The following is a 70,521-nucleotide window of genomic DNA, read 5'->3' on the forward strand; positions in this document are numbered from 1 at the left end:
ATTCGTGGTTGAGACAATTGGGTGTCCAACATCACGATTTTAACCACTTTCTTGGCAATCGTCGTAGTTGAAGTCTTAACTTAATTTGACATTCCACTCAAACCCATGAGAGAGAGATACATGTACAAGTGATCATCATCGTCAAGATTTCTCCTTTTTGGTATCCCTAGTGGGCTTTTACCGGTTTTGCCTTTGTTGACTTTCTTGTTCTTAGTTATCAACTCTAAATTTTACTCAAGTTTGGAAGGACCCTTTTCTGATATGAATATTTTGATGTATATAAATTGCTTTTGTGCTAATTATAGGTAATATAGTCCCAAAACAAAGATATTTGAAGGAAACCGGGATATAGAGTTGTTGGTTACTAATATTTATTATGATTGCTTAAATCAAGCATATGTGTTTGGTCTCAATGGCTTCTGTAGTATAATATTAAAAATAGTAGTTTAAAAATGTAACTAAACTATCAAATCAATAATTTGATGATTAACTATTTTATTTCCTCTTTCGTGTGTAAAAGATATTTTTAAATAATATAAAATCAGATTGTGTGTGTGATCAAATACGACCATTTGAATATGACTGTTAATATTTAAATCTAAAATATATGTTGTTACTTGGATATTTCGAAACCGTTTGAAAGAAAATATTGACTTTTGGTTATGGAAGAAGGAGAAAAAACAAAATGACTTACCAAAAATTGCTATAAATTATAAATTATTGATGCATCTCGTAAACGACGTCAAGGAAACTTTTTATTTACTTGATGAAGTTTCTCAAAACTGAGGTAAATTTTGTAACTACGTCATCCAAATGATGCTTGCCAATTTGTTATTTGTCTTTTTATGTACGTAGTATCCATCCCCGCTAATATATATATATATATTTTATTTTTAGTACGTGGGACTTGAATACTAAATTTTGATAATCTGCGTTTAATCTTCGCTTGAACCGGAGCTATTTTGAAGGTATTCATCATATGTGGCTCATTGGAGTTGTCAATCCGCCATCTAACTCGTCCTCATACAATTGTTATTCGTATTTTAAACTTTCTCGACCACATCTAAGCAATCCTTCAAGCAAATGAACATCTCTACTACCAGAGGAGTTAGTCGAGTTCTCCTAATCGATAAGACCCTGCCACTAAAGGGCCAACGGGGTGGTTGCGGCAACCTTGTGATGATAAATTGTACCTTAGTTTAGATACTCACTTATATTTCTTCATTTATGTTGTTTGCTTGTGTTCATTCATTTTTGTGAACCGTTTGTTTAGAATATTAACAAACGAACATGAGTACATACATTGTCTTAATGAACGAAAACGAACAAAAAGTCGTTTCATTTAAGTATTAGTGTTCGTTCAATTAAAGTTAAATGAACAAACATGAACAAGGCCCGTTTGTATTCGTTCAGTTCATTTACATGCGTATGAATTATAAGAAAACTTACCAAGAGCATCTACTGTTGGATCAGTTCTGTTTAATCAAAATGGAAAACATGAAAACATATCTGTTACAGCAGACAGTGCAGTGGAGAATCCAATCAGAGAAGATGACATCGAGTTTGACATGTTTGTCAGTGTGCTCTGGTTCCTCCTTAGGGTGCTGACTGATGATGGTCATTATGAAACCGAATAAGGGAGTTCGGCTATGGAGAGGAGGTCGATGATGTTATGCTAATTAGGTTATGTCTAAGTGTGTAACCTTTTAACCTCCACATAAGTCTCCTTATATAAGCACCCAAGAGGAAACCTAATTAGTTAATAAGGGTAATATGGTCCATCAACAATTACCAACTAATTATTTAATAGGTTATTATATATTTTGATCTATATAATGTAAATGATTATAATGACTACTAGATTAAATATTAAACATAATATATTTAATCTTACATTCTCCCACTTAGCCGAGTAATCATTTACTATGAGTGTTAGATAAGCCTGATCAGGAGTTAATACTCATTTTAGCCTTAAACAAGTACTATAGCAGAGAAATACAGCCGTTGAATCATTATGCGACTCAGGACCCCCATTAATCATACTATAGCCTTAATTTTAAACCTAATCGTCAAGATCAAAATACGCATAAGCCCTTTGTTTGATTTGTAACTTTATTTGTCTATATGCCATTATACCGGTTGAACATATTCTAAGATACACACAAAATCAAACTGAGGAAATTTCATTAATCATAAAACATAAGCTAGTACAATATGCTCAAATAAGGTCTTTACTAAATCCCATATTCCGAATATGTTCTTCGTAAACCTTAGGAGGGAGACCTTTAGTCATTGGATCTGCAAGTATATCTTTAGTACTAATATACTCGATACAAAGATTATTTTTGTCACACCCCTAATGAAATGTGTCACCAGTGGGCCCGGTGGGGGAGTATCGTGACGTAATTGATATCATCATAGTCAAACAACACAAATTATAAGGCACAGCGGAAGCAATAAAATAGATTTATTTCAACCAAACACAATGTAATATCCAAGTATCACATATAGCTGAAATAGATCCACAGGCGGATCGAAATAAAAAGGAGAAAACTGTTCAACAGATAATGGCATCCAAGTTTGCGAGACTCTAACGATGCTAAGGAGTGGCCAGCCTATTTCGTGTAGAACCTGCACTTAATCTTTTTGGGGAAAATACGTCAGTTTACACTGGTAAATACAATTTAACTGACTCATTTTGAAAATATTTTAAAAATTGATTTAAATGCACATGGCACAAAACTTTTTATAACTTGGGATAATTAATCCAATTTAATCTTGTAAAAGAATTACATGTTTGTTATGCGTTTAGTCGCCCGGTTCGTACCGGGTTTAAGGTTAATAGACACACCACATAGTATAAATCCGCGGCGGGAAACCAACGGTTATACCTTAATAATATGGACACATTGTCGGGTGTACGCCTACACCCGCGTGCCAAGGTCGTGGCCATTTCGTGAATGATGCCAAGGATATCCGGGACATGGTCATTAAACTCCCAAAGGCGTAAAACAAACAAAACCAATTTTTAAACGGGTCACATTGATAATACCCAACTACTAATGAGTTAGGGTCAATTGCCCGACCAAACAGTATTTTATATACCGTACCCCAAGCCCGTATAAGGGAAAATAAGTTAAAAGTATTTACCTGAGCAAGTATAAACCACAATAAGCAAATGCAAGTGTCTTTTACTGGTCTCCTATTCTGGAACAAAGGTTTATAATAACCTATTAGAATCCTAACGGGTCTTTAATATAGCCTAAGCTTAGACCGGTTAGTTTCAAGGAGTATATATGGTTTAATCGCATGGAAGGCGAAAACCGGGAAGGAATGTGATTTAGACCCAACAAGTTTGGATACTTGTATAATATGGGTAAATTAAACACATTCTGGATTTTGAGACAAAGATGATACGGTTTGACCCGTTTCGGCTGATATGTGTAAACTAGTTACATAAACATATCCGAACGCGGAAGTGCGTAACGGGTAACCATATAAATCATATACAAATTTCCTGAGATTATATGCACCAAATATGTTGTGATATCAGTAAGATATGTCCCATTATGCCCGAAATAATTTTAAAATCAAACTACGCCTCATAAGGGCATTTTGGTCATTTAAAAGGGTATAAAAGAGTTAAACTAGCAATCTGAGTTATATATCTGAATAAATCAGTAAATACGCTTAGTTTACTATGTTATAACAGTAGGATATCATATGTATGTGAATTTCATTAATTATAACCATCCTATGCACCGAAAGGGCATTTTGGTAATTTCACATAAGCCTAAAAGGTCAAACTGGAAATCTGAGTTTGAAACCTTAGTTTACTGTTATAATATAAAATTTTACTAAATATTTCAGTAGGTATCAGCTCTTATATATATAAACTAGTTTTGATACATACTATGTCGTAAAAATGCCTTAAAAGACGATTTGGAGCCATTTCCGGGTTTTGAAAGAAAAGCTTATGTTTTTATAATTCCAGAAAACTCAAAATAATATAATTAACATAATAAATCAGTAGAAAAAGGTTTGAGGTCAAAATGATTTATAAACTCATTTTATAGCCTAAAAGGACATAACTGGCAATAACCGAGTTAAGCTTAAAACTCTAAGTTATTCTCAGCCTAAAAATAAATAAAAATCTCTAAAAATCCCAAAATATTATTATATATCAGTGGGTATAAAGTTTGGTATAAAAATTTGGGTTTAGATAGGCTATATGCTAACTATGCTATTTAATTAATAAGAAAGCTTCTAATCACACTTATGAGCATAACTCCTAATCTAGACCTCAAACTGATGTCAAAATTTAGGTACAAGTTTATAATTCAGTAACTAAGATGTCTACCCATTTATATTTTCAAAAATCATATTTTATGGACATTTGGCATAATGGTCAACATATGGGCATTTAACGGAAATTTGCAAAATAATTAGACAACTAGTGAACTAAGCCGTATAATCACAGAGGGTTATACTAACATGTTACTAGGTCCAAAAGAAGCTCTAAGGCAATCTTAAACTTGACTAAAACGGGTCAGAACTGAAAGTCAAAGCGAAAGTCAAACTATGCGACTTTCGGTTCCGAACCGGGTCTAAACAGAAAATTGTCAAGTTGAACATGTTGGGAGATGTTCTTATATTAGTTACCAAGTTACATTAAAGATCAAACAGGTTGCATGTATCCTACATTGCTAATTATGAGTTAATTTGGATTTAAGCATTCTGTTGACTTTTTAAATATACTTTGACTCGACAATTAACATGGTTAGAGTGGGAATCTGGAAACACCCTTTTAAGGGTTTGTTACCCACATAATTACCTACTTATAGTTATTTTTTAATTCGAGATTTGACTGAGTAATTATGGACTAATCTCGAAGTCAAACCTTAATTACGATGGTTTGGCTTTTAGCTAATTAACTAAGCTAAGATGGATTAAGGGAGGTTAAGGACACTTACAAGAGTCCTAATTACTTCTAGAGATCACTAGGAAGATGGCTTGTTGTCCAGAGAGCTCCAGAGATGAAGTTGCAAATGAATGTCCAAAAATGGTTACAACTCATGCTCTTATATAGTGCACCAATGAGCTCAAGATCATGACATGCAACTCTACAATTGTTGTGTGATCACCCCAGGTGTCCCTAGAGGGCTAAATACCGCCTAGCAAGTCCCTGGTTTCGAAAACCATGCTTATAAGTTGGTGTAACAAGCTGAACAGGCAGCTGTCCATTTTCTGCTGCCAGCGACAGGCTTACGGACTGTAAGCCTAAGCTCTTGCGGTCCATATGCAGCTCTTGCGGACCGTATGCTTGAACTGATGAGGTCCGTAACCGACCTTTGCTGAAATCGCCCAGGTATGCATCTTACGAACCGTAAGCTTGAAGCCATACGGTCCGTAACTGATGGCCAGAAGCCAAAATTTGCAAACTTCCAAGAATTGACCATGCAATCCTATAAGTCCGAATGTCATGCCATCTTTTTCAGTTGTGGGTCCTCTTTGCTCAGCCATTGCATGCTTGTATGATCCTTACATGTTTTCACTTCAATTTGGATTCTTGTGGGAGGTTAAAGTGACGGAAATACCAAGAACCAGTCTTGGATTCTCAATATAGTTGAACAAGACTTATAAAACTTATTTCAACTTCTTTTAAATCCAGAATTTAAATTAGAGTTTTGTAGTAACATTCCTAATAATCCAATTCCCATATAAAAGATGGAATTTTATTTATTTAGAAAACAACCGGTTAATATATAAGATGCTTATCATAACGATTTAAGGATCTTGGGATTTATGATTCTGGTTGGTCAGAGGTGTTTTAATAACATGTCGCCCTTGGGTCGTTCAGGGGTATTTTTAATAACATGACGCCCTCTTTAAAATCCTACCATACATCTTTTTATTTGATCCGGGTTCCTGACACGTTTGTCTCATGACACGTGTCTTTATTTTATTCGGTACGATTTTACGAGGTGTTACAATTTTCCTCAACTCGTTCACGTACGAACAAATATTTTGAATCGAGATATAAACCAGCTCCAGTCGAGCTGTTACTGTTCGAGAAACTAACGGCAGCTGAATTATCACAGTAAAGCTTCAATGGTCTAGAAATGGAATTAACAATTTTGAGTCCAGTGATCACATTTCTAAGCAACATTCCATGACAGGTTGCGTTATAAACAGCAATGTACTCTGCCATCATTGTGGAAGTTGTGGTCAACTGTTGTTTATGACTCTTCCATGAGATAGGGTCGCCTGCTAACATAAAGATATAGCCCGTATGGATTTCTTGTCATCTTTGCATTTGGCAAAGTCAGAATCAGAATAGCCCACAACTTCTAAATGATCACTTCTTCTATAAGTCAGTTTATAGTCTTTCGTCCCTTGCAGATATTGAAGTACCTTCTTAGCTGCTTTCCAGTGATCTAGGCCAGGATTAGTCTGATAACGGCCTAGCATTCCAGCAATATAAGCGATATCTGGGCGAGTACAGACTTGAGCATACATCAAGCTCCCGACTACTGACGCGTAAGGTATCTGGCTCATTTGCTCCTTCTCAACGTCTATTGTCGGACACTGAAATGAACCGAAAACATCTCCTTTAACTACTGGAGCGACGGAGGGTTTGCACTGTTGCATGTTGTAACATGTAAGGACACGCTCTATGTAAGCCTTCTGAGACAATCCTAAGATCCCTTTGTGTCTATCTCGGTGAATTTCGATGCCAATAACGTAAGAAGCATCTCCGAGATCCTTCATGTCGAAGTTATACGAGAGTAACCACTTCGACTCATGCAACATGTCTAAACTATTACTTGCCAATAGAATATCATCTACATAAAGGACAAGTATAGTAAATTTGCTCCCACTCATCTTGAGGTAGGTGCATTGATCCACTTGATTCTTCATAAAACCTTGTTTCTTCATGACTTCATCAAACTTGAGGTACCACTAACGTGATGCTTGTTTTAACCCGTAAATGGATTTCTTCAACTTACAGACTAGATGCTCCAGACCTTCAGGTTTAAAGCCTTCAGGTTGTTTCATGTAAACATCTTCGTCCAAGTCTCCGTTAAGGAAAGCGGTTTTAACGTCCATATGGTGCAGCTCTAAATCAAAATGAGCTACTAGGGCCATGACGATCCTTAATGAATCTTTACGAGAGACAGGTGAAAACGTCGCTTGATAATCAATTCCCTCTTTCTGAGTGTAGCCCTTTGCAACCAATCTTGCTTTGTAGGGTTCAACGTTCCCATTCGGATCCAGTTTTGTTTTGAACACCCATTTACATCCTACGGGTTTGACACCGTTGGGTAATTCTACCAAATCCCAAACATCATTTTTCTTCATGGATTCAAGCTCATCAATCATTGCTTTATTCCATTCAGAAGACTGATCGCTGCTTATGGCTTCATTGTAAGAGATAGGATCATTGAGCTTTCCGGGATCCATTTCAGTCAGGTAGGTAACATAATCATCCTAGTTAGTAGGCCTTCTTTGCCTAGATGACCTCCTGGGTGGATTATCGGGTTCAACGTTGTCTTGGTGTTGAGCGTTTGATGTGCCTTCGTCATGAGGTATAATAGGTTCTGATTTGTAGAGGTGAATTTGGAGTTGGTGAAGTAGTTTCAGGTGCAGTAGTTGCATTGGGTACAAGAGGAGTAATCGGAGTAATGGTAAGCGACGAGTTGCAATTCTTCGTAAGGGTTGGTACTGCTCCCACTGACCTTGAAATCCTCCAGGAACGCAGCACGCTTGGTTTCAACAATACGAGCGACATGGGAAGGACAATAGAAACGATAACCCTTTGAATTATCAGGATACTCAATAAAGAAACAGGTAACTGTTTTAGGGTCAAGTTTCCTTAGGAAAGGATTGTAAAGTTTTGCTTCAGCAATGCAGCCCCATACTTTCATATATTTAAGACTCGGTTTCCTTCCTGTCCAAAGTTCATAAGGAGTTTTAGGGACAGACTTAGAAGGAACTCTATTGAGTATATGAACAACTGCTTTTAACGCTTCAGTCCAGAGGAATAATGGTAAATTAGTGTTGGCTAACATACTGCGCACCATGTTCATAAGGGTATGTTGGGATTGAACCCTACCAGAGGAACAGATAATGAAAGCCAAAACCGGATCACAACACTGGACTCACAATAAGCAGCTGTTTACTATAAGCTTTCCCCTTGACTGTGGCTCCAACAGCTGATATACTCCAAAGTACTGATTTTATCAACATCTGTTGACCTACAACTGCTGTTCTATTCAAGAACTGATGAAGACTAAAAGCCCTGCTGTTCAATCTGCTGCCCTGAGTCAAGCACTGCTGATCATGACAAGTACTGCTGGTTTCACAGCAGTGGAATGATGCAGCAGCAGTTTTGTTCATCTCATGTAACGTAATGCAATATCAGTAGTTAGCAAAGCAGTAGTTGTATAGATCAGTAGATAGAGTTTGTTAGGTTGTTAGATGTCACTTTCATGGTGACGTCAGCTGAGATGCTTCAGTGGTTTGGATTGTCTATAAATGTAACAGTACTCTGTACTGTTACATTTGATCGTTTTGAGTGAGTTCTTCTCCTCAATTCAATCCTTTCATCTTGTACAACCAACCTTGGGGTATCAGGCTGAGGGGGAGTTTAGTTATGTAAGCATGCTTGTAATCTTTTGATTTTCTTTGTAATCATTCAACTTATTGAGAAAGCAATTGTTTATCAAACTATTCTCTTCTTTGATTTGTGTTTAACAAAGTTTGTATTCATTTCCGCTACACTTTTCACTGTTTCATATTCTCTGAATGTTCAAGTTATACAAACAAACACAACCATGACAGCCTCCGATCCTAACAATTGGTATCAGATCTTGGACAGTCAAATTCGATCTAACAATCAATTTGACATAATAGTTCAGCTCAAAATTCATTGATACTAAGGTTGTTTGTATTTAGTTGGAAAACAGAGCAATGAGAAATCATGTTCAAAATGATGAATCAGATACTCTGTAAAACAACCAAGATGTCATAAAATTCACAAATCTCAAACAACTAGTGATATCATGCACAAATTACTCATAGTCCCCATATCTGGAAACTTATCTGGTAACTATGATACATTTGTCTTCATTCAAAATTGATTCAACTGTTGTTATGAATTTGTGATGATTTCATCATTTTTTTTACTAAAGTATGTACCTCAGATTGGCGAAACCTATGGTCATATAAACATTAGTGTTTTGCTAACAAAGAAAGAGGGAAATAAAGCTTTAGTCATGAAATCTTATGTGTTAAAAAGCAGGTTGAAAATCCTCAGAAGGACCAAATCAACTCTGTCAAAACGCATGAAGAAAATCTGGGGTCAAAACAGTCTAAATCATATGTAATGTGAGATTTGGTAATAAAACATGTACAAATGTGGCCAGATCTCTCAAAACATTGCTGAAAATGATTTTGGATTGAGGATTCTTTCATAAAAACCTCCCAGTAAGCAATTTATTACTTATGAATGGGAAGGGTAGAAAGGGAAGAAGAAAATGAACAAAACTCAAAAGTGTGCTTATCTCAAAGCGTTTGAAACCAAAAGAAAAAGAGTATAAGCATAAAACACTTATGAGGACAAAGTTAGGTAAACAGTGGTCATCATGCAACTGTGTGCTTTCACCAAATACAAGAATCGTTCAGGTAACAATGGCATCTCCAGTGATTGACCTTAAAAGAAGAATTTACAATCAATTGTCAAGAAAATGACCCTAAACAATGGTCAAAATAACTTGAGAATGATATGATCATGTTTGTACTTGAGAAGCTGTCAGATCCTTTTGATGTTATTTTCAAAACATCCTTTAACTATTTCTTAAGGTGTTTTTCTCAAATAAAACCGGATATATTACTTCATTTTATTTGAATAATATATTTTGGACTTTTACTCATTTTTAATAGTAAAATGTTCATCTCTGGTCAGGATGTAATTTCCTTATTTTTGTGTGAAATTACTTTTCCTAAAACTAATCAAAAGGAAATGGTACACATGTCAAGGCCATGTCAAGCTCAAGTTAGTTTATCACTAATCAAAAAATTGATTGTAAAATGATTTTGAAATACTAAGATACTCATGTTCTAATTCAAATAATTAGACAAAAAATGAGTAGACTTAGTAGAAAAGTCTTCATCTCTGGGATGCTAAACCAATGTCAGGGATACTGAACATGTGGCAAAACCTTGAACAAAGATTTATGTTAAAACTGCTGGCAATTTAAACTTGAGAATTTACATCCAAAATGTAAATTGTTGAGTATAGCATTTCTGAAGCTAAACAGATGTTGGACATGATATTGTGTTTACACAAGACAAAATCAATACCCACTTCTGATCAAGCAGATGCTAAAATTATTTGTCAAAAGTCAAAACACTGTTGCACAAACAGTTGTTATACTAATGACCCTCATTATTGCTTTATACCACTGTTGTACCTTAAATACTGCTGTGTATCAACATCTGCTCTCTAAAGTCTGTCCACTGCTGAAAGTCAACCCTGCTCCTTGAAAATCTTGAAAAACACTGATGTTCAAAATCATTGTTCTATCCACTGATATACTATCCACTGATAGTAAAAGTCATCCACTGCCTCATTTTGTTACCGTTGTAACTACTGATGGTTGATCCATCAGTGGCTGTCAAAACAACTGTCCTCCATTATTTACTCCTTCATCAGGTGTTGACACGTGGTCAACTTTTTAGTCGTCAGATCGTTATAACCGCTGCCTCATCAGCATTCACTTTTTCCCTAAAATAAAACCCTGATTAAACCCAAACAGGGGCTCACATTGTCGAATTGAATTCCAAAATTCTCTTCTCAAAGCAGTTTCCCACTCTTCTTCGCAAAACTTTCTTCGATCTTCTTCATCAAAAATGACGAAACCAAAATCGAAGTCAAAATCAAAACCATCTTCTTTCTCCACCCCAACAGACGCCACTCAAATGGCTGTTGAACCGAGCGATATACCATTCAAAGCTCCTCACAACTACGTGGGTATACTCACAAAACCCACAACCAACAACACCTTCAATTCCATCATAGACATCATATCTGCATCAAAGTATAAAACTTTGTTAACAGCAGATGCTCCCATCTACCAGGAAACCCAGAGAGAGTTCTGGAAAAATGCCACTCTTGAGAAACAAGATGATGTCATCAAAGCCATAAACTCCTCAATAAAGGGTAAAGCCATCCAAATCACTCCGTGATCTATTTTAGAAGTCTTCAAACTCGACGATCAGAAAGGTAAAATTTCTTTCTCAAAAACCGAGTTGAAAAATGATTTTCTGAACAGGGGATATGCAGAACAACCTAAAAGGGATACCTTACAAAAAGGTTATTTTCCTTCTGCACCCAGATTTTTATTTCACACACTTTTGATGTGTGCTTCAAATAAAACAACATCTTTCAATGAAATACCATTAAAAATTCAATGTCTGGGATAATGCTATTTTAAATAATAAAGATTACAATTACTCCCAGGAAATTTTTAATGATATGGTAAAGAATGTTAACAACAAAGCATTTCTGCCCTTTCCACGATTTCTGAGTTATTATCTTGAACAAAAATTTGAAAAGAAAGATGCAGATTTGCTCAAACAAGGTTCTCCTTTTCAAATAAACGGCTTAACACCTGAGACTTTTTCAAGGATGTTAGCCCCTGTAAAAGCAAAAGCAGGGGTACCTGAGCAGAATTTAGCAGATGAAACTGCTCCTCAGGTATCTGCTGCTGAGCCCACTGCTCCAGGTGATCAAAGCAGCACACCCACTGTTTTGAAACCCACACCTGCCACCACAAAAGGAACCAAAAAGAAAACATCCAGAAAGCCCTCCAAACCCAAACCAAAGGCAACTCTGGAAGATGAGATCCCAGAGTCAAAGCCAGTGACAGCACAAAAGTCACCAATAACCACTGCTGCTACTTCCTCACAGCAGATGGAAGAAAGATCTCAACCCTTGCCTCAAACTCCTCCTGCATCCTCACAAAAGGATCAGGTTGTAAACACAGGGACCCCACAATATGAAGCTCTGGACCCACTCGGATCCATCTTCCACAGTCCTAATCCTTGGGACATGTCTCTTTCAACCCCTTCACCCTCACCCTCCATATTACCACAATCCATGATACCTTTGTTGCATACAGTTGGTATTACTCAGATACAAACCAGTTCCTCACAAACACCTATCACTGTGAGTATACTCCCACAAGTGACTGGGTCTGATGTTGATATCTCTGTTATCCCAGCAACAACTGAGGAGGTTACACTGCAGGAATTACAAGTGTCAGTAGTTCAAGTGGAGCAGCCACTACAAATGTTGAACCCACTGGTTTGCATTTGGACAGTGGTTACATACATAAGACTCCCTTGAAGGCAATTTCTTCGATAGCGCCACTGAGAACCACCAGTGAGATTGTTTTAACTACTGGCAACATCAAAAGGTTATCAAGTGCTGAAGAAAGAAGTCCCCAGTACCAAGAACAAAGGGCATCAATGGCTGACTTTTGGGACTCTGTTCCTAAGTCATACATTGGTAAAACCACTGCTGGTGGGGATTCAGATGATCCTGTTAATTCAGGTGATGATTCAAAATATCAGGAATTGACGGGCAGGGTCGAAAACCTTGAAACCTCTGTTGCTGAAATAAAAGATATGGTGCAGCAGCTGTTAAAAGCTCAGAAAGCCCAATCCACTGCTCCTCCTGCTTAAGCACCTGCTCAACAGGCACCTGTTGCAAATGAGTTATGGAACATATTCCAACCACTGCTGGAACGACAAAAACAGATGGCAGATCAGCAGCATGCCATACATGTTCAAAAGCTGACAAATATGGTGGAATCAAGATTCAAGGATACTCAGGCAGATATTAAAGCTATAAAGGCTCACATTTAAAGTGCTTCTGGAAAAGTTCCCTCCACTGTTCTTTTCATGAATAAACCCTTCCTAGATAATACCAAAAAGGGGGAGAAGATCAAGTGGAAGAAAAAGGGAATTGATGATGGTATATATGTTGAGCCAGAAAATAGCCAAACTAAAACTGCAGTATCAACACACACCACATCACCACACACCACCACAACTACTGCTCCACCACCATCTGTGTCTACAGCACCAAAACCATCATCACCATCAAAATCTGCCACCCCATCATTGTGACAACTCGTAATTCGAACCTTTTTTTTTGTGTAACGTTACGTGCTTATGTGAATTATATTAATTGACTGAATGCATGATTATGTTATATTGGTATGTGTATTAATTGAATCAATCGCACAAGACTCACCGATCGCACAATGCACGTCCGACCGCACAAGCCCAATTGGGCTACACTCTTATAACCGAAACCGAATGGGCAACCCAGGTTGGGTTCGGCCCATCCCCCTTTGATCAATTAACAATTAGAGTGTTTGTAACCATCACACATTGTTACCAATACACTTCACACACACAAGTTTACAAACCCTAGTGCTCTCTTTCCCTCTCTTGAAGCCGACAACGAACATCCCCTTTCGGATCGAAAATCGTTGTTGATCGGATCATTCCCTTCACACTCTTTTAATCGGTTAGTGTTTGGATCCTTCGGTTACCTGTTTGATGATGTTTTGATGTGTGTTTACAATTTTGTATGTTGATCTAGAATTACTGTAAACATGATTGATTGTGTTGATTGTTCATGTTATAATCGGCTCACATATATATATTAGATTATGTTCATATAAATTGGAATTGTATGATAAGGATCTAGAACCGAATGCATGGTTGATATGATGAATCGGTTAGGGTTACATGCTAGTCTTTGAGTTCAATAGTCGAACGATTAGGTTGTATGTTCATATGATACTGATTCATTGTTCTGGAATTGATATGAACGTGTTTGAATGTTGAATAATTGTGATTTGATCTGATTATGAAACTGCCAAATCTGTTTGCTAATGTTACGGAGATAATGAGCATCAAACAAGGAAATCTGTTACGACACGGGTTGCGAGTCGAGAACCCACTGTCTCGACTCGAGACCGCAACAACCACACACAAACAGCACAACTCGAGACCATTATTGCGAGTCCTGTTGCGACTCGAGACCGTGTAGTCTCGACTAGTACATGATGACCCGAGACCTCCCCAGTTGCGACTCGAGACCTTGAGGCCGGCACAACTCGAGACCGCACTGTCTCGACTCGAGATCTCTAGTCTCGACTCGAGACCATGCACACATGCACACTGTTTTGGACTTTGCACACTGTTACGAGCCCAACCATTTGGGCCGCATACTTGGACTTGTTTACGTGACTGATCTGTTGATTGATCTGCCATGATTATACGTGTATGCTATGATCACTACTTGTGTACAATACGTGTAGAACATACGTGCACCACTTGAACGCAAACCTAACTTGTATGGTAACCCTGTTAGGACGTGGTTGACCACTCTTAGTTCAAGAAACCTTTTGTGTATCTGCCGAGCAAACCAAGGTGAGTTCACACAGCCAAGGCATGGGGTTCCCAGGGTGGGAATGGGATTAGATGATTTACTTGTACTTACCTAGCTAATGGAACTTAATGATATGGTCCTCGGGTGAGGAAGGGTTATTGATAAGATACGACTAGACTAGTGATACTAATAGAACTGATCTTCGCACACACGCCGGGGTTGGCTGCGATAATATGACTAATCTTCGCACACATGCCTAGGATGGCTGCGAACCATACACTAAACTTCGCACACATGCCGGGTGGCTGCGATACAAATATACCTAGTCTAGAATACTTGGGGAAAACTTCCCCTAATCTTCGCATACATGCCTAGATGGCCGCGATGCAGAATAATACGATACATGATCTATTGAACGAACATAACGCTACTCATACGATTACAATTACTGAACTATCAATTGTGAACTCGCTCAACTATTTGTTGACTCTCTGCTGCATGCCTTGCAGGACCTTAGGTACTTATGGAGCTTGCACAGGGAGGAGCAGGTCGTTGTGGGACATGGATCGTGGATGCCATGTTAAACGTTTAAACATTTGAACTTATGACTCACTTTGGGTTACATACTTATGCTTCCGCTACTCAAATTATGTTTTGTTTGGTTTGAACATCAATTGTATTGAATTGGGTTTTACGAACTACTTTAATTATTATACACTATGTTCAATATGATTGATGGCTTGATCCTGGTCATGTCACGCCTCCAAGCGGTGGTACTCCGTGGGTGGATTTCTGGGGGTGTGACAGATTGGTATCAGAGCCATTGGTTATAGAGAACTCGGTTTTAATAAGGGAAAAACGTTTTTATTAAAACCAGACTATAACCAGAACAGTGCTCTCAACGATCCACAACGACGCTTCGCTCCACGTGCAAGACTCAACATCCTAGGTAATATGGTTTATGTTTATTACCTGCTTGCTAGAATTTCATAGAACTTTGCTCGTAGTATGCTTAGATACACATGACACTATTGCCTGAGAACATTTGTGTGCTTACTCTCTTCTGTCATCTCACTTTTCACGAACCTCTCTCACTATGTTACCTTTACTATGAAGATCATGTCTGGACGCGTTAACATGACTCAAGCCCAGTTAACGGCTCTCATTAACGAACAAGTTGTTGCGGCACTTGCAGCCGCACAAGCAGGAGGTATATCCTGTAGTCATAACTCACACTAGGATCTTTAGATCCTACACTCCTAAACCAACTCTTGTGTTTAACTCTGTCCTATTCGTACACAATAGGTCAACCCGCACAGCAACCTGTTTGCACTTTCAAGAACTTCATGGACTGTCGTCCAAGCACCTTTAGTGGCACGGAAGGAGCTGTGGGACTCCTCCATTGGTTTGAAAAGCTCGAGTCGGTATTCGAGATGTGTGAATGCCCTGAGGCTCGCAAGGTCTAGTACGCCACTGGCACGTTAGAAGGAATTGCGCTAACTTGGTGGAACGCGCAAGTTCAACTCCTAGGGTTGGCAGCTGCTAACGCCACCCCTTGGAATGAGTTCAAGGAACTGATCAAAAGAGAATACTGCTCACGAGACGACATCCACAAGTTAGAAGTGGAGTTTTTCAATCTTAAGATGACGGGGTCGGAGATCGAGGCCTACACCAAGCGGTCGAATGAGCTGGCCGTTCTGTGCCCAACTATGGTGGACCCACCTATCAGGCGTATCGAGCTATATCTAAAGGGGCTAGCACCGGAAATTCAAAGACATGTGACATCGGCTAATCATAACAACATCCAGGATGTTCAACGCCTAGCTCATCATCTCACTGATCAGGCAGTGGAGCAGGACAAACTACCGAAACGTATCAGCGCTACTACTGCTACCACTCCAGCTGCTACTTCTGCTACACCCAGCGACAACAAAAGAAAGTGGGATGGGGATTCCAGTAAAGGTTTAGTCTCAGCTCAGTCTCAAGCACAGCAGCGCAAGTTAAATGACTACCAGAGTCTGGGTCAACAATCTTCTGGTGGTCAGGGGCAGGGTGGATATCGGGGAATCCACCCATTTTGTAATAGGTGCAACAGACACCAGAGTGGACGGTGTCGTAAGGAACGTTGTCAGAGATGTCTCAAGTTAGGGCACGAAGCTAAAGACTGCAGGAGCTCACGACCTGCAAATCAGAATCAGCAACTTCCGCCACCAGCTCCACAAAACCCGCAGCAGCAGCAACAGCGGGGCAACAGGGGATGTTTCCAGTGTGGGGCTGAAGGTCATTTCAAACGTGATTGCCCCCAATTGAACCAGAACCAGAATCGCAACAACAACAACAACCACCAGGGCAATGGGAACAACAACAACGGGGGAAACAACAACAACGGCAACGAAGCTCGGGGTCGTGCTTTCGTGCTGGGTCAGGGCGACGCAAGGAATGATCCCAATGTGGTTATGGGTAAGTTTCTCCTCGACGATATTTATGTTACTGTATTGTTTGATTCGGGCGCGGATACAAGTTATATGTCACTAAAAGTTAGCAAAATGTTAAAACGTGCACCAACACTCTTAACCACCAAACATGTAGTAGAATTAGCTAATGGTAAGAGTCTAGAAGCCACGCATGTAGTCAGGGGTTGTAATATTGTTTTAGCCGGTCAAGCGTTCTCCATCGATCTTATTCCCATAGTCTTGGGAAGCTTCGATATCGTCATTGGGATGGATTGGTTATCCCAACACCAGGCGGAAATCTTATGCAAGGAGAAGATAGTTCGCATTCCACGTTCGGGTAAGCAACCTCTCGAAGTTCAAGGCGATAAGAGTGGTGCTGTGGTTGGCATCATCTCTTTCTTGAAGGCTCAGAAATGTTTACGGAAGGGTCACACCGCTATTTTGGCACTCGTTACTGATGCATCAGCGAAGGAAAAGAGATTAGAGGACATTCCAGTTGTACGCGACTTCCCTCAGGTGTTTCCAGAAGATTTACCAGGTCTACCGCCTCATCGTCAGGTCGAATTTCAAATCGAGCTCGCTCCAGGAGCAGCACCCATAGCTCGAGCACCGTATCGTTTAGCTCCAACTGAACTGGAAGAACTGTCAAAGCAGCTACAAGAACTCTTGGATAAGGGTTTCATTCGTCCTAGCTCTTCGCCTTGGGGAGCTCCAGTGTTATTCGTGAAAAAGAAGGACGGAACCTTCAGGATGTGCATAGACTACCGGGAACTCAACAAGGTGACGGTGAAGAACCGTTATCCTCTTCCGCGTATAGATGACTTATTCGACCAGTTGCAAGGGTCGTGCTACTACTCCAAGATAGACTTGAGGTCAGGTTACCATCAGCTGAGAGTCCGGGATGAGGACGTCTCCAAGACAGCATTCAGAACTCGTTACGGCCACTACGAGTTTCTTGTCATGCCGTTCGGGTTAACGAACGCGCCTGCCGTATTTATGGATCTTATGAACAGGGTGTGCAAACCCTACCTAGACAAGTTTGTGATTGTATTCATCGACGACATTCTGATCTATTCCAAGAGTCAGGAGGAGCACGAGCAGCATTTACGGCTTATCTTGGAACTTCTACGAAAGGAACAGTTGTACGCCAAGTTTTCAAAATGTGACTTCTGGCTTCGTGAAGTCCATTTCCTAGGCCACGTGGTAAACAAGGATGGGATTCATGTTGATCCATCCAAGGTAGACTCGATCAGGAATTGGCCTACGCCTCGCACTCCAACGGAAATACGCCAATTCTTGGGTTTGGCGGGTTACTACAGACGGTTTATCAAAGACTTCTCAAAGATCACACAGCCACTTACACTACTGACACAGAAAGGTGTCACCTACCGTTGGGGAGATCCCCAGGAAACCGCTTTTCAGCACTTAAAGGATAGACTTTGCAGTGCACCTATCCTCTCATTGCCAGAGGGCACGGACGACTTCGTGGTTTATTGTGATGCATCCATACAAGGTCTTGGATGTGTGTTAATGCAGCGCGACAAGGTCATTGCTTACGCTTCGCGTCAACTCAAGGTTCACGAACGGAACTACACGACGCACGATTTAGAGCTGGGAGCTGTTGTTTTTGCGCTCAAGATATGGCGACACTACCTGTACGGTACCAAGTGCACTATCTACACCGATCACAGGAGTCTCGAGCATATCTTCAAGCAGAAGGAATTGAACATGCGTCAACGTCGATGGGTTGAACTACTGAACGATTACGAATGTGCCATCAAGTACCATCCAGGCAAAGCCAATGTTGTGGCTGACGCCCTCAGTCGGAAAGACACTCTACCTAGACGCGTGCGAGCACTACAGCTTACTATTCAGTCTGGTCTTCCTGCACAGATACGAGATGCTCAGGTAGAAGCATTGAAACCAGAAAACGTCAGGGCTGAAGCCCTACGCGGCTCTAGGCAACGATTAGAACGGAAGGAAGACGGCGCCTACTATGTAACGGGGCGTATTTGGGTCCCACTGTATGGCAACTTACGCGAGCTTGTAATGGACGAAGCTCACAAGTCTTGCTACTCGGTACATCCAGGGTCGGATAAAATGTACCACGATCTCAGGACTACGTATTGGTGGCCTAGCATGAAGGCCCACATAGCGACTTACGTTAACAAGTGCTTGACCTGTGCAAGAGTCAAGGCAGAGTATCAGAAACCATCAGGCTTACTTCAGCAACCCAAGATACCACAGTGGAAATGGGAGGAAATTTCCATGGATTTCGTTACTAGCCTGCCTAGATCCCAGCGTGGGAACGATACTATTTGGGTGATCCTGGATCGACTCACCAAGTCTGCTCATTTCTTGGCAATCAAAGAAACAGACAAGTTCTCCACACTAGCAGACATCTATTTGAAGGAAGTAGTCTCGAGGCATGGGGTGCCCACCTCTATCATTTCGGATCGCGATGCACGATTCACGTCAGAGCTATGTCAAGCAATGCACAAATCTTTTGGCTCACGGTTAGACATGAGCACAGCTTATCATCCTCAGACGGATGGGCAGTCTGAGCGCACGATTCAAACCCTAGAAGACATGCTTCGAGCATGTGTTATTGATTTCGGCAACAGCTGGGAAAATCATCTCCCTTTGGTGGAGTTCTCGTACAATAACAGCTACCACACTAGCATTCAAGCCGCTCCATTCGAGGCATTGTACGGACGTAAATGCCGGTCACCTCTCTGTTGGGCAGAGGTGGGGGATAGTCAGAACACAGGACCAGAAATGGTAGTCGATGCTACTGAACAAATTGCTCAGATACGGCAACGCATGGCGGCGGCTCGTGACCGTCAGAAAAGTTATGCTGATAAGCGCAGGAAACCACTCGAGTTCCAAGTTGGGGATCGAGTGCTACTCAAAGTCTCACCCTGGAAGGGTGTGGTTCGTTTTGGCAAACGGGGCGAGCTCAATCCGCGGTATGTCGGACCGTTTGAGATAGTAGAAAAAATAGGCAAAGTGGCCTACAGACTGAACTTACCAACTGAACTCGGTGCAGTTCACAATGTTTTTCACGTATCGAATCTGAAGAAGTGCCTATCAGATGAGACCCTCATAGTTCCTCTGAAGGAGCTCACTATCGACGAGCAGCTGCGATTCGTCGAGGAACCAGTTGAAATCATGGACCGGGATGTTAAGGTCCTCAAAAACAAGAGAATCCCTCTTGTTCGAGTTCGTTGGAACTCCCGTCGTGGCCCAGAGTTCACCTGGGAACGCGAAGATCAGATGAAAGAAAAGTACCCCCAATTGTTCGCGAACAGTACAACCACTACTGAGGCTGAAGCTACCACGGAATTTCGGGACGAAATTCCAGATCAACGGGGGGAGGATGTGACACCCCAGGAAAACCATACAACTTAACTAGCTTCCTCAGTGAGTACGTACCAAATTTCGGGACGAAATTTCTTTTAAGTTGGGGATAATGTGACAACTCGTAATTCGAACCTTTTTTTTGTGTAACGTTACGTGCTTATGTGAATTATATTAATTGACTGAATGCATGATTATGTTATATTGGTATGTGTATTAATTGAATCAATCGCACAAGACTCACCGATCGCACAATGCACGTCCGACCGCACAAGCCCAATTGGGCTACACTCTTATAACCGAAACCGAATGGGCAACCCAGGTTGGGTTTGGCCCATCCCCCTTTGATCAATTAACAATTAGAGTGTTTGTAACCATCACACATTGTTACCAATACACTTCACACACACAAGTTTACAAACCCTAGTGCTCTCTTTCCCTCTCTTGAAGCCGACGGCGAACATCCCCTTTCGGATCGAAAATCTTTGTTGATCGGATCATTCCCTTCACACTCTTTTAATCGGTTAGTGTTTGGATCCTTCGGTTACCTGTTTGATGATGTTTTGATGTGTGTTTACAATTTTGTATGTTGATCTAGAATTACTGTAAACATGATTGATTGTGTTGATTGTTCATGTTATAATCGGCTCACATATATATATATATTAGATTATGTTCATATAAATCGGAATTGTATGATAAGGATCTAGAACCAAATGCATGGTTGATATGATGAATCGGTTAGGGTTACATGCTAGTCTTTGAGTTCAATAGTCGAACGATTAGGTTGTATGTTCATATGATACTGATTCATTGTTCTGGAATTGATATGAACGTGTTTGAATGTTGAATAATTGTGATTTGATCTGATTATGAAACTGCCAAATCTATTTGCTAATGTTACGGAGATAATGAGCATCAAACAAGGAAATCTGTTACGACACGGGTTGCGAGTCGAGAACCCACTGTCTCGACTCGAGACCGCAACAACCACACACAAACAGCACAACTCGAGACCATTATTGCGAGTCCTGTTGCGACTCGAGACCGTGTAGTCTCGACTAGTACATGATGACCCGAGACCTCCCCAGTTGCGACTCGAGACCTTGAGGCTGGCACAACTCGAGACCGCACTGTCTCGACTCGAGATCTCTAGTCTCGACTCGAGACCATGCACACATGCACACTGTTTTGGACTTTGCACACTGTTACGAGCCCAACCATTTGGGCCGCATACTTGGACTTGTTTACGTGACTGATCTGTTGATTGATCTGCCATGATTATACGTGTATGCTATGATCACTACTTGTGTACAATACGTGTAGAACATACGTGCACCAGTTGAACGCAAACCTAACTTGTATGGTAACCCTGTTAGGACGTGGTTGACCACTCTTAGTTCAAGAAACCTTTTGTGTATCTGCCGAGCAAACCAAGGTGAGTTCACACAGCCAAGGCATGGGGTTCCCAGGGTGGGAATGGGATTAGATGATTTACTTGTACTTACCTAGCTAATGGAACTTAATGATATGGTCCTCGGGTGAGGAAGGGTTATTGATAAGATACGACTAGACTAGTGATACTAATAGAACTGATCTTCGCACACACGCCGGGGTTGGCTGCGATAATATGACTAATCTTCGCACACATGCCTAGGATGGCTGCGAACCATACACTAAACTTCGCACACATGCCGGGTGGCTGCGATACAAATATACCTAGTCTAGAATACTTGGGGAAAACTTCCCCTAATCTTCGCATACATGCCTAGATGGCCGCGATGCAGAATAATACGATGCATGATCTAATGAACGAACATAACGCTACTCATACGATTACAATTACTGAACTATCAACTGTGAACTCGCTCAACTAGTTGTTGACTCTCTGCTGCATGCCTTGCAGGACCTTAGGTACTTATGGAGCTTGCACAGGGAGGAGCAGGTCGTTGTGGGACATGGATCGTGGATGCCATGTTAAACGTTTAAACATTTGAACTTATGATTCACTTTGGGTTACATACTTATGCTTCCGCTACTCAAATTATGTTTTGTTTGGTTTGAACATCAATTGTATTGAATTGGGTTTTACGAACTACTTTAATTATTATACACTATGTTCAATATGATTGATGGCTTGATCCTGGTCATGTCACGCTTCCAAGCGGTGGTACTCCGCGGGTGGATTTCTGGGGGTGTGACAATCATCACCTCCTGCCAAAAAGCAGAAGACAACTGTTAGTCAATCACTCATCACCACTCAAACCCCTGCTCAAAAGCAGAAGACATCTGCTGATACATCAGTAGTTGTAATGACAACAGCAGTTGAGACACCAGTTGTTTCAACCACTGTTTGTCAACCATCCACCACTGCTCTCACCTTTCCTACATCACAACCAAAGCTCTTCAACAGAAAAAGAAAGCCAATCTCTGCCGATGAGGGCATACATGATCCTAATGCTGCAAAATATCCACTGGAACTTGAAGCTATCAAAAATGAGATGAGGCAATTCTATACAGAAGAAGATCCTTCAAAAAGAAGATTCTCCTCACTCATAGGCTACATGGCACCAGAGGATATGGATGATTACCTCAAGATCAAGGCAAGGCAAGCTAAAATAAGAGCTAAAGTTGAAAGTGAAAGTGAAGGTTTAAGTGACGAAGGCATTGCTAAAAGACTGGAGTTCTTCCTCTCAAAAGTAAAGCAGATGGAAGAATTTGCAAAAGAACTGAACAAAGAAAAGGCTGATCAATGAAATAAATTAAGAAAAGAATACCTAGCCTATATCATGAAAGAAAAATTCTACCCTGCTGAAGCAAACCAGTTTGAAGAATGGCCAATAGTTGCTTTAAAGCATGAGGCAGAAAGGATTGAAAAAATAAAGAATGATCCTAAAAAGAAAAAGAATGCTCCAAATTGGAGCAAATACAAAAAGCTCATTGCTGACCTAACTGCTGAGTACAAAAAGAAGAAAAAGGAGCTGATGGATGCTAAAGTGGATTCTGCTGAAGCCATATCAAAATGGTCAAAACAGCAGACTTGTGAAGCCTATGAAAGGCTAAAGAAAAGAAAGATAACTGTCTCAGGCGCTTCAAAGAAACGTGAACAAATGATGAAGCTTGAACAGCAGATTGAAAGCCTCAAAACACTATTCAAATCAGCAGATAATCCTACTCTTGTGACAAACCAAGAAGAAGGAAAATAACTGTCTGAAGAAGAGGTCAAAGAAAAGGAAGCTGAGTACTTCAATGATGCCATTATGAAAATGGGTCTAAAAGAAGAGAACTCAACAAAGCTTCAGAACCTTTTTAAAAAGGTATTAACCAAGCCTGCATCACCAAACACTTCGACAGGCATGACAGACTTTGAAAGGCAAGAGCTGATCGAAAAGGAGACTGCAGAAGACATAGCTGCTGCTAACAATGTCATTGAGATGGCCTTCAAAAGAATGTCTGAAAGTCTGCAAGTTTTCACAAGGCCAACATCTCCAAACTCATCTAAGAATAAATCTCTCCCAAGAAACCCATTTGGTTTAAAAATACTAAAGTGGATATCTGATCAAAAGACCCACGTATTGACTCTGGTCAGAACCAATGGTGAAGTGAAGTACATATCAAGGAAAGAAGCACTAGGCCTTAGTGTTGAAGATTTGCAGGATCTCCTTGAACTTACACTGTGTAGGGATGAAGATGACCTGAGTTCCAAGGAATTTGAAGCTGAATTTAAAAGACAAGCTAAGGAACTCTTGATGAGAAATAAAGGTCCAGAATAATGAAGGGTTTTGGCATTATCTGTTCCAGGGGGAGATTGTTGGGATTGAACCCTACCAGAGGAACAGATAATGAAAGCCAAAACCGGATCACAACAGTGGACTCACAATAAGCAGTTGTTTACTATAAGCTTTCCCCTTGACTGTGGCTCCAACAGCTGATATACTCCAAAGTACTGATTTTATCAACATCTGCTGACCTACAACTGCTATTCTATTCAAGGACTGATGAAGACTAAAAGCCCTGCTGTTCAATCTGCTGCCCTGAGTCAAGCACTGCTGATCATGACAAGTACTGCTGGGTTCACAGCAGTGGAATGATGCAGCAGCAGTTTTGTTCATCTCATGTAATGTAATGCAATATCAGTAGTTAGCAAAGCAGTAGTGGTATAGATCAGTAGATAGAGTTTGTTAGGTTGTTAGATGTCACTTTCATGGTTACGTCAGCTGAGATGCTTCAGTGGTTTGGATTGTCTATAAATGTAACAGTACTCTGTACTGTTACATTTGATCGTTTTGAGTGAGTTCTTCTCCTCAATTCAATCCTTTCATCTTGTACAACCAACCTTGGGGTATCAGTGTGAGGGGGAGTTTAGTTATGTAAGCATGCTTGTAATCTTTTGATTTTCTTTGTAATCATTCAACTTATTGAGAAAGCAATTGTTTATCAAACTATTCTCTTCTTTGATTTGTGTTTAACAAAGTTTGTATTCATTTCCGCTGCACTTTTCACTGTTTCATATTCTCTGAATGTTCAAGTTATACAAACAAACACAACCATGACAGCCTCCGATCCTAACAGGGTACGGTTTCTTCTTTCAGCGACACTGTTCTGCTGAGGTGTACCAGGCATGGTGTATTGGTTCACAATCCCCTGGCCCTTACAAAACTCATAAAATAGACCAGGAGCTTGACCCATATCAGTATGTCTTCCATAATATTCACCGACTCTATCTGATCTCACAAGTTAATCTGACAATCTAATTGCTTTTCAACTTCAGCCTTATAATCTTTAAAAGTTGTTAGAGATTCAGATTTCTCCTTAATAAGATACAAGTACATGTAACGAGAATAATCATCAATGAAGGTGATAAATGAAGTATGTCCTGTTATGCCAGCGATTTGGTAGGGACCACTAATGTCAGTGTGAATGAGTTCTAATAAATTAGAGCTCCTAGTGGCACCTTTCTTATTTGCTAATGTCATTTAACCTTTAAGACATTTGACACATGTTCCAAAATCAGAGAAATCGAGAGGAGGTAAGATTTCATCCTTTACGAGACGATTTAATCGTTCTTTTTATATGTGGCCTAAACGCTGATGCCACAATATGGACGAAGTCTCTAAGTCTCGTTTCTCTTTCATCTTTGTGAGTGATTCATTAATGTTATATGACAACAAAGATTTGGAAAAATTATCATCTAGTTCTAATCTATAGAGACCACCATCAAGAATACCAGTACCATAAAGAACATAATCATAGAGGATAGAGAGTTTGCGATGACCATGGGAAACAATAAAACCGTCCATATCTAACTTTGGTCCTGATACAAGGTTCCGAGTTACCTCAGGAACATATAAAGTATCATAAAGTTTAATACATAAACCAGTTTTCATAAATAATTGTAATGTTCCAATGGCCTTCACTTCTAATTCTCGATCATCCCCAACCTTAAGCGTTCTTTGGTTTCTTTCCAGCTTCTGAATTGTAAGGAATCCCTGAGTTGAATTGGTAACATGAACCATAGAACCAGAATCAAACCACCAAGAATTAGCAGGAACACTTAAATTATAGGACTCAAGTATCATAAAGTAATCGTTACCTTTCTTAGTCAGCCACTCCTTAAAGTCAGGGCATTCCTTCTGTATGTGTCCTTCCTTTTTACAAAACTTGCAGTGGATTCTGCCTAAGGAGTTCTTAGAGCTGGAAAGTGCACTTGTATTAGGATTGGGCCTTTGGACTTTAGAAGCATCCTTCCTCTGATGATTGTTCTTCCTTTTCTTAGAGTTGGAGGTGGTGAAGTTAGCAACATCGGTAGTGCGATCCATCCTCATACACTTTCCTCCTGTACGCACATAGCGACCAGCTCACTCATCGTCCATTTGTCCTTCTGAGTGTTGTAATTGATCTTGAATGCTTCAAAGGACGAAGGAAGCGAAGTAATGATGAAATGAACGAGGAAACCATCACTGATTTCCATTTCCAGCCCCTTCAGCTTATTGGCCATGTCATTCATCATCATGATGTGCTCGCGAATGCCGCTCCTCCCATCATACTTAGTTGTCACCAGCTTGAGGATAAGGCTACTAGCGTGTGCTTTAGACGTCCCCTTGAACTGCGCCTCCACAGAAGCCAAGTAGGTTTTAGCATCTTCAGAATCAGGAATGGATCCTCTGATTGCATTGCTTATGGACTGCTTCATGAACATGAGAGACATGCGGTTACACCTAGTCCACTTTTCATGAGTCAACTGCTCAGCAGCAGTACTTTGAGTAGTAAGGTCCGTTGGTTTATTCTCTCGTAAAGCATAGTCAAAGTCCAGTAATCCAAGTGTAAGCATGAGAGCATCCTTCCATGCAGCAAAGTTATCACCAGTTAAAGGTGGAATCCCGCAATTGGGCGCTGATAGTGGAAATAAGATGAGCAAGTTATGATACTAAGGAAGAAGTCCTAATGTGATCTAAGGGCATGTTAAACTAAGGTAGGCATAAATAATGACCATTTTACATTATGAAGCTGTGATATTGTCTATTACTAACATCAAAATAATAGACTTAGTTAAAATTCTACTTAAACGAAGACAAATCAGCTTTGGCCAGAAGTGTAATCATTTAAGCATGTGTGCAAAACGATTGTAACAAATCAGCTTTGGCCAGAAATTGAGACAATCACTTTAGTTATGCACTTGTTAAGTATGCCATCTATGAAAGAATTAAATCAGCTTTGGCCAGATATTAAGACATTCATGTTTATGATGCACACTTAACATAGCTTTAGTAATACTTGAATGATAAGTAGATGTATCAAATCAGCTTTGGCCAGAAAAGATACATCAAAAGCTCATTCAAGTTAAGCCATTTTGGTTTTGTAAAACATTATCTGATTCTGATTAATTAACTAAGTAATTACAAAAACCAATTATTTTAATAGCAAACCACCTGTTAGCGCTAAATCTTAGTTCACATTAAACAGCCTAAAATAATGAGGTTTCGAGTGAGATCTCGACTCATCATTATGATGTCTAAAGTCTCGAGTCGCAACCTCAGTGTCTCGAGTCGTAATCATGGTCTCGACTGCTGTGAATTATGAGACCTCGACTCCTTATGAGATCTCGAGTCGCAACCATGGTCTCGAGTTGTGAAGATTGAAGCCCTTAGTCGAAACCTTAGTGGTCTCGAGTCGAGACCTTATGGTCTCGAGTCGAAATCGTTATCTCGAGTTGTGAATATTTGAGAACATTTATGATTTCGAGTCGAGATCTTGGTCTTGGCTTGTTGAAAAGGACCTCGAAACTTCCTGTTAACAGCTGTTAATGTGATAATAACTGAAAACTCGAAATTTAAGGGATTATGTGATAGTGTTTCCTGTTTTATTATTGATCTAAATTTATCAAGGATTTCGAAAATTATAAGTGTATATCCTTTTACCAGTTTTCGAATAAACTTAAAAGATAAAATCGGATCAAACAGGAAAAAAACACTCATCAATCCTAATTACATTCCAAAACATAAAGGAATTTTCGAATTTTCCTAAGAACATGATGAACCCTAAAAAATAAAACATAAATTCTGAAACCCGAAACCTGAATTTTAAGGCTTTTCTAAAACAGATTTTGGTTATAAGTTTACACGTTTTGATTTCGAGACATTTAAAACGAATTCTTTTCCTCGAAACAGAGATCTCGAGTGGATCTTTATGACTCGAAACCGGCTGTTAGGTTCATTAAGTTATCAAAATTTTGTTTTCCATATTTCTATCCTAGAATTGATGGATGCGAAAACAGAACTGACTAATCAACATATGCTCTAATACCACATGTTGGATCAGTTCTGTTTAATCATAATGGAAAACATGAAAACATACCTGTTACAGCAGACAGTGAAGTGGAGAATCCAGTCAGAGAAGATGACATCGAGTTTGACATGTTTGTCAGTGTGATCTGGTTCCTCCTTAGGGTGCTGACTGATGATGGTGATTATGAAACCGAATAAGGGAGTTCGGCTATGGAGAGGAGGTCGATGATGTTATGCTAATTAGGTTATGTCTAAGTGTGTAACCTTTTAACCTCCACATAAGTCTCCTTATATAAGCACCCAATAGGAAACCTAATTAGTTAATAAGGGTAATATGGTCTATCAACAATTACCAACTAATTATTTAATAGGTTATTATATATTTTGATCTATATAATATAAATGATTATAATGGCTACTAGATTAAATATTAAACACATATATTTAATCTTACATCTACATCAAGGGGTATGTGGACTCATTTGGATCATACGGACCCTTGACGTTGCGAACTTCCTTGATGCGGGGGTGGTTTGTTGGTGCTAACCGGAGGTGAAGTCTGGAAAGCCGAACATGGTATACGGATGGTGGGGTGGGCCTCCTACAATGGCTCAAAGCATGTAAAAAATAATTAAAGTGGAGCGTGAGAAGGATGTTTGTTGATGTAGGAAAAGTGAGATTTATTAAGGGAGATATCATCAACGAACATCCATCTCACGCTCCACTTTGTAATCAATAACTTTAACTTTCTAATCACATATCATCATAATTAAAGTGCAGCGTTACTTGAAATATTGATAGTCAAATAAAATTATAACAGTTCCATAATATTCTATAACTTTTTTCTAACATATAAAAAGTACTATTTAATATAGATTTTTAAGATGATAATAATATTATTGATATATTCGGCTTTGATGAAGGTAAACGAGTTTAGGTAATCGGACAAATTCACTTAATATAAACCATGTGCCAAACAAATGATTTTTTTAAAACTTAATCCATACACCAGGGGCGGACCTGTAGTGTAAACGGGCGTAGCCCGGGCTACGGCTCAAGTTTTTACCAGTAGTGTAAAAAATTTTTTTTTCTGATTTTTATACACAGGACACCCCTGAACAAGTACGAGGACACCCCTAAAAAATTTTGGGATACCCCTGAGTTGAAGGTCTAGTTCCGCCACTGCCATACACAACCCTTGATATTTCAGGTTTCGAGTTTACCGGTCAGGTTCGAGTTCTTTTGTCATCTCTAGTGGTACGCGGGGATCTCAATTTCCCTCGCCTTTAGCCCAAAGTTAACGTACGGAGGCCTAACCACTTAGGATACCTAGTCGAGTAGTTGAACATGGCCCAAGCACATGCCAGCGTAGCTAGCATGGGTTACACATGCATGTGCCACCAAGTGGACCTGAATCGAGTTTATGATCAAACTGGTATTAGAACATGGACTTGATTGGATTTCTGCACTCATGAAAACCTCAACCGTGTTCCTTTGTCTTCATCATGAAAATATTATAATAAAATTCTTGTCGTTATATACTAGTCATAATTTCGCTTTAGTTTTTAACTTATTTCCATCCTATAAATAAGCAACCAATTCATGCTTTCTCTTGTTGTAATCTATGCATAGTGAGTTTTTCAAAAAAGTTTTGGCATTTTTCATTTTTAGCTTGAAGGTTTTTTTGTTTTACATTTTAATCCCTTTGACTTTTTTACCTTTAACCCAAAACTTTTCATCTTTTACAATTTAACCCTAACATTTTTTTTTCAACTTCCTAACCCCATAATTTTTAACTTTCGCAAGTTTTTCGTTTTAAATTTTGTGAGTTAACACACCGCAACGTGCATGTGGGGTTCAACGTTTTTTTCGTCTGTGCTTTCCTGTTTGACAGGCCCGTCGCAACGCGTCAATTTTTCCTGTTTGATAGATTCGTAGCAACATGTGGGTCGTAAATCGATTTAGTTATTTTTTTCTACGTTTCTATGTTTCGGTCTAATTTCTTCGCATTAACACGCCACAACGAGCGTGTGTGGTTCAACGTTTTTACGACCTTTTCTGATGTTGGTGGTCGTTGGTAGTGGTGTGGTATTGGTGCTATTTGGAACGGTTTTACGAAGGTTTTTAATATATTAATTTTTTTTTACTAATAATTTGTTTCGAGTTTACCTTATACTTTCTTTACTTAAAAAACAAATTATTTACGTGCATATTTTTATGTACGTGTCGGTATAAATTTGATTTCTCTACGTTTTGACGTAAACTTTTTTCGAAAACGAATTAGCTCAAATATAATACATTTTATTTAAAAAAGCCATTTACGTGCATATTTTAATGTACGTTTTGGTATAAATTAGAGTTAGTCTACGATTCAACGTAAGTTTTTTTGGGAAACGAGTCATGTCAAATATAATATGTTTTAGTACTTATATTATGGATGTTTCGGAATTTTGTTTCGAACCGAGTGGAGTCAAATTGTGGTTTCATCTTTTTCATTTTTCAAAAGCTCTAATTAATCCCTTTTGATTTTACGTGTCAATTTTTTCTTTTATACCCGTTACATTTCCAATGTACGATTTGGATCACATACACGTGTTAGTTTTTTCTTTTATATTCGTTACGTTTTCTATGTACGAGTCGGGTCACATATAATATGTTATGATTGTACATTATAAACTCGATTTACTTTACGCTTTGATCCAATCGCAATGCTTATATAAGTTACATAGAGTTCACTTGGATACGTTGGAACGCGTGTTTTCATATGGTTAACGTATCGCATAACGTTTGGACTAATTGATTCAATGTTTATAATGTCCCGCGCCGCAACGCGCGCGGGTGTTATTCCTAGTTATTATTAGTTAGCATACTTGGTTTAATTTTTAAGGCCGTCCGAAGTGGAGTCGGCAAAGGGGTTCGGCATCGATCGGTGACCAATGCTCACATGTTCACCGAATTAGTTTTACCGATTTGGGGTGAGAAATCGGTAAGGGGTTACCGAATCGGGGTGAGGGAAGAGAGGGGAGAGAGTGGGGGGTGTGTGGTGGGGTCTATGTCATCTCAACGAATCACACATTTTTCTTTTTAAATAGTTTACCAATTCATGAAGTGTCTAACCATTGCCAACACTTTTGAGCCTAGTTTACCACTTTGACATGGCATACTCTCATTGGTTGATTTTAAAGTTTACCACTTTTAAGTGTCTGACCACTCCCGATACCCTAATACTTGGTCTACAGTACATATTTTACTCATAGACGGCTCTTGATAAGCCTCGAATTTTGAAATGATACAATCTTGTTAAGTTATAATTAATAGAGTAAATTATGTTTTTGACCCCTGTGGTTATATCATTTTTACTCTATTAGCCCAAAATAAGAATTTTTAATATATCTGCCCCCATGGTCTATAACTAACCATTTTGGCCCCTAAGTCTAGAGATCATGGGGGCCAAAATGGTTAGTTATAGAGACCATGGGGGCAGATATGTTAAAAGTTCTTATTTTGGACTAATATAGTAAAAGTGATATAACCATAGGGGATAAACATATGGTGTGATATATTCTATAAAAGATTTGAGGACTACCCTCCTCCACACCTCATAGTCTAACCCAATCTATATCTATACTATATAATAAAAGAAACCTGATTTGGGACACATATCATTCAATGAGGGCATCAATAATTTATTGATAAATTTTAAATTTTAAATTAAAAAGATTTAAATATTATATTAGAATTTTATTTTGATTGTAAATCTAAAGTCTAAAATGTGTTTTAAATCTAATCTATAACTTATGGATTTAATTTTGATTTGAAATTATTAAACAAAAACCCATAAAAATAGTAACCATTTAATCAATTTTGTAAGTTTTACTTTCCCTTCTAGAATCAAATTAGATTTTTGTGATAATTAACGTTAAGAATATAAAAAATTATTATTTAATATTCAATATATTACATCAAATATTTAGAATTAAACTCCACTTCATTCTAAATACTAGGTCTTCATATGCTATGCATATTATCTATGTCGCATAGAAAACATCATGTTTTTTTAGATAAGTTTACCATGTCAAATAAGTAATATGTATATTATCTATGTCACATAGAAAACATCATGTATTTTTAGATAAGTTAGATATATGTGTTTTAAAACAAGGTAAACACTTAACATACATATTTTTTCCTATTGTAACTAAGATGTATAGGTCTATGAAAGGTATCTTCACATTCGGAATGTCATAACTTTTTTTTAAAAATTTAGATTTACTTAGTTGTCGTATGGTGTCTCATGTCTTTATTTTTATTTTTTCACTTATATATATGTTTCATTGGTTCAATTGTACATGTAAAGTATTACACTATACATAGTATTTTCTCAACTGTAGTTAATTGGTTTTATTGATTCAATTTTTGTCTATTCATTTACATTACTTTTATCTGTCTAGAAGTCCCTTTTCAGACCTTTCAAATGGTATGAGACATATTACATTATCAATAGTTTTTATTGGTTTCCTTACTAATTGTGATAAAAGTAATTATTTCGTACAATTCATATTGGTTTATAGCTTTGGATACGAGCATACCTTATATTAATGTTAATGATAGCGAAAGTGAGGAAACTATATTTGGATGGTGGAAAATATAATATTATGCCAACATTAACCTGTCAGAATAATCTATTATCAGATAAAATCAGACACGTTACCTTTGAACAAGAAAATGTCACAATAAATATTAGTAGTGGTACAAAATTTTAAGTTCCTATGACAAATCCTAAAACAAATAACAGATCATATTGTTATGAATGGCTATACAAACTTCAATATTTATTTCGTATTTGATCTGCATATTACTTTATATATACTTAGATCATATTATGAACATAATAATTACATTGAGAAAGATTTGGTCTAGGTTTTAATGGGGATAAACTTATTGATTGTTATTATTACTTTTTTAGTGTACAACAAAGCCTGGCCATCCGGGTATATTTATAGGCAAAATGCCACTCACACCTGCAATTGCAGACAACATTTGTGACCCGGCCTATCACCAATTGTAGGGGAACCCATCGCCCGAAGGTTTATTGGAGTAATACCCCTAGCTCACGCATGACATTTTGTCACGAATAAGTCTTCAACCAGCGACCTCGCTTAAAAAAAGTCACATAGTACTGGTAGAGCAGTGTCGCGCTTTCGTATCGGAAAAGAACCTGAGACTAAACGGTATGGGGGTCGGCGTTGCCCCGGCGCCGCACCCCCACACCGCCCCCCTCACCTCCGTCCCGTCTTCTCCGTCGGCCAGAAGACGCCCAAGCCGGGCCTGTTTCTCTCTCCTCTCTCTTCGTTCTTTCTCCCCTCTCTCTCTCTCTCTCTAAAATCAAATCAATTTAATATTTTTTAATTGTTTTTATAAATAGTGTGGGGTCCCATTCTCCACCCTCTTGGTCCATCTCCTTTAGACTCATCCTCTCTATCGGTGACGTGACGGGTGACATGACGACCCATCCCCTTAAGGATGAACCTCACCATACCTTCCAGCCTAAAAAGTAGGTTTGTCTTTAGACCCTAAAATCATTTGTCACACCTGACTTTACTTGTTGCAGTTTCATTTAAATAAAAATATAAATATATAATATTCATAACCGAAATGTTTTAATTGAATACCAAATAAATCTATGATATTCATAACCTAAATGTTTTAATGGAATACCAAATTAATGTAGTATTAATTTCATTTAATGGAATACCAAATTAATGTTGGTTTTGTGGAGAATCTGGAACACTCGCAATGATAAGGTTTTCCACAAAAAGTATAGCTCGGCGCTTTAAACAACATTACTTTTAAAGAATGGAGTGTGACAATTTCTTTTATAAGATCACAAATTCACCCTATAATCACAAATACATTACTTTTATATAGTTGTTCACTTCATGCTTTTGATAAACACACATCTGATGTGTATTGTTTTTATATGTTCGTGTTTGCAGGTTTGTTAACATGTTCATAGGCTATTAAATTCTTCGTAACCAATTCAGAAATTCTTAATCAAAATTAAAAGATTGACATTGAATATTTATTACTTTTATATATTTTCTTTAATATCTTAAGAAACATTGAATTTCAAAAATAATTTTTAAATTTAGATGTTTGACATGATTTGTTTGTTAGATGAAACTTATATTTTAATGAATTTCGTATCGAATATCTTGAATTAATAATTTTTAAAGGAAACTTTGATAATCAAGTTAGAAAAACTCTAACATTCGACTTATCGACCAACGTCCCGCCGCAACGGCCAGCCGAACAAGTCGAGTCGCAAGAAGGTGTTGACAACAGTGATGTTTGCGGCAATGTGGAGAGCTTGGATGGCCAAGGTCAAAGAGTTGCTTTTCTTATGGAGATGGTGTAATTTTGTTAGTTGAGTGGTGCTTTTATCGTCTGACATTAGTGTGGGGTTTGTTGTTTCCCCTTTTGTTGTAATGGGTTCATCTGATCATCTTTTCAGAATTTCTTTTGATTAATGTAATTTAAATTTTCCTACCCGGGTGATAACCTAGTATATGATATTCATAACCGATTTTTTTAATGGAATACCAAATTAATGTAGTATTAATTTCATTTATTACTTATTAGCAATTAGAACCAGAATAAAGAATTATATGTTGATTTTCATTTAAATATATAATACTCATAACCGAAATATTTAATAAATTAATAATTAATGCCGCAACCTATTTCTAGAATTGGACATTTTGGACCACACCATGTATGGGTTTGAACTTTGGACTTTGGAAAGCTATTGATGGGTTGTATGCCACATTTCCATCCATTCTTATTCCCCTTTAAACCCAAGGTTACACTTGTTTTCACCACCAAAGCAAAAGACACCATCAATATATGTATCTTTACGGGAAGTTGAAACCGTAGTCGCTAGCGGCGGATCTAAAAAATCCTTATACAGGCAACTTTCAAAAAAAATGGTAACGGAATAGAAAAAAACGTCAAATTTTTCCAAAATTTACAGTACCACCGGAGCGTCAAGGGGTAGCGGGGGCTATCCCTACTAACAAGCTAGGTCCACCACTGGTAGTCGAAAATGACATTGAAAGAGGTTATAAGCACAATACAGTGTAAAAACTAATCACATGAACGATTAACAGGTCTAACATCAGAAGTGCTAAAATCTTCAAAGCATACATACACATACAAAACGTACCTACCACTTATAGGAGTTAATGTGGCTAACCATCAAAATTTGTCCTCAAAGGATATTGTTCTAAACGCTTGTAGCACATGCGTGTTGTACCACATGCATGCGTGGTACAGTAGAAATGTATATTTGTATCGCGCGTAGAAATTGGTGGTGCCTATAACATATTGGTTGTAGCACCAAGCTTTTCAAACTCTCAAAGACGCGGTATTCAGTCCATTTACAAATCCAATTACACCCATGAGTTGTTTTCCATTACATCTTTATTCGTTAAATACAAGATCGCAAGATACTAGAGCAAATCCGTTTTACTATGGTTGGCAAGTGAAAGATTGCTGTCCAAAGGGTTTTTCAGGTCTGGTTAGTAACCATTTTTTGTGTGGCCCAAAACAATAGCCCATTAGGCCTTTTAAATATAAGTTTTTCATTATTTTTTAGAGACTAGTGCTAATACCCGTGAATTTCACGGAACAAAGAAAATAATATGTTTTCAAATAGATAAGAAACGATTAAAAAATATGAAATAAATATGACCACATTTCATAATTTCATAATAACCAATAAAGCTAAACTAACATGCATTCAACCAAAACCTTAATCTTCAAAACCCTATAGATGTTCATCAAGAATAGAGTAAATGAAACCAATAAACAGTAAAAACACATAAACCCTAATATTTTCATAACAACCAAAAAGCTATAATTAAACCACCAACATTCAACAAAAACCCTAATCTTCAAAAGCCCAAGGATGCTCATCACGAAGAGCCTGTTCTTCCTCCGGTGTAAAATCATTAACTATACCAAGAATCTCTCTAACCTCCACCACCTTCTTGTCCTTGATCAAATCCACCACCCTTTCACAAAAAGCATCCAACAAATAAGCATTCTTAACCTCATGAGCATACTTAACCACAACCAGCAACGTCGTAATCCCTATCTCTTCGCGCTCAATAAAATCTCTCAGATCATTCCTCGCGGCTGTACGCACTTCGTCATCGTCCGAGCCGCTTTTTAGAATAAACTCTTCCACCACAACTTGAAGTTGCGGTCCCATATCGGGGATGGGGATTGCAACATTGATTGTGGTGATTTGTTCGGGCTTTGGTTGGGATGATGTTGTTGAATCGTCTAGGTTTGGGGTTTTGGGATCAACGGTGGGGGCTTGATCAGTTTCATTGACTTCTGCCATAGTATGATAAACCGTTTTCGTCAAGAAATCATCGCGCCAATTGGGAAGCATTAGTGAAGAAGTTACACGATGGCTTGAAGAAGTTTTATCACCTTCTTTGGTAAGCAAGTTGTTGATATCCATAGGATCCATGAATTAACCTGTAATAAAGTAGAAATTCATGGTGAGTCGAATAAAAATATGAAGTTATAAGAAAATGAATGTCAACATAACATAAAACAAACATGAAGTAAAAAAACGTTATACATGAGGAGAGTATGGTTTAACAATAAAAATTTATATAAAGAACTTACCAGTAGGCTTAAAGAGGAGAAAAGGCTGTAGTGGGCGATCAGATAAGAGGTGGTGTTTGATGGTTTTTATAGTACTCTTTTAAAAACTGAATGATTTCAAATTCCAAAAATATAGGAAGTTATTTTCTTATCCCACGTTATAGAAACCGTTTCTAAAAAAAAAAACTAATCAATTTGATCATGATGAGATCAAATCTCAACCGTCTAAAAGAAAAAAAAAACCATTTTGGAAAGAGAAGTTACCTTAAAACGTGGTCAATCCGACATCAAAAAGATGATTGGCCAGGTTACCAAAAATATCGGGATGTAATTTTGGTAACCCACGAAATTTAATAAATTTAAAAAAAAAAAAAACGTGGTAAATTTGGCATTGTAGAAATTCAAAGGCCACGTAGGGCACCATCCTTTGGACCACCGAGTTTCGCATCTACTCGAATCATCAGTTGGCTGCAGTTCTGCAAAATTAAGATTTGCATCAGTACACAATATCACAAATGAGAACCTAGTGAGCTAAACAATTACTACATGGATAGTAACAAATATTATCAATATAGAAAAACAAAAAATAAATATGAACTAACGCCCTTTTAAAAATCCCCAATAGCACTCTTTGTTGTGTTGATTGTTTAACAGCCACTATATATATAAAAATATTGTTTAACATCCACCTTATATAAAAATAACAATTCATTCATATAATCATTCCTAAATCAGCCAATAACACCTTTGATGGACCAAACTGTTCTTACAGGACTCGAATTACTTATTGCTTTTCTGAACTAAGATTAAACAACAAATCCACACATTAGCACAAAGAAATCAAACGTCTGTCAAAACGGATACAAACCAGAAGGCTTCAAATGACGATGTTCAAACTTGATAAGCTATATTTCAGTATTTTAGTATTTCACACATCACAACACTCTTGCATCCAAAAGAAGTTGCAATTAACATCTAAAATCATAAAATAGCACAGTTTCACAACAAATCATAAACAAACATGCATACAATTGTTATAAACCCTACATGTTACACAGTTTCACCACAAATCATAAACAAAATATGCATACAGTTATTATAAACCCTACATGTTACACAATTTCACTACAAAACATGCATACAACTATTATAAACCCTAATTTCACCCGAACAGAAACCACACAAAACCCTATTTAATCCAAAAGTTCATAAACCTTGTTTTAGAAAACCTAAAAAACGAGCTAGGTCCACCACTGGTAGTCGAAAATGACATTGAAAGAGGTTATAAGCACAATACAGTGTAACAAACTAATCATATGAACGATTAACAGGTCTAACATCAGAAGTGCTAAAATCTTCAAAGCATACATACACATACAAAACGTACCTACCACTTATAGGAGTTAATGTAGCTAACCATCAAAATTTGTCCTCAAAGGATATTGTTCTAAACGCTTGTAGCACATGCGTGTTGTACCACATGCGTGGTAGAGTAGAAATGTATATTTGTATCGCGCGTAGAAATTGGTGGTGCCTATAACATATTGGTTGTAGCACCAAACTTTTCAAACTCTCAAAGACGCGGTATTCGGTCCATTTACAAACCCAATTACACCCATGAGTTGTTTTCCATTACATCTTTATTCTTTAAATACAAGATCCCAAGATACTAGAGCAAATCCGTTTTACTATGGTTGGCAAGTGAAAGATTGCGGTCCAAAGGGTTTTTCAGGCCTGGTTAGTAACCATTTTTTGTGTGGCCCAAAACAATAGCCCATTAGGCCTTTTAAATATAGTTTTTCATTATTTTTTTAGAGATTAACCAAATTTCGTACATGCTTGAATAATAAAGAGACTATGTTTTCAAAATTTAGAAAGAAATCAAAATTTATCTTTTTTAATTTTGATTTTAAACAGAAAACCATAAATCTTTATTTAAGATCATGTATCTTCAATGCACCTTAAATCTTTATTTAAAGGGGTATTGGATTTTAATAATCCCAAGTTTCACTAATTGGCCGGTAATAATCCTAACTTCAAAAATTGCCTACAACAGTCCCAACTTGTAAGATTTTGGCCACCAATGATCCTTGTCTAACTGGGTTATAACCCAGTTAGTTTTTTTGAAGTTTTGAGCGGCAGAGAAGGTCACTAGAGGTTGGAGATGACAAGTGGTGGTCTCCTTTGGTGGTTTCAGGGGTAAAGAAGGTCGTCGGAATAAGTTGCAGGTCACCGGAGTTGCGTAGATGGTGGAAATTTTAAACTTTTGAGAAGCGGAGAAGATTACAGGAGGTCGGAGATGATTGGTGGTGGTCTCGTTTGGTGGTTTCGGGGGTAAAACGGGTCGCCGGAATAAGTTGCAGGTCACCAGCCCAACAAGGTTATAACCCAGTTAGACAAGGATCATTGGTGGCCAAAATCTTACAAGTTGGGACTGTTGTAGGCAATTTTTGAAGTTGAGATTATTACCGGCCAATTAGTGAAACTTGGGATTATTAAAATCCAATACCCCTTATTTAAATTAATATAAATATAATATAATAATGTTATTTTCACCTGTTGGTCTTTTTCTCTTGGAACATTATTTTGTTGGGGTTTTAAGATTTTTTTTTTTTTGAGCGGCAAATTTGGATCACTGACGGACAACTGGAGTATCATTGTACCACCAACGGAGTTATCCGATTGTATCCATTTCCACTAGCCTATAATGCATATACACAAATTTAGGAGTAAATTCAATAAATCTGGAAAAATCCATCTTGCAGAAATTGAACCCATAACCTAATAGCCCTTAAACCTTATTCTACCTTAAGATGCCATTAAGTTATAATTATGCGAAAAAGGTTTGCTGGCTTGGAATTTGAGAAAGATAGGTTTGTTGATGAATTAGAGAAAGCAAAGTTTTTTTTTTTTTTTTTTTTTTTTTTTTTTTTGAGAAAAATCGATATAAATATTTAGAAATTACATGAAACCCTATTATATAGAGCAAGTCTAAATATGATAGCTTGGACCAAAATTTGAAAACTTAGGTAATGTTTGATATGTATGAATGAAGGCAGAATGGAATGTATTTTTTTTTTTTTTTTTTTTTGAAAAATGAAGAAAATTGTATTTGATTGGTCAATAAAATGAAATTGCCCATTACATAAGTTATTTCATTCTTTCAGAACATTCCATCCAACACCCATGTTTTTTTCGTTACGTTCACCCTTTAACCCTTCATTAACAACACCATAACCCACCACTATTGTCACCGCCCACCCACCCACCACCAACCACCACATGGCGCCACCCACCACCACTACCATCATCAACTGCCGCCCATCACCGCTCGCCGTCACCACCACCCACTACCGCCACTCATCTCCGCCACCACCGACCCACTCACTCTTCGTCACCACCTCTCGCCGCCACACACCCCACCCCTGTTGTCACCACCGCCACACATCACCGTCACCGACCACCACTCACCACCGCCACTCACTACTGATTTTATTCCTTCGTCTTTGTTTGCCTATCAAACAACACGAAGTTTCGTTCCATCCTACATGGTAACCAAACGAGAAATGGAATGATAATGATCTATTCCATTCTCTTGTCAATTCAATTACCTCATATCAAACAAACCCATAAACTCCGAAATTATGATATTAACTTCCTAAACAGACACTAAATTACTAAAATCATAAATTCATGCGTTTTACACACACAAAAGAAACAAATTAAACTTGAAAAATCAAGGGAAAATCGTTTACTTCGAAATTGGGGCTTCAAATGAGGGAATTCTTTGGCAAATTTCCAATGGCCGTTTACCACACGATCAAACTTGCAATACGTTTCCGTCCACTACTTGAAAACCAGGGCTTCAACGTTTGAATGTCTTTTACTTGACATATAAAATATTAATAAATTACGATTAATTTAACTATCTAAGTGTGCCAACTACCAAGTAGTCTCGGCTCGGCTCGTTTACAACCCGAGCCATCTTTGAGTGATCTTTGATGGTCACAACTAGGTATGCCCTTAGGGTGATAGATTAGGCAGGATTGTAGAAACATGTTTGGTTTTCATTGAAGCCCTCTCCCCTCAACCTTCTAGTCATGACTCGTGAGTGGCTGGGTCATACTTGTTATTCTCATCATCACTCTCACCGGATCTCCATTCTTTTTTCTATATAATCGATGTAAAAATTCATTTTATCCTAAATTTGCTACATAGGTCATGTTTCTTTTGCCCCACACACACTTGCCTTTCACTTGCATCAATCAAGAAGGCATTTTTTATGCTGTAACTTTTATCATTATATGGTTGTTGACACTTTTGTCTTATTCCTTGATCCCTTTTCAGAAACTTTAAAATAGGCATGATTACCTTTTAGGAAAAGAATGATGCAAAACCCTTTGATTGCGCTAATTAATTAACCCACCATTTTGTTAATTATTCTATTCTTGTATGTCTTCTTGATATTCTTCTTCTCTTTCCTCTATACATTGATTTGGTATGATGACAAGTTGAATTTTGAGGATAAGGCATGGATTAAAACTTTAGCTTTTCAGATCCCACATTGCATTTTTCATTTAGATGCATCTTTTTGTTATTATCCTCATTTCTCTTTTAGTTATTTCACTTATGAGATTAAAACATAGGAAGTGCATACCTTCTTGTTCTTCCAATCCCAGAGTAGTCATCTTTTTCTCTATGTCTCTATGTCTCTATGTTTTTTGTTAGAGTTTGATCATGAATATTTATATGATTGCTTCGGTTGCACGAAACGTCAAATAACAGTTTATGGACTTCATACATCTTCACCTTTTTTTGTAAATTTGTATTTTTTTTTAAATTCTAAAACACCTGAGTAATCTTTAGTTTTCATCATATGTGTTCAAAAACAATAACATGACTTATCTTTAATTTTTTTTAATGTTTATGATCAAAGCCACTCGTGCGTATGCCACTGAATTAACAATTAACATTCGTGCATTCGCTTGTTTTATTCGAAAACCAGGTTGATGAAGATGATTATCATTGGACACACAACAAGAGCAACATTTTGGCATGGTTACATAAGTCTCTTACCAGAAAATCAGAAATAGCTCAATGTATTGGTGAGTGAATATGTGAATGTTAATATATTATACAACACCTAGTTCCTCACTTCCTCCTATATAGTTTTGCCACTTTATGTTTGTTTGTAACATTGTTGTATTTAGCTACTGCTATGGTCGGTCCACGAACATGGCTTGGAGGTATCTTTAACCGTACAGGCCCCAAGAGTTCGGGAAGTAACAAATACGTTGATTTTAACTTCACTTCTGTTCAGGTTTGTTCTGTTAGTGTGCTTGATTTGGTTCAATATTTGATATTTACATAACTAAATTCTAAAACAGAAACTGCCTGTATACATTTCTGTTCAGGTAGCAGGATATCAGAGCCTGCGAGAACGTACCAAGGTACCTTATGACGATACTCGTGTAGAGCATCAGGTATTTACATGTTATTTTATCTCAATTAATAAAATCAAGTAGACATCATGTTGGTTTTATGCTTTTAATGACAGAAAGCCCTTTTGGAATTATGGAATTTAGCATATCCAAATGTTCCACTTAAAGGATTGGTCTCTGATCAATGGAAGGATATGGGGTGGCAAGGAGTTAATCCATCTACCGACTTCAGGTACACTATACAGTCGGCACTCTAGAAAAACCCTATTATAATAACTGATTCCAACGTGTCACTACCAGAATCACTTTCTCACATTTATCTTTTACACTAATTTTAATTCAAATATTAATTTTGCTTTCTACAATATAGAAATGTATATGTTAAATCTTTATATAATCTCTCTCTATATCATTATTTATTTATTATACTTTATACCTATATAAACCTAATAAATTAACAAAAATCGTAAGTGACACATGACACAATTCTAGGCAACCTTAATATCCGTTTCCGCCTAAACTGCCTATTTAACTTGCATGCGGATGCATACCTGTTTCAAATTTATCTGATTTCTTTTTCAATATTGCATTTAATACATTCCTTATTTCGTTTTCATCGACCGCACACGTTTTTCATCATTTAAACTTTATTGTTTTTATAATAAAACTTCAAGTCTCCGTCATTTTATTTCTATTTTTCTAAATTTATGAGTTGTGATTCTCATTTTCCTCTTTTGCCTTTTTATGATCCCACGTATTTATATTACAAAACCAAGTTTTACTGATTCAAGCCGTGTAATACACGAGGTTCTAACCTAGTATATACATATAGTGTTACATTTTTTAAAATGATCATTTATTAATTAAAGTTATGTTTAATGCAGGGGTGGTGGTTTCCTTTCACTTGAGAATTTACTGTTCTTTGCAAAAACATTTCCTGTATGGTCCCTTCAAACATTATTTGACTTTATCTTTTTTGTTTGCAAGTTTTAGATATCAATCATGAAATACTAATTGATTCAATTTCAAAACAAAGAATGCTTTTCGTAGGTTACTATTGAAACAACTTGGAAAAAGGGCGACATGGGAATATCCGTTTGCTGTTGCTGGAATTAATATTTCATTTATGTTGACGGATCTATTGGAGTTATATCGTGGTATGAAAACACGTAGTGATGAAAATTGGAATGGTGCATATTAAAGATGATCCATGTTGATGATGAATTGTGTTTTTTATTTGCAGTTAAGCCTAGATATCAACACTGTATCAATTTCGTAAAAATATTGGGAGGTAAGTATTTAGTCTTGAATCCTTTTGTTTCAACATGTGACAAGTATACTAATGGATTCGTTTTCATACGAACAATTGATCGCAGAGGATGAAGACGCCTTTGATGTTCTATACTGTATAGCTTTTGTATTGATGGATGCTCAATGGCTCGCCATGCGTGCGACATACATGGAGTTCAACGTAATCTCACCCTCTCTCTCTCTCTCTCTCTCTGTATATATATATATATACACACACACACACACACGTATTGACACGCACACTCTACTGAAATCTCAACGACTACTTCTATAAACACCAGGAAGTTTTACAAGTTACACGGGCACAACTACAGAGAGAGCTTGCACTTGAAGACATCTATAGAATACAGGATTTGCCTGCCTTTAACCTTCTGCATAGTTAGTTGTGTTGACTCAAATGGTTGTATAGTTAGTTTTGATACTCATTTCCTTTAAACGCCGTTAGACTATAGTAGTGATTGACCCTAAAGAGCCTTAGCCAAGCCAGCATTATGCGCGAATCTGTTTGAATTATTGTTCATAGATTTGTGATTAATGGATTGTGCACCTATTTTATGTGGTAACTAATTATATGTTTTTTTCTGGTACCAAAATAAAAATTGTAAAAAAAAGAAAACAAAATCTTGCTCAGTATATGACATCATATGGAAAGAACATGGGTTACATGAAACATGTATTTAAGGAACAGGGTAAGATTTGTTTTTACACATGCACTTGTAAGCCATGGGACATGTTTCAGCCTCTTCAATGGATGCACATACGAAGCTAACCATGACCAGTTTACATGGGGAACACGAGCCGCAAGCGTGAGTGCAGTCTGGCAGCCTTGATCCAGGCACTTGAACCGTGTTGGCCGCTCTTTGCTTCCCTGGTGCGACCCCCGTGGCTCCATGGTGATATGGTGTCACTTGATTTTGATGATGGTGCCCATGACCTGTTCACGACACAATGATTCAACATAATTAGAACAGAACAGGAAATCGTACGTTTGTACTGATGGATTTTATGACATGTCATGATCATTCTTTGATAAATCTGTTATGGGTTATACTGAATTAAATGCACTTGACAACATGTGGTTGTGCATCACAAAGCTGTACCTTATGACTCATATTACTGGTGAACAACTTAACATGTACATTTTGGATACAGTAGTACAACTGAATAAATGCACTTGTTATGTATGTGTGCATTACAAGATTGTACAGTGCAATCACGCGATGCATATTAACACAGAGATTTGACACAAAACAAATGGTGTGTTATAACCAATCTCAATAAGTGAAACGATGGCTTATACGGTATAACTTAGTACTGTTGGAAATCAGACCCTTGATCGAATAAACAAACACGCAATATGAACAAACTTGTTCGACTCTTTTATTAATTTATCAATGAGAGCACACTAATTACAATGACCCTAATCATCTATTTATACTAAACTTATTCTAGTCCTAACCCAACTCAAACTCTATTAATAAAATAAATAAACAAACTAGATAAACCTATCTAATAAACCTTGATGCCCAAGAAAACATCCCTAGACTAGAATTAGGAAACCTAAATAAAATAAACTAAAACACTTAGCACCCTCCAATTTTTGAGTTATGACAAGATTAGTCCCAACAAGTACTACGCAAGTAAACTTTCAGTGTATTAAATGGTGTAGCGTAACAAGGTGTGTAGTCAAAGTGTTTATTCCTAAGTGGTTGAGGGTTTCAGTGCCATAGTGGATCTATATTTAAAAATATTTTAAAGGATACGTGAGTTAGCCATTTCTAAGAAAAAAAAAACAGTTGATACAAAGTGAAAAATACATGTTATGGATATTCATGTTTAATGAATTAACGAGTTGCGCAATACAGCCTGCACGAAACATTTCTGTGTGAATTGTCAGGCTGTATTGCGCAACAAAGGCTAATGATAGGGTTGTACCGTACGTGAATGTGGAAAGCCGATATGTCTTGCAGAGATGTGAAGAGGAAGAAGCAGCAGCAATGAGAGAAACACGATGTTGCGCAACGAATCCTTCATGTTTTGATTTTGCAAAAAAAAAAATGGATAAATATGGAATGAAGTTTGTATTTTGTGTTGAAGAAATAAAGGGATAGATATATATATGGAAGGGAAAGAAAGAAAGGTGGTATTGAAGCAAGTCACAAGGCAGAGAAAGAGGTCACATGAAAGAGTGTGAATCACAGGGCTTGAGCATGGTGTAATCAAATAGTTTATGATTTATGGTCCTCAAATTTACTGAGGTAAATAGCTTCTTGTGACACTTGACCAAAACATTAAATGCTACTTGCATTGTTTCTTTATTCAAAAAAAAAAAAAGAAAAAGATTTACATGAACGTTACATGTATGTAGTATTAGAACAGGACCACAAAATGATTGGCCAAATATATATTAGTAGAAAATTGGAACCATGACAACTCAACAAAAAAGGGAACTTAATGGTGTCACATTTTTTGTAACAAGGTACAAGATTTAATGCGGTTAGAACAACAAGGTAAATGTGATATTGAGCAACATTGGGATGAACAAGAAACAAAGGTGTCGTTTTGCATGAATGTCTTTGTGAGACTTGAATGCAACTCAACTAGTTGAAGGTTTTGAAAGCAACCAAGCAAGGAGATGATTCACTTGTATATCTTTGTTGTAAAAGGGTGACTATGTCGGCATAGGATACTATATATGTTTTTTTAGTATTTTGTAGAATTTGTATTAGTTTTACTAAACTAGCTATTAGACACTAGTACAAAACCAATTTTTTGGTGGTGTTAATTTTAAATTTTTGGTGCTCTCTTCTAATACAAAGCACTAAATAACAACATTACCCCACTATTAAATAAACATACATCCAAAAACACCATAAAATTGATTTTTTGAGGCTGAAAGTAGCTAGTAGCACTAAAATACTCCATAGAATTGATTTTTTGAGGCTGTGAGTTGTATATAGCACCATAATAATTCAAATTTTATAAACATACGTTAGTTTCTCAAAAAGTGAAAATAAATATTTATGTTTTATTTCATCCCTCCCAAATAACCACTTCCCCCTTTCCTAAAAATTTCAAATGAAATCCCTACAATTCATCCCTCCCAAATAACCACTTCCCCCTAAAACCCTAGACTACCTTCACCTCTTTTTCTTACTTACCTTATGCAATTTCATTTTCCTTTCCCTCTTAGTACTATGGATTCTAAACCCAATCAACATCAATGACTGCGTGCAAGGGCAGCAGTGGGTGGTGATTCATCGCGCTGCTCCAACATTAGAAACCGACCCAACATTGCTTCCATCGTCGGTCTGACATGTTAAGTCCTGAAATTGAGAATTTAGTGGTAGATTTAATGTCGGGATTTATTAAAAAGATGTTTTGATCTTGTAAGCATTAGTTTTTATTTCATACTTTTGTAATTCCGTATACTTGAATGGGTTGTTGGGTTGTTTAATACTAGTTAACTTTTGTCGTGAGCATGTGCATTTGTGTGTAATTGAAATTATATTAGGAAATATTACTAAAAATTCTTGAAATTTTGCAAAAATATTAAGAATTTATATTTTTTTTTTCTTGTCTTATTTTTGGTGCTATGAGATTTGGTTTTTTTTTGTGCTATGTAGATTTGTTGTTATTTGACACGTGTTAGTTCTATATTGATTTTTTGATGGTATGTTTGGAGATTTAATGTTGCTGTTATTGAACAGCAATAAATTCCATTATTTGGTGGTATATTTATTGGTGCTCTATGGTACAACATAAAATAAAGTATAAAATACAGCACGAAAAAAGTTATTTTGTACTAGCGAGAATGAAATAGTTATCAAGGGTTATTATCAGATCTACCTATTATACTAAAAAAAATACACTTAATGCCACATGTCCTTTTCTTAAATCATTTTTATTTGATGTGGCATCTCTCTTTGAGGAGATAATTGGTACATGGGCGGCAAAATCATTTCCCCTCTCTCCTCATTATCTTTCTTCTCCTTATTTCAAGACAGGTCCGATTTTGAAATCATTTCTTTAAAAAAAAAAAAAAAACTTCTCCAACACTATTCATCTTATTCTATGATTCATCTTATCCTCCAATCCATCACCATCTTCTACTGAACACTGGCAATCATAATCGATGAAGGAAACGTGGGGCAGCGGTGGTGCAGATCTGGCCAGAATTCACAAACCGAAATTAAGGTTCTCACACCATCAAAAGGGTTCTCAAAATTGATTCGTTAACAAATCTAATCTGCATCCATGGCTAGCCAGAGCATCCATGGCTATCTTCTTGAAGTCACAGGTACGACAATTACTTCGTTATTTCTCCATGGCGAGTCAGAGCATTAACCAGATACATGACCTAATTTCTTTATTTAAATCTAATATTTGCTTGATTTGATCAGATACATGAATTAATTTCTGTATTTCCCCCAATTGATGTGCGTTTTGTTCAGATAAATGTCCTAATTTCATTTTTTTCGAATGGAAGAATTTCACTTGGTGATGTTTTTTTCTTTCTACCACACAACTTCGTTTTGAAGAAGAGCTAAAGGATCAGGTGAGTTTACACATTTTTTTTTATGTCAAACCATCATTTTATCATATATTTTTTAAGAGATATGTTAGTTAAGTTTGATATGCCTTATCCTCTAATTGATGATATGCGGATTTTTGAGAAATTACTAGCATACATGCATGTGTGAAAGAGATTGAAGTTGAATAATATCGATCTAGCTGCTCAATTTAGGTATTGTACTTTGATATGTGAGATATCAAATTCTTAGAATAAGGGGATATTTGTTGATGTAGATGGAAAGAATTGGCTAGATGAATTTTAATCCAGAAGATATGGTTAGACGAATAGATGGAAAGAATTGCATAGTTACCGGAGCTAATTCTGGAATCAGTTATGCCACTGTGTAAGGTCTTGCATCGAGGTATTTTATCTTATTAAAAAGTTGTAATTTTTCTTAATAATCTATAATTGACAAAAAAGGATTTTTAATAACACTGACAAGAGAGTATTATGTTTGAATTTGAGAGTCTAATGTTCGATTAATTTTCTTGGACAGACAGTATTTTGCATGGATTCTCAAATGTTTCATTTTTTTATTGTTTTGAATATGATACCAGAGGAGCAACTGTATACATGGTTTGTCGAAATAAGGCAAGAGGGGAAGAAGCGGTCTCTCAAATTCAGTCGAGCACCAGTAACCAAACCAAAATGTTCACTTGGAGGTACGGTTTTCGGCTTTTTCTTTATCTTTATGGTACTCACGCATCATAAGGAGTCTACTTTTGGCTTTAAGCCTGGAATGGATTATTAGATGTAAACATTGTTACTTCAGGACATAAAGACTAGATATTAGATGTGACTAGATTGGTAAGGGATTTGTGTTGGAATCGATTTCTTATCAATACGGGTCGGTTGATTTGACCCACTAACATAACTTAACATAACAAAACTATGAGTTCAGAATTCATGCGAATGAGGAGGAACTCGATATGGAAGGAACACTCAAACATGGTGTAATGGTCTACCCGACTGGTTACAAGTTCTAAACTGGGCTGAACCATAAAAACATCAAAACTGTAAGGTTGAGTTTGCTACGTGTTATCTAAATACTTTGCCGCATTCTACTTGCTTTCACTCCACGTGTGTATATCTTAGGAAAGAGAGAAACAAATTTGTTGCCAACTAGGTGTCTTTCTTCGGATTTTTGTTCTGCAACTTCATCACCATTGAGATTAGAGACAGAGATCTGGAACATCTCTGCTCCCTACAGTTCCGTCGACGATGATATCTCGGCCAGCTTAGAGCTGGGATCATAGCCTAAAGAGAGGGTTTACGTCTTTCTTCGCTTCATCATTCAGGATTTCATTGGTTCGTTGCCCATTATTCTTTGGTTACGTGTTCGTTCTTTTTTTGTAGAGCCCTAACGGTATTTACCTTTGTTTGGTTCATGGTTTCTGTTTGCAGCAATGGTGGCTTTCAATTAATTTTTTTGGCTAAAAATTGCAGATTCCCATGATTAATTTCAAGGGTACGTTTGTTTATAGTTTATACATCATATAATCCTTACCTTTTTGTTATGTATGTATGCATATATCAAAATATGTGATGTATATGGGATTTGAAAATAATATTAGGGGTTCTGGGCTTACTTCTGTGTGCTTTTGGTTTACATTGACCTGTAATACTTCATGTCATGGGTAAGCTTTACTTCTTCCGTAAGGAGTAAGGCGAGTATCGTGTTGTCAAAAGATACGTGGTTCATGAGATTTAATTTAATTTTGTTCAAAATTTTACTATACAATGTATAAAGAACCTAGAAGTTGTTTGTTTATACACCTTTACGGCTGTGATGTTGCTCTGACATTTGGCGTGGCAACTTATGTTGTACCCATGTCAGATCTGAGCCTTTTAGATTTTTGACTCGATGATAGAAGCTTATGGTCCATTAATACGTCAAACTGGAACATCCTCTCTTTAACTTTATATCATGTTCATATATCAATCTCTACACAATATATTAGATGGCATGCCTGAGGATACAAGAACAATTGTAATTAATAATTACAGTTTTGATGAGACCTATTCCTAATTTAGCATTGTTACTGGTTAAAGTCATCTTCATTGTGTGGCAGGTTAAATGGAAGGACTTAATAAATTCACCATAAATCTTCTTTCAGCTAGCTATAACTGGTAAAGCTTATTGTGCTTTTGCCAGGTTGACTTAGGAGCTTCTAAGGCGTTGTTTGAGATATAAAGATTGTAAAAAGGTAACCCAATTTGACCTACCCGTTGATAAGTAAATAGTTGATATCGGTCTTTACTATTTTGATTTACTTTTTAAAGTTTTTTGTTCAACTGATTTACTCTACTTATGTTTTAGATATGTTGGTTCCTATGTAAAAGCATATGCTTTCACTCCCAGTAGATATACCCAATCTTTTTGCTAATAAATATCATAATTTTGTTAAGGCATGACCGCATGAGTGATCTACTGTCTCCAATATTATTTGAAGGATGAATCAGAAGCCATTCTGGTGTTTTGTTTCTCTATTGGAACGACTTGGGCCAAATTCAACCATGATCAGATTGGCATGCACTCTCAACTGTTTGCACTGTCCAAGGTCCTTTCTCTATCTCTCCCTCCCACTGTGTGTGTGTTTTTTTATTAGCACATTTACATCGTATGTCACATGCATTGTTTGTCAAAACAAGAAGATAGAGGTGATTGTTTTGACCTCAATTTGGGTAAAAAATATTATTTTTAGCTAAAACAAAAATGAATGAAATGAATTGAAAATCACCTGAAGTCATTCAAAGTGCATAAAAAGTACACGAATAGCCCGCAGGATTTATTAAAATTTTGGATTTGGTCCATATCTTTTCAAAAGTACACGTATGGTCCTTGTGGTTTGTACTTTCTAACGCATTTAGTCCCCACCTTTTTGTAAAAGTACATAGATGGTCTCTGTGGTTTGCACTTTGTAACGCATTTAGTCCCTAACTTGGACCTGCTAAAACCTTTAGATTTGTTGGTTGGGGACTAAATGCGTTACAAAGTGCAAACCATTGGGACCATCCATGTACTTTTGGAAATGTAGGGACCAAATCTAAATTTTTGATAAACCACATGGACCATCTGTGCACTTTACTCTGAGGTTTATTTCTGTAATACTGTAGTTATTCTGTTTTTTCATGGTAGTTATATAAACAAAATTTAAAAAAAGAAAGAGACTGTTTGTGGGTCGGCCTGACCCGACCTGACCCACACTATGAACTTAAGGGATGGTGTTGGATCTGGGTTTAGAAATCCATCTCATTCATGTTACCACTACATCCTATCATTAAACTCATACCCATCTATTGCCCGCCTACTTAAATTACGTTGACTGATGGACATTTCTTATTTGTTCGTCTTCAGTTCCAACCTCTATTGGTGCCAACACATGGGTAGTTAGCGGTTTTGGGTATCACACAACCTAAACAACAAAGTTTTTTTACAAGAAATTATCTTATTTAGCCTATTTGGTGAAGGTGACTGAATGGTTGGTTTAGTAATGAGTCAAAACGGTTAATTATCAAGTGCGGGCCAGAACGTGTTAGGCCAACCTACAATCACTCCATTTCTTTGAAATCTAAAATTTATAATATGCAAAATATAACTTAACAAAATATAGTTTATAATTAAAATTTATTAAGTGCGGGTCAGAACGTGTTGGGCCAACCTACAATCACTCTTTTTATCCATTTCTTTGAAATCTAAATTTATAATATGCAAAATATAACTTACAAAATCTTTCTCAGTCTGTGAGAATTTGAACGACACTTCTTATGGCTTCCGGTCTGTTTGACCCATTTGACATGTTTACTTTTTATTTCAAGCTTTTAGCTTAATCCACTTGATATGTCAGATCTAAGCAAGTTAGCCTTTCTTGCTAGGTGTTTATTTGGTTTTGAAGAACTGTTGAAGGTCTGAGCCACTTGCACATTTAAATGGCTGATGGTATATGCGAAATTCATGGTCAGCTTTAGTAAGATCGACTTTTGCACTAAAATAATTCATACGGCTGAATAATGCAAACTACTACAATAGTTCCCCACAATATCACTAGTGATTCAGACAAGATTAAACCAAAAACGCGTCATATTAATCCAGCACATACTTATATGTATGAGATTTGACCCGAAGCGATTTGACGCTCACCCAACCAGCTCTTACAACATATGTAAAAACTGGCAGTACCTCATGGGTTAATAACGGCAGACCAAAAGCTATTGGTAAGCTACAAATACCACTTAAGCATTCATGTAAACAATAAAAAATGGTAAGTTTATGCAGTTATCCAGTACAGTAGTTTGTTGCTTTGTAATGAGAACTAATACACTTTCATGAATTTGATTATGCAGGGTACGAGCTTTGTAATGAGAACTAATACACTTTCATGAATTTGATTATGCGGGTACGAGAGCAAATGAACCAGATGTAGCCGATTACATTCGTTGAACCATATGTAATAACTTGCTGAGTTTAATCATTCTTTGTAGGTTATATCTAAGTTTTTTACTTCAAAACTGAGCAATTTATATGTGAAGGAAAAAGCTATTATTACGGATGGGCAAATGGTACCGGTTCGGAACCGGTACCGAATTTTTAGAGCCGACTCGATTTTTGGTAATGACATTTTACGTTTTCGGTATCAGTTCAGTACCGGTATTTACCATATAATGCTCCGCTCCGTACTGGTACCCATTTTTTGGGATTTTCGGTACCGGTTGGTACCGAGCTTATCCCGTGCTTTATTGTGTTGCGTATTCAAGTAGTAGTACAACTAATGATGGTGTTTGAATGTTTCGTATTCAAAGGATTGTTGCGAAAGTCTTTGATTAATGTTTCCAATGGATTTCAAGTAGTAGTACCGCTAGGCGAATCGTTAAATTTGGGAGGGCGTATATTGTGAGACCAAAAGCAACCAACAAGCAACCATAGTTTGGTGCATTGTCTACACGATAACGGTTCGATATTACGTTTTAAAAATTATCTTTTTGGGCCGTGTTATAATTAACAGAAAATATTGACACCTTTTGTTATTGCAGTTGGTCACAACTTCTGTACAACCTTTCTCTTCCAATGTAAGCGTACATTTTTTGGCTCTCCAACTTTCACTAAAGTGGCATTTTAATAACACTTTAATATGTTACATTTTGCAGATTAAATGGATATGTCTTACTGCTCCTAGGCGCCTCGTGACCGTGCTAGGGGGATTCTCTTGCTCCATGTGACACGCAACTTATTTTTTGTAATATCTTAGCTCTGAGAAGTTGGCCTTTTGCTTTGTTAAGGCGTTTGATATGTAATTGACTGAGATTATATCGGGACTTAATGCTTTAACAAGCTTTGTTTTTCAAAGGACCAGGCCTAAACAAGTTGGCTTAGCAGTTATGACTAGATCCATTTTTGTCTATATCCTTTCTAGATGTTCTTAGTAAGGGTGCAATATCAACATTTTTTTCTTTTTAAATCTTAAAATATTTTAGTTCTTTTTTACATTTATTTTTTTATATATTCTATACTATCTTAAAAGACAAAGTCGGTGTGGTTTCCCATCAGCTTTGCCTCCTGGTCCCTGCTTTTGATTTTGCACTTTGATCTTTTTAGTTTTGTTTTTTTTTTCGTCCTTTTCTGGGTAATACACTAATCCTCATTTATTACACCAGCATTCTTTCTCTATTCAACCACCACCGCAAACCACCATCATAGATCCATCTCTCTACATAACGACCATCACAACACTGCCGCCGCGCCAACATCACATAATCATCTCCTTCACTTTCTATATTTCACTGTAAAAAATCAACTCCTCTCTCTTGATCCATTTCACATTCATTCTTTGCTTCCTCCATTTAAATCATGAGATCCCCAATTGCTAATAATAAAACGAAGCGGTAATAGGAGGTCCCGATTGTTAAATAGAAACGGAACTTTAATTAAACGCCAACAAACTAAAACAACTACCGATGGCTTACTCATAAATATGACTCGCGCTCGTGATCTGAAACGGGACCTAAAACCTTGATGTCGTCATCGGAACCCTAGAATCGCCTTTGTCGGTTAGGTGGTTTTGTTGTGGTGGCGGTGACGGTGGCAGTGGTGGTTTTTGTGATGGCGGTGTCGTGTTCGGAGACGGCAACGGGTAAGAAGGTTGTGTTATGGGGTGGTGGCAGTGTTATGACCATCCGCTCTTAAATCGGGAAGGAGACTAAGATACAACATCTCCTACGTGATCATAGGTTTGTTTCATGTACTCATTTATCTATACTTTTTAATTTCACTATCATTTTTATACGTTTATATTGAAAATTCCTTTCATTACAAAGTTCATCTCAATGCCAGTAGATATTATATGTTTGTGTTAAGCCACCCGCGAAACTCGCGGGTTCTTAAACTTGTTAGGAATATAAATGTACATTATAATAATCAGATCTAGTTTTTTTTTATCATTTTATATTTGATAGGTGTATTTTAGTTGTAGTTAATTAATAATATATAAAATACCTAATTTATAATATAAGTTATAATTTATCTGTACTCTTGCGGCATTTTTTCACTGTCGACATGATATCGGGCGTCATTTTTCTTTTTTCCTTTTCATTCACCTTCATATTTTAGACTTTTTGAGATTATCAACATTGCTGGAGCTAAACACACTAACAAACACGTCAATTCCGCTTTACGTCAGATTAATTAACAATAATATTTTATAAAAAACACATTTTCTTTCCATCCCTACACACATTCTTATAAATCCTTATATTTCCATATCATCACCAATTTTTACCTTCATGTTTTATAATCAACTTATTTTTTATACCAAATAAAATTATTCATAAAAACTTTAATTAATACATTGTAATAAACAAATACTTTGTATAAAAGAAATAAAATATTGGTGTATAGATATATAAGCTAATGTTATTAAAATTTGAATATTACGTATTTGTGTTATTAAAATTACTACAACCAATTTGATTTAAAATTAAATTAAAAATAAATGTGATATACAAGTCATTAATGCATATGATATACAAATTATTAACGCATACCAAATGTTTATTTGAAGAAAAATCCCTCTAAACTTACCTTGGCCCCACATTTACTAAGAGCATTCAGATCTAATCCACCATCTTTACCCTTATAATTTAACTAAAAATGCTTACTTTTTAAAATTTATATCATATTTGAGTAAACTGCCATTTTGGTCCCTAAAGTTTGGTCACTTTTGCCACTTTAGTCCAAAACTCAAACCTTTTACATCTAGGTCCCTGTGGTTTGAGTTTTATTGCCATTTTGGTCCAAAAATGAAATCAGCTCATATTTGTCTTATAAAATCCTGCAATTTTATCATTTTCCTCAGGGGCAAATCAGGTCATGTTTGTCTTATAAAATAAGGTATTTATTTATAAAAAAGAAATGATCATTTGCCCCTGCGGAAAAGGACAAAAAAAGCAGGATTTTATAAGATAAATATGACCTGATTTCATTTTTGGACCAAAATGGCAATAAAATTGAAACCACAGGGATCCAGATGCAAAAAGTTTAAGTTTTAGACTAAAGTGGCAAAAATATCAAACCACAGAAACCAAAATAGCAGTTTACTCATCATATTTTAAAAAACCTTCCACATCCAACACCCCATACATATGTCTATATTCTTTTTTTAATCATTTCTTCTCTTTCTCCAATTTACAATTTTAACTACTATCTATTTTGTCTTATTATATTTTCTTCTAAAATTTATTCTAATAACTTTTTTATGATAGAAGTTATACTAATAATTATTATCATAAACCAACAAAGTCGAATGTATGATCTGAACTATTTGACCCATAACAAAAATTTTCCAAACAAAATGGCAATCCCCAGGTATGATTTAAAGAAGCAACACTAGGATGACATTTTATAAAATTCTGCAGCTTTAACTTAGGTATCATCACATAACATATTTCTAAATCAAACTCATAATATTCACAAAACAATCTAATATAGTGTGACATCGTTTATTATTGGGAATAGAGTTGCCATTGATGTTCAATTAGGTCTTCTTGAAGCTGATGATGTGCCGAGCTATCTTTAATATGAAGACGACGTCGGATGAAGTCCATAAACTCATTTGTTTGAGTGCGCGACAATTCAGGGATATCATCGTCAAGTTGATCATACTCAACGTTAAGACTATCACCATCATCACGTTCGTCTTCAATGATCATGTTATGAAGAATAACACATGTTTTCATTATATTTGTTAGTAACTTCAATTTGAACATTCGTGAAGGTCCTCGAATGATTGCAAATCGTTGTTGAAGTACACCAAATGCTCGCTCGACATCTTTTCTTGCAGATTCTTGTACTTTTGCAAAATGTTTATTCTTGTTCCCTCTTGGTGATGGAATCGTTTTTACAAAAGTTTGCCACATAGGATAAATACCATCTGCAAGGTAATACCCCATAGTATAGTCGTGGCCATTGACTGTGTAATTGATTGGTGGAGCACGCCCTTGTGCAAGTTCCGTGAAAACAGAAGATCTCTTTAACATATTAATGTCGTTATGTGAACCGGGCATACCAAAAAATGCATGCCATATCCAAAGATCATATGAAGCAACCGCCTCCAAAATAATAGTAGGTTCACGAATGTGGCTAGAGTACATACCTTTCCAGGCTGTGGGACAATTTTTCCACTTCCAATGCATGCAGTCAATGCTTCTGAGCATTCCGGGGAATCCTCGTTGGTCCGCAACAGCAAGTAATAGGGTAACATCATTTGTGTTTGGTGACCGTAGATATTCAGATGAAAAAAATACTTACTATCGTCTCACAGAATTTTTTAAGACTCTCTATTGCAGTGTTTTCACCGATGCGTATGCATTCATCCATAAAATCAGCACTAACCCCATAGGCCAACATTCTAAGTGCCGCTGTTATCTTTTGCATAGAAGATAAACCGAGTCTTCCGATATTATCTCTTCTTTGGACGAAGTATGGCTCGTTAGCCACTACCTCATTTAGAATACAGAGAAATAGAGGACGACTCATCCGAAATCTTCGTCGAAATAGATTCGAGGGATATACCGGATTTTATGCAAAATAATCACGATATAAACGCTCATGTCCCTGAATATGATTGCGTCGAATAAATTTACGACGTTTGCGGGTACATTGTTCTTCGACATCCTCATAAAGATCGTCATCGCTATCATCATCCGAAGATAGGTATCTCAACAACTTGCGAAAGAATGTACGAACCATTTGATCAAACGTGCAATTAATTTCAACCTGTCATCATACATGTTATAAGTAAAAAATTGTTATAAACGCCAAAAAGTGCCGGTTTGAAATATATACGGTCCAGTTCACGATTTGGTAGTAGCTGGTTTGGAACCAGCCGTATAAACTGAACCGGTCGCTTAACATTTATTTTTTATTATATTTTTTCACTTTAGGAATAAAAGTTCTGTATATATATTATCTTATACTCATGAACATCTTTGTAACTTTTTACAAGTTAATTTATATTATGCTTTTTTTTAAATAATTTTTTCGCCTAAACCTGTTAAACCATTAAAACCAATCGTCAAAGCCGTCATGTTCGGTATGTCTTTTTCTTCAAAACTGACCATGAACACCCCTAGCAGGTCATGTTCAGGTTCGGGAATGCTAGATAGAAGATAAGGCCCAACCCGACAACAAGACCCGACCCATTAGGACACAAACTCAAGAACTGTCCCAATACATGAATAACATTTTGATTAAAGTTTTCAAAAAGTAAAGATGAACCATCAAGAATGGTGATAAAACTAAAAAAAGTATCAAACAGTAGCACAATTACCAGGCTAATGGCAGCCCCAAAGCATTTAAGAACCTCCCTCCTTTCAACACCATCCTCAATTTTACAACTAATCACACTCTGTTCAACAAATCAACACATAAATTCATGAAATTGGTACACAAATCATCCTCATTTAAGTGGGATGCAATCAAATCATACACTTTATACTTACAGCTACTTTTCCTAGCATTCACATCACAAACTCTACAATCTTTGGATACACAAACATAAAACAGAGGAAGAATCATACCTGCTTGTTTAGTTCTTCAGCAACCCTTCGAAATCCAAAACCTGAGTTTTATACACTTCTGAACTAAGACTAAAAACTCAAAATCCAAAAAAAAATTGAATAAAAAGAAGCTTACAGAAAGCATTCAGATGGAGATTTGAAGGATGAATCGGTTGACACTTTCACTGATAGCAAAATATCGGAACCTTACTTTCCAACCGAAGCCGTATCATTGCCAATGTTTACAAATCGGAAGTGTTTTCAAATAGAAACCCTCAAATCCGAACCTTGCAAGTGCAGTAGTTTTGTTGAATTTGTTGCCGGTAATCGACGTGTAGGAGGAGAGGGGCGGGAGAAGATGAAATGAGATGTGGTTGTTGGAAATAGAGAGGTACAGTAGCTTTTTATGTATAAAAAGTTACTGTAGTTTTTTTTAATATTTAAAGGTAGGGTATAGTTATAGTGGACAGGTTGGAGTGAGTTTTTAGAAAGTTTTTTAATATTTTAAAAATAAGGGTCACTTTGATGGACTGGATGAGAATGCTCTAACGGATGCGACCCTTGTGCAAGGGAAATCATCCAAGGTCAAAATAGTCGATTGCAAACCCTTGGAAGGGCATTGCCACATTGGCTAAAGGCACTAAGCCACTAAACCATGCATAGTGATGTAGATGGTCTAAGGCATGGCTGTTGTTATTACTGCTTGTAATCTAGGGTTGTTTATGAGTCGAGCGCAGCTTAGGATCGAATTGAAGTTTAAACTGAGCTAAAAACTTAAGCTTTAGCTCAGCTTGGTTCAAATATATTGGTTTTGTTTGGACAAGATAATGGTCTAAAGTTGTATCCCAAAAATTGAAAGCCTTTTATTTGAGCAATAAAAAAACTATTAGATAGCCTTAATTTAAGCAGGCCAAACTCGGCCTGTTACTGGACCAACTTCAAGCGAGCCTTTTCCAAACAAGCGTTAACCCACCAACTATTTGTACAATCCCTTTATTAGCTTCACATGTCATTAGACCGTGGTCAATAAAGTTGCACCATAATTTGTGTAGACGCCTTAAATGATTTTTGTCATTGCTTTGTCATCACACTATTAGTTTATTTTTCTATATGGCTTTGTTGGCTGTGTGTGTTTTGTTCAAACTCAATTTTCTTTAGGGTGTACACATTTAAAGTGGAGAGCGAAAAATTGAATTTATTTATGTAACAACTAGGATACTCCATCACTCTATTTTTTTAACCCATTTTATTTCCATTTCATTTGTACCCTAACTAAAAAACTATAAACAGAATTTATTAAGTTTTACAAGTTTACTTAAAGTTTTAAAAATATAAGAAACCCAAATCTATAGATTAACAAAGTTTTGATTTTACTTATGAACTTTTATAATTACAAGGACCGTTTTTGTACAAACTCACCTTTTTTAAATAGGAAAAGGATAAATTACAAATTTCGTCCTTTATGGTTGTATCGTATTGCAATGGATAGCCTTTAACTTCAATAATTACAGTCAGTCCTTTTTTTTATAAAAAACCATTACATTCTACATCCTTTGCCCATAACCTAGTTAAATTTTTTAGTTAAGTATGGCATGTGTAAGATACATGAGGGTACTTTTGTAATTTTACTCATTATCCTAAAAAGATTGTAAGATAAAACAAATCTGATTTAAAAAAATTAAAAAATAAAACATAATCTCCTCTCTTCATCTCACCTCTCTCTCTCTCTCTCTCTCTCTCTCTCTCTCATTTCTCTCTCTAAATTAAGAACCTGCAACTTCTCATTCTACCCCAAATCTTCCGGTAAAATTATTCTCCCACAACTGTAACACTTCCAACATGTTTCACTATTAATTTTCAAAACAATGTATTCTTTGTATATCTTATGACAAATCCCTAAACTCATCCGGTATCTCACCGGAAAACATATTATTAGAAATATCCACAGACTTCAAACTTTTTAGGACTCCAAGCTCTTTTGATAACAACACAGTAAGCCATTAACTTGTAGAAAAAGTCTATCTAACGTTTGAAGGTTACCGATTTTCGCCGGAACTTCTCCGGTGAGCCCACAGTCCGCAGTTGTCGCAGATCTGAACAAAGTTTGGCTGAATCGGCTTTGCAGTAGAGTACAACGGATCTCTGGTTGCAGAAATCGCAGAGTGAGGACATGATTTGTGAAGGATTTGAAGAATTTAGGGTTTTAAAGTGTGATGAAGGTAGAGAAAAGTGTAGGAATAAATATCTTGGGGGATTTGGAAGACGACAAAGAGGGCTTTTCTGACCGGAAAGCTAGAATATGTATTGACGCCGTATTTGTATTAATGGCATATGATACTCGCCGGTCGTTACAACTCAACCGTTGAATATGAGATCTTCCGTCTAAAACTGATTTGGGCTTCTCACGATCTCCGGTGGGATACTTCCGGTGAGCTCGTTACCGGAAACCGCTAAATATTCTCAAGATCTCCGGCGGTATACTTCCGGTGGTGGTGGTGTGATGATTGAGATTCTTTGATTTAGTAGAGAGAGTGATACAGAAATAGAAAAAGGCAAGAGAAAAGAAATGAGTTTTTGGTTTAAAAATATATGTGTGTAAAATTACGAAAGTACCCTCATGTGCCTTGCATATGCCAAAATTAACTGAAAATTTTAACCAGGTTATAGGCAAAGGACGTAGGGTGTAATGGTTTTATAAAAAAAAGACTATGACTGTAATTATTGAAGTTAAAGGCTATCTATTGCAATCCGATACAAACATAAAGGACGAAAAGTGTAATTTATCCATAGGAAAATCCAAACTAAGAAGACCCACTCTGTTTCCTTAACTTTGTTCCGACTTTTCCGGCCAATTTGCTAGGTTCCAACAAAATCTTTTAGCACTATTTTCAAAGCAAATCAAACCCTCTAATTAATTCAAAACCTTTGTCAAACTTTCCTATGTGCAAAACGCGTTCTGATTCGCTTGTATTAGCCGAACCAAACCAATAAAGGGAAATCATATAATCGGCTTATATCACGGTCAATCATTACCTGTTTTTGCCAAGTATATAATCTCACACAATAACTTGGTATCACACTTTTTACACACCCACAAACGCCCACAACTTTCACCAATTTTGTTCTCTGTGATCAAACTTGCAATCTAAGGAACTCGACGACTCCGGCCATACCCCAACTCGTACTTTCTAGTTTTTTATTAATTCTAGTTAAACGTCTTCCGTGATCGTATCGTTTGGCCAGAAATTCGGAATCTCCTACCGGCCTTCTTCGCGTTTAATCAAGTTGCTTTATCAGGTATATAACAACTCTAAACCGACACCCTCGTAATTTTTCCGACACCCTAAAAATATTTAAAATATTCCAAAATGTCCCTAAAAACACCCCATACGTGAAAACGGGCCCCGGATACCTTAAATATTAATAAAAATAATAAAAATTTGAATTTTAGGGGTTTAGGCGGGCCGCGTAAACCACCCCTTAAGCTTACGCGAGCCGCGAGAGATCAGGAACGCGGCAACACCCCAGGCCGACACGTGTCATCATCGTGGCGAGCCTTGTAGCTGACCCAGCTAAGCTACAACGTTGACTGATGTTGAGGCGGGCCGCGTAGCCCCTTGGCTACTCTTACGCGGGCCGCGAGAAACCTAAGATCAGCCCCTATATAAGGAGGCATCGGGCCTTCAGTCGAATTCGTTCAGTTTTTTTTCTCAATCTCAATTTCTAAAGTGTAGGCATTATACTCGGGTCTAATACCCCCCTAAATAGCGAGGTTCTGCTACGATGTAAGTATCATAACCCCTGGAGACGTATTAGATACTCTGCCCGATTGATCTAGGGTTCCGTAACGGCTGTCGTGGTTCTGCCCGACGTAGTCGTTGGAATGCCGTCTCGGGGAAGGTATTACTAATGTTAAAATGGGTTATTATACTAACACGCGTGCATTTGTGTAATTTATAGATTATTCCCAGGAAATCTTTACTGAAAACCTAAGACAGCAATGTGAGTAATCCTCCTTTTATGTAAACCTTTTTGTGAGTAATCTCCTTTTTGTAAACAGTTTTTACAAAACCTTAACTATTTTACAATGAAATTTAGCAGTGATTGAGTCTTTGTAATTCTACGATTACTGCCGGTATGTTGGGGTTTTGTATACAAAATGTGAGTAACGTTACCATTGGACGAAGAGTTAGCCAATGTGTAATATGACCCACCAGTCAGGATTGACAGTACTGAATGAGTAATTGGGTAGATGTAAACATTGTAATCGCTCTCAATACTGTTTAAATTGATAACACTTTTCTTGATTAAACTAGGATTCACTCACCAGTATTTCCACTGACAAAATATTTTTAAACGCGTTTCAGGTAACACAATGTTAAAGCCAATTAGAAGCCAGTTGGACAGCACTGAAGGCTTGGAAAAGTGGCTAAAAAAGTTACCTAAATAAAAGAAGGCGTTTATTATAATAAAATGGGATTTATTCTTATGAATCAGTTTGTAATGAAAACTTGGGTTTTATCCCAATATATTTAATTATATAAAATATGGTGTTTTACTCTGATAAAATATTTCCTAACTACGGTCCTGATGTAATTTCCGCTGCCAAATCAATAAACATCGATACCATCTGACTGGTTCGCGGCTCCCGCTCCCAGGATAGGGTCAGGGGCCGTGACAAGGTAACTTCTATCATGCTTTATATTCGTTTTTTCTTTTTTCGGGTTCTAATACCCCATGTCAATTGATATTGCTATGACAGATTCTTGTATAATTCTTGGATTATTAGGATTAAGGCTTATGGTTTGATTTGGGAACTAGTCGTAAACTGTTGAAGTCATAACATTAAAACAGACACAAAACACCTTCAAAATTATGAGCTTTGCTCACCAATTAGATAAAATGTTGATCTCAAACAGGAACGGGTTCGAGTCCCTTTGTACTATCTTTGGAAACATTTTTATTGTTTTCTTTGAAAGCTAAACCCGGCTCGACCTTTTTGTATATAAAATAAAATCGGTTAACACATTAGTAAGGTGGTCCATAAGTTGGTGTTAAGTTGTTTGTCGGACACAGCTACTGGTTCGACCCATGGCCAACTTTTTTTGGTTCTATTTATACACACACACATATATATATATAGAGTAGGGATTCTGCGGAAAGTGTGTTTTTCCTAGAAAGTGTAGGAAGCGATCTGGGCCATCAGATGAGTGTGTTTAATGGTTGAGATCATTTTGATGGCATTTTTGTAATATACGTATCTTTAAAATAGGATAATTTAATTGATTGGGGGTAAATGTGTCATTTAAGTTGTTTTAAATAAGGAAATAACTACCAATCATAAAACCACCTCCAAAAATATCGCAATTTTTTTTCTTTCTCTAAGGCTATTGGGTGTGGTCATGATCCTCATGATCACCATGACCCTGCACATCAGCGTCATGTCACCTACTTCTAATCCATCATCCAAAACCATTACCCTAAGGGTATGGTCATGACTCAAACCACTATTATCTTATTCTAATTTATTTTTGTGAAAAGGAAAAGAAATATTAAATAAGGAAAGGAGGGCCATGGTTCTCATGGTTTAATCCATGGAAATCATGGTGGATGAGACAAGGGGGTGGTATAGCAATCTATTAATGGTCCTACGTGGCGATTGATGACCCAACCATGCCCCCTCACACCCTATAGCCTAATCCCTCACATTTGAAAACACCAAATCATACAAAAATTAAATGATAAATCAGATCTAGATGTGTTCATAGTAATGTGTTTTAGCGATAAAACACAATGTGACGAACTAGTGATTGACTGCTAAAACACAACATCAAGAATGCCAAAATCATATCAACCAGTAACTGATAAAACACATTGAGATGAAACAGTAACTGAAACCAGTAACTAATAAAACATATTGTGATGAAACCAGTAACTGATAAAACACAACGACAAAAATCCTCTAATTAATCCAATGATAAACTATTAAAACACAATGGTATTAGTCTGTTTGCTGGTAAAACACAATGTCAAGAAATTCTCCAGCAAATTAAACAAAAAATCAAGTTAATACTCAATGGTAATAGTCTGTTTGTTGGTAAAACACAATGTCAAGAAATCCTCCAGCAAAAATCATTGTATGGATTGTATGATTTAAATTAAAACTATTAAAACACAATGGTATTAGTTTGTTTGCTGGTAAAAGACAATGTTAAGAAATCCTCCAGCAAATCAAACAAAAAATCAAGTTAATACTCAATGGTAATAGTCTGTTTGCTGGTAAAACACAATGTCAAGAAATCCTGCAGCAAAATCAAACAATAAATCAAGTATTATACTCAATGGTATTAATTTGTTTGCTGGTAAAACACAATGTCAAGAAATCCTTCAGCAAATCTAACAAAAAATCAAGTTTAATACTCAATGGTATTAGTCTGTTTGCTGGTAAAACACAATGTCAAGAATTCTTCCAGCAAATCAAACAAAAAATCAAGTTTAATACTCAATGGTATTAGTCTGTTTGTTGGTAAAACACAATGTCAAGAAATCCAGAAATCCTCCAGCAAAAAATCATTGTTGGTAAAGATGTTGTGAAAGACCAGATTTACGAATTCCGTGTGAATATGTTGAATGATTGTATGACTTAAATTAAAACTGTCAATTTGAATTAAATGAGATATTTAGTTTCCATAATTATCTGGTAAATTAGTTATCCTAATAATATAGTCCATAATTAAAACAATATTCAAATTACACAAATGTCATTTTTATTAAAAACTCTCCATGCCACATGTCACCTTTCTATTGCTTCCTAGACTTTCTAGGAAACTTAGGCTTTTTAGCCAACTCCCATTCTATACTCTCTCTCTCTCTATATATATATATATACACACACACACACACACACCGATGAGTTAGAATGAAAACCACTACCAGTTGCGAAAACCGTAGGAACCACTTTTCCACCATTGATTTTTTGAGATTGATTGTTGAGATTAAAACAAATATTTAATTCTTTTTATCTTATTATGTTTTTAAAATTTTATTGTCATAAGGGTAATTTGGTCAATTTGCTATTTTTGTCTTACTTGATTATTAATATTTTAATACTTTACAAATCAAATGTTTTTGTCTTATTTGGTTATTAATATTAACAAATCAGATTTTTTTACAAAAAAAACATATTTTTTATATATTTTTTTTACAAAACAGATTTTTATGCCCCGGTTTTAAACTTTTTGACGTCCCGGTTTTAAAATTTTTTTACACCCCGGTTTTGAGCTTTTTTACGCCCGGTTTTTAAACTTTTTTATGCCCCCGTTTAAAAAGTTTTTTTTACACCCCATTAAAAGAAAAATTTACGCCCCCGTTTAGAAAGTTTTTTACGACTCGGTTTTAAAACATTTTCTTAAGGGTTTAAATTTTTTTATGCCAAAAATTTTTTACGGTTTTAAAACATTTTTTCATGCCAAAAATTTTTTACGGGTTAAATTTTTTTTACGCAAAAACATTTTTTTACTCCCTGGTTTTAAACCTTTTTTACGCCCCGGTTTTAAACTTTTTATGCGCCTCGTTTTTTGAATTTTTTTACGCTAAAATTTTAAACTTTTTTTACGCCTCAGTTTTAAAAACTTTTTTTACGCCCCGGTTTTAAACTTTTTTTTTTACGCCAAAAAAATTTTACGCCAAAAATTTTTTTACGCCGAAATTTTTTTTGCGGCAAAAAATTTGTACACCCCGCTTATAAACTCTTTTTACATCCCACTTATAAACTCTTTTTACGCCTTGGTTATAAGCTCCTTTTACACCCCGGTTATAAACTTTTTTTACGCCCTGGTTGTAAAATTTACATCCCGGTTATAAACTTTTTTTACAACCCGGTTGTAAATTTTACACCAAACATAAATTTTATACCAAACTCTTTTTTCACTCCGTGTAAAACCATTTCGATTAGTGGGATGGTTTTTGTCGAATGTGGACGCTTTTTTTTTTTTTGAAAATGCTGAATATAAACTCTCACGAAAAAATGTTTTTTTTTAAATGCCGACCCCACCCCTTTTTGTCATTTTTTGAAAATGTGTTTTTTGAATGTTTATTTGTTTTTTGTAAAATGTAAAATTTAGGGAAAAATAAATATGTGGAAAAAAAAAATATTTTAATGTAAAAGAGAAAAAGAGAGAGGAAAAAAAAGAAAGAAAATTGATTTGACTTTTTTGAAAAGAAGAGAGAGAGAAATGATGTGACATAAATAGTAAAAGACTAAGTTTCTCATTTGATTTAATTTAAAAATAGGTGATCTGTTATTGGATGACAGTAGTTCTCATGGTTCTCACAACTGGGGATGATTTTTATTTGAACCGATCCATATATATATATACGCGGGAAGACCCGTGTGCAAACACGGGTCGTTTCTAAGAAAACCATGCATAACACATATTGACAGAGAGTAAAAATATATAGTGCAGACTTACAAAATTGATATAAACTAATGGTCAATAGGTTTATTCAACAGCAGTTCTATTATTTTGATAGCAAACCACTGTTGTCTATTAACTGTTAAAAACCTCTGTTGCTTTCCAACAAACTTTCCTAAAAACTGTTATCCATTATCTCCAACAGAGCTTGCCAGATGGATAGATAGTAAGTATCAGATGTTAGTCAACCCATGTTAAAAAGGTCAGTCAACAGAAATGACAAAGGTTACTAAACAGATGTTAAGAGAATAATGTTATTAACAAAGAATTTAGTACTCTCATTAAAAATGAGAGCTGCAAACACGGGTCGTTTCTTAGACAACCATGCATAACAAATATAAATGATGAATATGGTTATATTTATATAGACTTACAAATAAATAAGTCAGTCGGTAAATACTTAAAGTTTAGAGTATAAAAGATACAAAAATATACAATTTATTAATCTTTTGTAAACGAAATAACATTTGCATTCAAACATGTCCCTTCAACCTCCACAAAACACTATTTTAACCCAACAGTGGTTTTAAATCACCGTTTTAACCCAACAGCAGTTTCAACCATAGTTTTCTCCACAACAAATACATTTAACCCAACTGTGGTTTCAAACATCTGTTTTCATCCATCTGTTGACCAAAGTCAACAGATGTATCAACTACTGTTTTATTTTCAAACATCTGTTCACAACAACAGAGCTTTCATCATTTAAACTCTCAAACCTAAATATTCATTTAATTAATTTAAATAACAAACATCGTTAATAATTTTAACACAACTAATTATATAAAATATGAAAGTGTCAAACAGAGGTAACTATATAATAAACAAACTTCAAAACAGCACACAACATTCAATAAAATACAGCATAATAATTTCTAATCAATGGGCGAAATAGTAGTCTCGATAAATAAAGCTCCTTTCGGATCACTGTAGTTGTCAACATGTTGGAGGTATTTCAAAACTTCATTGCTCAAATACTTAAAGTTTAGAGTATAAAAAATACAAAAATATACAATTATTAATCTTTTGTAAACAAAATAACATTTGCATTCAAGCATGTTCCTTCTCCAAAAAAACACTATTTTAACCCAACAGTCGTTTCAATCCCCTTCAACCTCCACAAAACACTATATTAACCCAATAATGGTTTTAAACCAACGTTTTAACCAAACAGCGGTTTCAACCACAGTTTTCTCCACAACACTCTGCTTTATCCCAACAGTAGTTCCAAACATCTGTTTTCATCCATCTGTTGAGCAAAGTCAACAGATGTATCAACCACTGTTTTATTTTCAAACATCTGTTCACAATAACAGAGCTTTGATAATTTAAACAGACCTTTGCCAATATTACAAGCTTTTACACTCTCAAAACTAAATATTCATTTAGTTAATTTAAATAACAAACATGGTTAATAATTTTAACACAACTAATTATATAAAAACTACAAGTGTCAAACATAGGTAACTATATAATAAACAAAGTTCAAAACAGCAAACAACATTCAATAAAATACAGCATACTAATTCCTAATCAATGGGCGAAACAACATACAAAGTTCATCCATCTGTTGACCAAAGTCAACAGATGTATCAACCACTGTTTTATTTTCAAACATCTGTTCACAATAATAGAGCTTTAATCATTTAAACAGACCTTTGTCAATATTACAAGCTTTTACATTCTCAAACCTAAATATTCATTTAGTTAATTTAAATAACAAACATGGTTAATAATTTTAACACAACTACTTATATAAAAACTACAAGTGTAAAACAGAAGTAACTATATAATAAACAAAGTTCAAAACAGCAAACAACATTCAATAGAATACAGCATACTAATTCCTAATCAACGGGCGAAACAGCATACAAAGTTCATCCATCTGTTGACCAAAGTCAACAGATGTATCCACCACTGTTTTATTTTCAAACATCTGTTCACAATAACAGAGATTTGATCATTTAAACAGACCTTTGCCAATATTACAAGCTTTTACACTCTCAAACATAAATATTCATTTAGTTAATTTAAATAACAAACATGGTTAATAATTTTAACACAACTAATTATATAAAAACTACAAGTGTCAAACAGAGGTAACTATATAATAAACAAATTTTAAAACAACAAACAACATTCAATAAAATACAGCATACTAATTCCTAATCAATGGGCGAAACAGTAGTATCGTGTAACACCCCGAAACGGGTTTGGTAATCAACCCTTTTAATACTAAGAGACGGGTAAAATACCGTTAATGGTAAAATTTAACCAGACGAATATTAGGACTTAAACAATAATCCTAATATTAAAATAAAAAGAGAATAAAAGCTTTTGAGAAAACAAAGCTTATAGGAAGCCCGAGTTAACGGGACTTAAAATAAACCGGGTTATAACTCCCGGGACCCACTAAGTAACTAGGAATATCAACTTAGTTAAATATGTGCTTTAAAATAAAGAAGGAAACTTGGGTAATAACCCTTATTATAAGGTTACAAACTAGAGGGACCAAAAGAGAAAGATTTAAAACTTGATTTTTATTTAATTAAAACACTACACACACATTGGTGTGTGTGTGTGTGTGAAATCGATCAGAAGAAGGGCCAGGAGCTCAAACCCTAGCTCATCTCAATTTCACCAAATCGAAGGGCAGAACTAGCTCAAATCAGGTGCATGAACACAAATTCGTGATCACCTAGTTGTGGGGATTACAAGGTATGTCAAATTTTATGATTTGGTGATACTTTGAGATTATGATGAACAATCATAATCAAAATTCTGGAATGAATGTTGAATATACGAGTGTTATTGTGATAAAATCTTGGTTTAGAAACAAACCCTAGTAGAAAACTTGATGAATTGTTGTCAAAACTAGGGATTTGATAATTACCCTATTATGTGCTAAGTGGGTTTTATGTTAATATGATGAACACTCAGATTAGAATGTAAAATTGATGAATATTGAGGTTATGATATAAGTTCTAGATGTAGTTCATGAACACTAGACATAGAGGTTTGAATTTTTGATGTTAACCTTGGTAAAAATAATGAACTAGTTTGTAAATGTGTAAAAGTATGCCCATTAGGTGTTTGATAAAATGCCTAAATGAATGCTAAAATGTGGAAATTTCGGGTGAAACACATATTTGAATTATATGACAAATTATGCGAAGTATGAACCGATAAGGATTCAAAGCATAAAGTTAATCTAGACTTAATTGTGTACATGATCAAAGTAGTTAACTTTTGATAAGTTAAGTTAACTAATGAAAAAGTCGAATAGAAGTTTTGACATAGAAAATAAGTGAGGTGGAATAGTCGTGATTTTTTAATGACTAATTTAACCACCTCGTAAATGTTGACAATAGTTTGACGCCTAACGAGCTTGGTGGAGGCTTGGGAAAGAAGCGGTCAAACGAATCAAACATGAGAAGAAAGGCGTATTCGGGATGCGAGGTAAGTTAAAGCTTACACCTTTTTATTTAATATATATTGGTTTTATAGATTATGAATAATCAAAAGTCATATTTGACTTATGATGTTTCGACCCGAAATGCGCGGTTCGGAACAAAAGACAATAATGATAAACCATGTTGTATAGTTAAAAAGAGCTAATAAGGTCATTTAGTCATGCAATGACTAATAAATAACGAGTTTTGAATGATTTACCTTATAAGGTAAATCAATACAATTAATAAGGGTAAAACGGAAATGTGGTCACTCGTTGACGATAACCGTTAGTTTTGAAAGGACACTTTATGGCGTAAGATATAAAGGGGTCAAAATAATCAAGAAATAGATTTATAAGTAAGATTGACCGTACGGTGTAAACCGGTACAAGTCATGTAGACGAGATAATAATAAATCCATCTCGCAAAAGTAAACGGTCATATAGACCAAACGGGTCAAAAGGT

At 36.4% G+C, this 70,521-nt stretch overlaps 4 protein-coding genes and 1 long non-coding RNA gene across 5 annotated transcripts in view; 2 read left to right on the forward strand and 3 right to left on the reverse strand.

Moving 5' to 3' along the window:
* Nucleotides 1-349, forward strand: part of LOC110921583 — a 3,325-nt gene extending 2,976 nt beyond the window's left edge. The window contains exon 6 of the mRNA XM_022165936.2: nt 1-349. This exon is cut by the window's left edge and continues 162 nt beyond it. Within this exon, the coding sequence (XP_022021628.1) occupies nt 1-71 (71 nt within the window). The 3' untranslated portion in view covers nt 72-349.
* A 35,636-nt stretch (nt 350-35,985) lies between these two features.
* Nucleotides 35,986-36,612, reverse strand: LOC110923873 (SKP1-like protein 11). Its single transcript, XM_022167928.1, has one exon. It carries the CDS (start codon nt 36,610-36,612, stop codon nt 36,019-36,021), a length of 594 nt encoding a protein of 197 aa, XP_022023620.1. The 3' UTR covers nt 35,986-36,018.
* A 4,695-nt stretch (nt 36,613-41,307) lies between these two features.
* LOC110923098 (ELMO domain-containing protein B) lies at nt 41,308-44,067 on the forward strand. Its single transcript, XM_022167274.2, has 10 exons — nt 41,308-41,432; nt 41,758-41,857; nt 41,963-42,072; nt 42,167-42,235; nt 42,310-42,425; nt 43,078-43,132; nt 43,230-43,350; nt 43,437-43,484; nt 43,570-43,664; nt 43,786-44,067. The coding sequence occupies exons 1-10, from the start codon at nt 41,334-41,336 to the stop codon at nt 43,885-43,887; spliced, it is 915 nt and encodes a 304-aa protein (XP_022022966.1). The 5' UTR covers nt 41,308-41,333; the 3' UTR covers nt 43,888-44,067.
* A 42-nt stretch (nt 44,068-44,109) lies between these two features.
* LOC110923099 (protein EPIDERMAL PATTERNING FACTOR 1) lies at nt 44,110-45,736 on the reverse strand. The gene is made up of 2 exons (XM_022167275.2): nt 45,445-45,736; nt 44,110-44,438 (listed from the first exon to the last, which is right to left on the reverse strand). The coding sequence occupies exons 1-2, from the start codon at nt 45,536-45,538 to the stop codon at nt 44,182-44,184; spliced, it is 351 nt and encodes a 116-aa protein (XP_022022967.1). The 5' UTR covers nt 45,539-45,736; the 3' UTR covers nt 44,110-44,181.
* Nucleotides 45,737-56,002: 10,266 nt separating this feature from the next.
* Nucleotides 56,003-60,681, reverse strand: LOC110923058. Its single transcript, XR_002583678.2, has 4 exons — nt 58,267-60,681; nt 58,152-58,192; nt 57,902-57,979; nt 56,003-57,348 (listed from the first exon to the last, which is right to left on the reverse strand). It is a non-coding gene; the product is annotated as an uncharacterized LOC110923058 (long non-coding RNA).
* Between the last annotated feature and the right edge of the window lie 9,840 nt (nt 60,682-70,521).

This window comes from Helianthus annuus, chromosome 17 (genome assembly GCF_002127325.2).
Source record: "Helianthus annuus cultivar XRQ/B chromosome 17, HanXRQr2.0-SUNRISE, whole genome shotgun sequence".
NCBI lineage: Eukaryota > Viridiplantae > Streptophyta > Magnoliopsida > Asterales > Asteraceae > Helianthus > Helianthus annuus.

Excerpts from the sequence above, each read along its gene's own strand:
- LOC110923099 (XM_022167275.2), bottom strand. The coding sequence starts at position 45,538 with ATGAAGGATTCGTTGCGCAACATCGTGTTTCTCTCATTGCTGCTGCTT. Across the intron at positions 44,439-45,444 it reads TATCGGCTTTCCACATTCAC|GTCATGGGCACCATCATCAA; the intron begins GTACGGTACAAC and ends TGTCGTGAACAG.
- LOC110923873 (XM_022167928.1), bottom strand. The coding sequence starts at position 36,612 with ATGGATCCTATGGATATCAACAACTTGCTTACCAAAGAAGGTGATAAA.
- LOC110923098 (XM_022167274.2), top strand. The coding sequence starts at position 41,334 with ATGCATCTTTTTGTTATTATCCTCATTTCTCTTTTAGTTATTTCACTT. Across the intron at positions 41,433-41,757 it reads CTTGTTCTTCCAATCCCAGA|GTTGATGAAGATGATTATCA; the intron begins GTAGTCATCTTT and ends TTCGAAAACCAG. Across the intron at positions 43,485-43,569 it reads TTTCGTAAAAATATTGGGAG|AGGATGAAGACGCCTTTGAT; the intron begins GTAAGTATTTAG and ends AATTGATCGCAG.